Below are 54,673 nucleotides of genomic sequence, written 5' to 3' on the forward strand. Positions count from 1 at the left end.
AAAAAACACAAGTTTTTATTCCTTAAAGATTATAAATCACATTTTTTTCATGAATGATTATAAGGGGAAAGAATTCCCAATATACCATGACACCTAATCCTACTATTGATTCTTAAGAGTAACAAGGAGAATTAAAAAAACCATCATTAAAATGGCCTTTTTTAATTATTTATTCAGATAAGTGGCACACCTTTCTTGTCCCCTAACACTTGATATACTGACTCATGATAAATTGGTCAGTTTTAAAATAAAAGATTTCATTTATAAACAGTATTAACTTTTATCAATGTTTCTGCTCATATAATAACAAAACAAACCACAGTTTTTCTAATTATGTAATTTATAAAATTAAAGCAAATAATACTAAAGAAATTGTTTACCATCTAAAGTGGAAAGAATCTGTTCAATTTTCGTTTTCATTGTAAAAATTATTTGTCATTTTATTAATAAAAAAAAAAAAACTATACGAAGATTCCAATTCTAAATCACCTATTTTTTATTTTTCTCGAAAAATAAAAACTTATTTATAAGAATAATATGTAGCAACAGCATACTCATTTAAATATGTATGAGTGTATTAGTAAATAAAAGAACAAAAGAAACAAACAATAAAACATTTATTTTACATAACAAAATTGCAAATAGCATAAATAGATTATCCAAATGTATATCATAATTTGCAACAAATAATCAGCATAAAAATATATAACTTTGATCAGCGAAACACAGTTTGATTATGCATTGTAAGCAGTTGATGAAACATTTCCTCCATGGCCCGTCCAATTAGTATGAATGAATTTTCCAGGGTCACTGAGAAGTTCATATGTGTGTGCACCAAAATAGTCTCTTTGGGCCTGATAATTAAAATAAAAAGTGAGATAAAAATCAATTTAATTCACAAGACATGAAAATTTGACATTTAAAAATATATAAATGAACACAATAAAAAAATATTTTCTGATTAAAATTATACTAAAAGATATTAGCTACTATTTGCAGTACATTAATTTAAAAATTTAATTTTATCTTAAAACTATTGAGAAATGTCTGACTTCAAAAAAAATACTTGATTAATTTTAATGGTCAAATGCAAATTTTATAACTACATCCTAAGCAATTGTATATTCTAAAGCTATACTTTTAAAGAATAAAGGAAATAATAGTTGAATAAAACATTTACTAATTAAAAAATGTACTTATAATGTGGAATAGAGAGTTTAAATTCAAAAAAAAAAGTAAAAAGGTTAGAATTTCTTTTATTCAGTTATTTCTTTATTCAAATTATGTTAAAATCCAATATGGGAAATAGAAGTTATTATTAACCTCTACACATAGAAAATACTTTTTAATCAAATTTATGTAATGTGATAACCAAAATATTACTTTAGCTTATTATATCTAATGTTAACTTACTATATGCTTTGAATTTATTTTCATCACAAATATTTTTAAGGAAATATAACAAGATTTTTGTTTTTATACTTATACCTGAATAAAAAGCTAAACTAAAATTATAAAAAATCTAATGTAAAATAATAACCATGTCATTTTAACATATATGGGTTTAATAAAGAATTCAATGTGAATACCATAAGTTTGCTTTTAAAAATTATACATTTAGAGGAACAGAAGCCAAAAAGGGATATGTAGAAAAATACCTAACAGTCTCTATCATGAATTTTTCACAAATGTATTGCAAGTAAAACTTTCACCAAATAAATAAATTATTACCTATATAATAAAAGGTATTAATCATTCAAATTCACATTTTGTCATATAGTATCTTTAAATAAATAAAAAATGAACACTATTAAAATAAGGCATTTATAAAACTCTCATTGAACTTTACTAAATATTACTATTTATCATTTTTTCTGTAGCAGCAAAATAAATTTATCATTGCTGCCAGTTTCTTTAAAAGGCTATCAGATCAATTTTCAAGGAAATAAATGTATTTTCATTCCTATTTTCTTGCTGGTTGATATGTTTTACACACAATATGAAATTACAAATAAGCAGTTAAATAACAATTCGAATTACAGAAAATAACTATACTAAACCATGTATCTAGGAATACCATTTACTAAATATAAATAATATGCATATTGAAATTCAATAAAAGAGTCTTTTTTAATAATGTTGTTTGGTGTTACTAATGAATCTGGGGTAGCAATTTTTCATGGATTTTAGGATGATTCAGAACAGCAAATTTTTTATTTTTGGCACAAAGTAAATCGACAATTAATACTTTTTGGTTGATCTAATTTATTTTTATGCTGCATAAATAATTTATTAACTATACAAACTTAGGGGTATTTCGTTAAGGATAGAGAATAATTCTTAATTTTCTTATATTAATACCAAATAACTGAATCAAATGGATTTTTGTATATTTATTTAGCTTGAAAGTACTAAGTCTATGAAATTTTTATTATGATCTGGAAGACCCTTTTCAGCAAATGAGAAATGAGTCATATATATAGATATAAAATGGAAGGAATAAAAATAACTAAGGGGCCTTAACCAGTTGAATTAAAGCAGTACCCACATTATTTCATACAAAGACTATTATGTATTATTGAAAATTATATGATAATCAAAAATAAAATGCAATAACCAAAACAACAAGGATCCCATTCACTTTTAGAACAAGAGTGGAAATAAGGAAAAATTTCACTAAAAATTTGAATTTTATAAAGTAATTTTAATAGATGTTAAAATTATTTAACTTGAATCTTAACAACTGATTACTGTAACTGAAAATTCTAAGACTGGCTATTTTCCAGGCATAATATAGGAATTTTCTAGGTTTTTATAGAAAAATTGCTTCTTTCCCTGCTTTTTAGAGTTAAAATAAAATTCCCTGACAATCCCAGGATTTCCCTGTGTTGTGAGAGTCCTGAATAATAGGCTCGTACCTGAATGAGGTTCGCTGGTAACACTTCTGACCGGAATCCATCATAAAAAGCCAAAGCAGTGCTAAATGCAGGAGTTGGGATTCCCAGAGTAACAGCTGTAGCCACAACATGGCGCCATGATTCCTGGCAATTATCAATTGCATCACAGAAAAATTGATCCATTAGAAGATTTGACAAATCAGGATTTTTATCAAAAGCAGCTTTGATATTTCCAAGGAAAACACTGCAAAAAAAATAAATAAATAAATAAATTTTCATTCACAGAATCAATCAATTTTGAAGGCCTTAAAAAGTTATACTAGTAAATCTTGAATTTAAAATGTAAATATTTCAATTACAGTAAAATATATATCAATAATAGCCTCACTCAACTGTGAAGTGATAATGAAATGATTATTTAAATATAATGTTTATTAATTAAATGATTATTTAAATATAAGTACTTAGACTACAATTAAATATAGTTTGCTTAAGTATAAATAAATTTAGAAGGAACTCTAAAGACTTAGAGTAGACTTACAGTTTATGTTATTTATGCTGTTTGTCCAATTAAAAACGAGTTACAACTAAGGAAATAGCACTTTTAATTATTATCGTTTTATTTATTATTTAGTAATCTTAGTAATGCCTACAAAAGGTTTTGCAGACTTTGTGGTACAGAGATGGAATATTTATTGCATGAAAAAGAAAATTTAAAAGTGAAAGAGTTTTGAAGAACTGTAATTAATGGCTATTATGATAAATGGGGTCTGGTTCATTTCATCGACAATCACTTCATCGACAGGCCATTTCATCGACACCACTTCATCGACAGGCCATTTCATCGACTAGGTCATTTCGTCGACAGGCCGTTTCGTCGACAGGCCGTTTCCTCGACAGGGTTGTTTCGTCGACAGGGTCATTTCGTCGACAGGGTCATTTCGTCGACAAGTCATTTCGTCGACAGGGTCATTTCGTCGACAGGGTCATTTCGTCGACAGGGTCATTTCGTCGACAGGGTCATTTCATCGACAGGGTCATTTCGTCTACAGGGTCATTTCGTCTACAGGGTCATTTCGTCGACAAGTCATTTCGTCGACAGGGTCATTTCGTCGACAAGTCATTTCGTCGACAGGGTCATTTCGTCGACAAGTGATTTCGTCGACAGGGTCATATCTTCGGCAATTGATTTCGTCGACAGGGTCTTTTCATTGACAGGGTCGTTTCCTCAACAGGGTCATTTCGTCGACAGGGTCATTTCGTCGACAAGTCATTTCGTCGACAAGTCATTTCTTCGACAGGGTCATTTCTTCGACAAGTTACTTCGTCGACAGGGTCATTTCGTTGATAGTGTCATGCGTAATTCTGAAACTATTTTAGAGATTTAATCTAAATATTTCTATTATTAATAAGAAAAATGCACTTATTTAATTTTATACTAAAGTAAAATTCTTTATGGCTGTTTATTGTTCCAATTGCACTAAAAGAAGTTCGCTTTTTAAATTAATTAATAGGTAGTTGAGAAGCGTTTAAACGGTTGATGTATCGAAATCTACATTTCTATATCTAAATCGTAATAGCTCGACACTTATTTTCAGGATAGGTAAGGATTGTCTTCAGAACATTACCAAGCATGATATCCGGACCGTGGTCACTAGTTAATATAGTGTGACGTTAACAATCAAATTGTTTTTAATATCAAATCAAATTAATAAAATATATTTTTAGAATTAAAAGTAATAAAAATATATTACAATGAAAATTTAGACACTATTTCAAGCAGGGGAAAGCTAAATTTATTGCTGTAAAAATTTTGAACATTTTTACATAAATTTTAACAAAAACATAGACTTCAGTCGAATTCTCACAGAAATGAAAATAATCATAGACTTAATTATTATATTTGCATAAGTAGAAAAAAAAATTCGTCCCGCAGTGGACTGATCGTTAAGACACGGTTCCCAGCAGTTCACCGAAGTCAAGCATCACTGGCTGCGGTCAGTGTGCAGGTGGGTGACCACTTGGATCAGTCTGCGTAGGGACCGAGGGTGTGTGATATCGGTCCTCGTTAAACTGTTCTACCGTAAAGTGCTCGACTTCGCTTGCAGGTCGTCGGGCTACTGAAGCGGGGGTGCCATCCCCTCTGCCGAGGATTAAAATCGTGATGGCATGTCTTCGGATCATCCTGAGGGATATTTCCCAGACCGTCGCCAATAGCCCATTGTGCAGCTCTAGTGCGACGTAAATGAACAACAACAACAGAAAATTTTTTTTTAGGTTTTTTATGATGGAAAAGTAATTTCTTAATGTTCACTTTAATTGCAATTTTAAACTTTTTGTTCAGCATCGTTAACATTAGGACAGGAATATGCTTATTCGAACAATCGAACTGAGTCTTAGTTTCGTTACTACTATTAAAGATTTCGAAGAACAATAGGAACACGAACTTGATGTTTAGGTATTTACCGAGGCGGTTGTAGATTCCCACAATATTTAAAGTGCTACTCACCTTACCAAAAATGTTTAGAAGCACGGGCGTAATGTTGCAAGCGTGTTAGTGTTTGCTCTTCACAAAATGTCTAATCTAATATTATCAAATTATACTATTTTTGAATTATACTATTATTATAATTAAATAAAAATAGTATAATTTAATAGGAATAATAATAGTAGTAAGTAAATGATGAATTAATTCATTTTTTATTTGTAGGATTTAAATTAGACACATTTTGTTTAAAAGAAAATTAACAAAAAGTCAAGCCTGGAATTTAAACGTAAGAATAAATAACTCTTACTTTACGAAAAAGAAAAAAAAATCTTGCAATTAAAATTTGACAAATTTTTTAATAGTATAAATTTTTAACTGATTTTCTGCACAGGATGAAAACACAATTTTCAAACGCTTTCTGACAACTATTAGCACGACTTATCGCCAATCAAAATTTTGATTATTTTCTGCCTGAACAAGCCAATCCCGCAGTGGACTGATCGTTAAGACACGGTTCCCAGCAGATCACCGAAGTCAAGCATCACTGACTGCGGTCAGTGTGCGGATGGGTGACCACTTGGATCAGTCTGCGTTGGGACCGAGGGTGTGAGGTATGGGTCCTCGTTAAACTGTGCTACCGTAAAGTGCTCGACTTCGCGCGTAGGTCGTCGGGCTACCGAAGCGGGGGTGCCATCCCCTCCGCAGAGGATCAAAATTGTGATGGCATGTCTTCGGATCATCCTCCGGGATGTTTACCAGACCGTCGCGTATAGCCCATTGTGCAGCTCTAGTGCGACATAAATTAACAGCAACAACAACAACTGAGCAAGCCAGGAGGCTCAAAACTAAAATGCAGAAATATGAAAATAAAAAATGCATATATATTTAAAATATCAAATTTGTTCAGTGGACTACAAATGAGAAAAAATAATTATGAAAATTTTCACACATAGCGAAAACCACAAGGGCAAAATTTCACAAAATGTTCTATCTGTTAGACAAATAATAGAAGTTAAAAGGTATGAGGTTCGATTTTCCGTCGTCGATCTCATGCATTCAACTTGCGTCGGTGACGTCATGGTCTGCGGGGATCGGCCAGTTTATTTTCATCTGCTGTTGGTCGTTCTAGCGTGGATCATGACGTCACCTGCTATCTGTATTTAAGCTTCTGTTGAAGCAGATCATTTTGTATTCTTTCTTTTCGTCACTCTGTTTGTGACATTCTTTATTACTAATGTTTTTAAATAAACTCATTTATTCAGAAACTTCGTTTCTCTTTTATTGTTGACATGACAAATATGATATTCTGCGAGAATCTCGGCTGTCAAGGTTATGGGCCAAGTTTATGGCATAACCGGGATTCATGTTCTATCGTCCTGAATATCTAGTTTTGCATTAGCCTGGATTTAGCCGAGTCTTTCTCAACTTCAAATGGAGAATCTTAAAGATGGGGGCCGTTCCCGCCCGCCAAATTTGCGAAGTGAATCGTCAGCTTAAATCACAAGTTTGCTGTGGAGTACTTCAAGGTGCTGTGGATTTGAAAAATAATACCACATTTAAGAAAATATGATGCTTCTAAAGAATTTTTCTCCAGTTGACAAAACTAACAGTAAGAATTTATTTAAAGAATTTTAGACCGGAATTTGAAGTCGGCACATCCAAATTTGATGGCTACTGCTAAAGATTACGAAGTTTGGTATCTAGTATAGTACGAGCAGTGATACACCCTTTTGCTTTTAAAGAACCTTTTGAGTAATAATTGTTTCATCATGGAATCTTCGAACCTGCATATAGATTTCCTAAATTCGTCAAATTGGAGTACGTGGAAAGAAAATATGAAAGTAATCCTTATGGACCGAGGAGTGTGGAGTTTTATCTCCAAAACTGAGCCTGCCCTACCTTCAGAAGCAAGTCGAAAAGAAAGTCAAGAATACCTCTGGAGACGGGACAAAGCGTACACGTCAATATTTCTTAGTGTGGAACCTGAATACCGAAGTCTGATCTCGGCGACAATGGATGGTGCAGAAGCTTGGGAAATTTTAAAACAACATTTTGAGCCGACTACGAGAGCGAGAGTTATTCAACTCCTAGACCAGTTCTTCGACCTGAAATACACCCCAGGAGAAGAGGTTGGAATATTCGCTGCAAGATTAAAGAACCTGGTTTCTCAATTGAAAGAAGCAGGACATCCTGTTGACGACCTATACCAAGGATTCCAACTTATTAGATACTTACCCAAGGACTTTCAAGGTATAGTTCAGATTATTTATAGATGGGAGGACACTAAATTTAAATTTAAGAACATTTTAGACGAATTACTTTTGGAGGAGAGTAGACTTAAGCAACTTAATTTTGATTTAAATAATGTTAGTGATATTGCTTATAATGTTAATTCAAGTTTTAATGAAAAGTTAAGCATAACTAATAAGTTTAAATCTGGTTCTTCTAATAGTAAGGAAAATTTAGAATCTGCTAATATTAAGTCTAAATCCAAAACTAGTTGTGATAAATCTAAGATAGGACCTTGTTATCGTTGTAACAAATATGGTCATTTAATATCAGATTGTAAGCAAAAATTAAGGTGTAATTCAAAGAATATAAAGAGTAAATTTAAACAAAATGCAAGTGATAATTCTTATTGTAATGTAACTACAAATGTTTTAGATAATAGTCTTTATATTGTTGAAGCAAATGTAGGCAATGTGAGTCATGAAATTGAGAAAGAAAGTTGGCTTTTTGACACTGCCGCTTCAACACATTTTTGTAATAATTTGGATTTATTCTTTGAATATGAAACTGTAGAAAATGCTTCTATGTCTTTAGCCATAGGTGACATTGAGAGCCCAATTTTAGGTATTGGAAAGGTGCAATTTTTTAATAAGTTAAATGGTAAAATGCACAGAGTAACTTTACAAAATGTCATGTATTCTCCTAAACTTAGAAGAAATCTTATTTCTGGTTCTGTAATAGAGAAAGCTGGAGGTTATTTTGTGGGTGTTAAAAATTGTATTTCTGTGTATAATCGGGTAAATGAGAAGATTTTCTATTGTAAAAGATTTAATGGCTTGTATTATTTTAAACCAAATGCCTATACTAAGCCTGATAAAGATTTAGTTATTGACAGAAGTGTTAGTGACTCAAATGAGCAATTGTTTAACGTATCTGTTCAGACAAATGATTTAGACATCTGGCATTTAAGGTACTGCCACATAAATTGTGATTATATAATTCAAACAAGTAAAAATTCTAGTGTGAAAGGATTACCTAATCTCAATTTTTCAGATAATAATTGTATAGAATGTAAACTAGCTAAATCTAAAAGAATTTCGTTTAAACCAATTTTAAGTATAAGGTCTAAGAAACCTTTGGAACTTTTACATATGGACGTATGTGGTCCAATGCCCGTCATTTCACATGGTGGAAGTCAGTACTTTCTTTCTATCACGGACGATTTTTCGAGAAAAGTTACTACTTTTCCCATTAAAAGGAAATCTGATGTTTTTGATTGTTTCATAAGATTTCAAAAGCGAACAGAAAGATTTTTAAACTGTAAAATTGTAAATGTTAGAACAGATAATGGTATGGAATTTTGCCATAAAGAATTTAGTGATTTTCTTGAAAATGAAGGTATAAGAGCTGAGCGTACTAACGCTTATACGCCAGAGCAAAACGGTGTTAGTGAACGCTATAATTTAACCGCCTTAGATAATGTAAAAGCAATGTTAAAATCTAGTAAATTAGGAGATGCTTTTTGGGCTGAAGCTTTACTATGTTTTACTTACACTTTTAATAGAATTTGTCATAAAAACCAAATTAAAACTCCCTTTGAATTGTATAGTGGAAGAAAACCATCAGTCACTCATTTGAAAACATTTGGTTGTTTAGCATTTGTGGGTCAACCAAAACAGTTGCGTAATAAACTTCAAATGAGAGCTAAAGAAGGGATTATGTTAGGATATGCAATGCATACGAAGGGTTATAGAATTTGGATTAAAAACGAAAGGAAACTTGTAGAAACAATAAATGTTCGTTTTGACGAAAGTGTAATTGGTGTGGAAGCTGTACTGGGCACCAAATTCATTAAACGCAATTTTGCTAGTTTTATACCGGAACGTCCCGATTTGGGCGGAAGTTCTTCAGATGAAGACTTAGGTAATTCAAGCTTAAAACCCGATTTAATTCCGTGTAAAAACATTTCATGGATTAGAAAAGCTGTACCCCGTCCAGATAATAGTCGAACTGATATTTATTATAACATTGAAGGAGTAAATATGAGATTAAGATCCTATAATGATGTAGAAAATTATTGCAACAGCAATAATATTAAGTATGATAGGGATTTATTTAATTTCAGTGGGAAAAATGCTTTTTCGGGTAAAGTTTCAAATTTTCAGGTTAATCATAATATAAAACATGAAGCAAATCATATTGAAATAAAAATTCCTAAAAATTATAAAGACTGTTTAAAATCTCCTCAAGTTAAAAATTGGGAATTAGCTATGTCTGACGAGATTACTACTATGAAAGAAAGAAAAGTTTGGGATTTGGTACCACCTCCTAAAAATAAAAGAATTTTGGGAAGCCGTTGGGTTTATACAACTAAAGTAAATGAAAAGGGGGAAATTGTAAGGTACAAAGCACGTTTAGTTGCACAGGGATATAAACAAATAAGAGGTGAAAGTTATGATGAAGTATTTAGTCCTGTGGTTAATTTTGTTCTTGTAAGAATGTTTTTCACAATATTAGTTTGTATGCTAGGATGGTATCATTCCCAATTAGATATAAAGTGTGCTTACCTTTACGCAAATTTGAATGAGGATGTATTTATGTATCAACCTCAAGGTTTTGTTCATTTAAATAAGCAAGACCACGTCTGTCATTTAAAGAAAGCTATTTATGGACTCAAGCAAAGTGGTCGAGAGTGGTTTTTTGAACTGGATAATACACTTGAAAATTTAAAGTTTGTAAGATTGAAGTGGTGTAATTGTACATATGTATATAAAAATGAAATTCTTATAATTTATGTAGATGATATAATTATTTTTGCTAAAACAAAAAATGAAGTAGACAGTGTTATTAAACTTTTAGGTGATAATTTTGATTTAAAAATTTTGGGTAATACTCGTAAGTTGTTAGGTGTTGAATTTGTTCAAAAAGATGGTGAGATGTTAATACATCAAAAGAGTTACATCCAAAAAGTTTGTAAAATGTTTTCTAGCTTTAAATTTCCTTTGTCATCGTTGCCGATTACTAAGGGTAACTTATTATCAAAAGCTGACTGTCCATCTTCTAAAAACGAGTTGGATGAAATGGCGAAATTGCCGTTTCGAAGCCTTTTGGGTTGTTTGGCTTATATAGCTAATCGCACAAGACCGGATATATCCTATGCGGTAAATATATTATCACAATTTCAAGAAAACCCAGGTTTAAAACACTGGAATACTTTATTAAGATTATTAGGTTATGTTCAAAATACTCAAGATTATTTCTTAAAATTATCAAATATTGAAGAATTAAAAGTTAATTGTTACTGTGACTCAGATTTCGCTGCTAACAGGGATGACAGAATATCAGTAGGTGGTATAATATTGTTTTTAGATAAAACTCCGATATTCTGGAAAACTTTCAAACAAAAATGTGTGAGTCTATCTACAATGGAATCAGAATATGTGACTTTAACTGACGCTGCCAAAGAGGTAATATGGATTAAGCGAATAATAGATGAGTGTAGAGAATTAAATTTAGAGGACATAAATTTAAGTGATTGTATTATATTTAGTGACAATCAATCGGCAATTGATTTTTCTCATTCACCTATTGAAAATAGTCGAACGAAACACATCGACGTAAGGTATCATTTTTTAAGAAATTTAATTTATGATAAATTTTTTGCTGTTAAGCACGTTAGGAGTAAATTTAACTTAGCGGACATTTTTACAAAACCTTTAACCAAGTTAGAAGTGGAAAATTTCTGTTCAAAAGTATTTGTGAAAGTTTAATCTTTTGGGTGGTTTCAGGACTGAAACAGCTTAAGTATTAGTTTAAGGAAATTAAATATTTCTTTAGTTTATTGAGGATTTTGATAAACTGTATATGTGTGTTTTTTTGTAAAAGTTGAAGGCATGAGAGGGGGCCGCATGTTAGACAAATAATAGAAGTTAAAAGGTATGAGGTTCGATTTTCCGTCGTCGATCTCATGCATTCAACTTGCGTCGGTGACGTCATGGTCTGCGGGGATCGGCCAGTTTATTTTCATCTGCTGTTGGTCGTTCTTGCGTGGATCATGACGTCACCTGCTATCTGTATTTAAGCTTCTGTTGAAGCAGATCATTTTGTATTCTTTCTTTTCGTCACTCTGTTTGTGACATTCTTTATTACTAATGTTTTTAAATAAACTCATTTATTCAGAAACTTCGTTTCTCTTTTATTGTTGACATGACAAATATGATATTCTGCGAGAATCTCGGCTGTCACTATCAACATTCAAAATTCCACTTTTTTCGTTTTGGTAACAAAAATTCACATTTCTTTTTCAGAACACATATCAAACATGATATTTAAAAACATTTCCATTTCCGATTACACTTTCTAAAGGACTTATTGCTCGCCTTTAAAATATATACTCTCACCGCAAATTTTATTAATTTAAATAAATTTAATTAATAAAATTTGCGGAATTAAATGAGAATAAAATCAGATGCATATGGATAACTCTCCTCAATTATAAACTCAAAATTCAATTTATTTGTTATATCGTAATAAATTGCGTTTTCCCCCAAATGTTTTAGATCATAAAAACCAATTAGACAGGTTTCCTCCCCTCCTCTGATTTAGAACCATTTTTTATATCATTTCGATTGCATCGCATACCGAGAATGTGGAGTCATTGTAAGTTTTTTTTATTTTTTTTTTACATTAACGAAGTTTATTTTATAAGGTAAAAGAACTTATAAATGTTTAGGGAACATATAGGATAAAATACATATTAAACTATCAAACGCCAAAACGTTATAATTAATTAATTAAATAAGAAATAAAATAAACTGGAAATGCGAGAACAAGATTTTTGTTTCAAATAATATTTCATTTAAATTTTATAAGAATTGTCAGAAACTTCCCTCTTCAGCAGCATAGTTGACAAAGACATGAGGAAGAGGATTAGAACAAAAAATTTCATCAACATTATTTCCCAATATGTTTTCCAAGTTGGATTTTCATTTTATTTTTCCCCACATGCATTTTTTTCCTAGATTTTTATAATACTAGGAAGTTCAGCCCCTTGCTCACTTCGCTCGCCAACCTTCGTAATAGCCACTCATACAACTTAGTTTGTTTTTTTACTATATCGATCTTTTTTTTAAAGAGAAAATATGTCGACGAAACAACCCTGTCGAGGAAACGGCATGTCGACGAAATGACCTAGTCGATGAAATGGCCTATCGATGAAGTGATTGTCGATGAAATGAATGCGACCCAAAAAATCATAAGACTAGTTTCAAAATTACGCACGACTTTGCCTACAAAACAATCTTTTCTTAATATTGTCAACGAAATGACCCTGTCGACAAAGCTACCCTGCCGACGAAATGATTTGTCGATGAAATGACCCTGTCTAGGAAACGATCATGTCAACGAAATGACTTGTCGACGAAATGACCCGGTCGACGAAATGACTTGTCAACGAAATGACCCTGTCGACGAAATGATTTGTCGATGAAATGATTTTTGGACGAAATGACCCTGTCGACGAAATGATCCTGTCAGTGAAAAGACCCTGTCGACGAAATGACCCTGTCGACTAAATGACCCTGTCAATGAAAAGACCCTGTCGACGAAATCACTTGTCGACGAAATGAACCTGTCGACGAAATGAACCTGTCGACGAAATTACCTTGTCGACGAAATCACCCTGCGACGAAATGGCCTGTCGACGAAACAACCCTGTCGAGGAAACGGCATGTCGACGAAATGACCTAGTTGATGAAGTGATTGTCGATGAAATGAAAGCGACCCAAAAATCACAAGACTAGTTTCAAAATTACGCACGACTTTGCCTACAAAATAATCTTTTCTTAATATTGTCGACGAAATGACCCTGTCGAGAAAACTACCCTGTCGACGAAATGACCCTGTCGAGGAAATGACCCTGTCAATGAAAAGACCTTGTCGACGAAATCAATTGCCGAAGAAATAACCCTGTCGACGAAATCACTTGTCGACAAAATGACTTGTCGACGAAATGACACTGTCGAGAAAAAGGCCCTGTCAGTGAAAAGACCCTGTCGACGAAATCACTTGTCGACGAAATCAATTGCCGAAGAAATGACCCTGTCGTCGAAATCACTTGTCGACGAAATCAATTGCCGAAGAAATGACCCTGTCGATGAAATCACTTGTCGACGAAATGACCCTGTCGACGAAATGACTTGTCGACGAAATGACCCTGTCGACGAAATTACCCTGTCGACGACATGACTTGTCGACGAAATGACCCTGTCGACGAAATGGCCTGTCGACGAAACAACCCTGTCGAGGAAACGGCCTGTCGACGAAATGACCTAGTCGATGAAACGGTCTGTCGAGGAAGTGGTGTCGATGAAATGGTCTGTCGATGAAATGAATGCGACCCGATAAATGCATAGTTGCCAATTTGTATAGTTACTTGGGAAGATTTTTCAGAGTGACAGTAAATAACAATTAAAGTAGGTTGAATCTTTTAAATCTATTTCGCTAACACTTCGAAGCAATACTGCGGAACTAAAAGATCTTGCATACATGTTTGAATTCACAAGTAAACTTTTCATTATGTGTTGTGGTGAAATTAACTGAGCTTAAGGCCCACACGTAAATATTTGCTCTGAATATAAACAAAAGCCAGTTCTGGAGCATGTAAAGAGGCTTCTTCCTTCTTCAAACAGGCACAAAGCATAGCTCATTATGTAATAGTTTAACGGTTTAACATCTTTCCTGGCAACATGGAAAATATTTAGATTAAAAAGGAAACAGATAAGAGGCTTTGTCCCAATCTAATTGAGTATTATTGATCTGTTGCGATAAAACAATTCTCTTTAAACTTGGGAAAACAAGAGTTTTATGTTTCAAAACAAATGTTTTGGCCACTAAGTTATATTTTCCTTAATAACAATACAAGCTGGCAAGTATGCCTTAAAAAGATTCAAATGCAAATATGGGAATATTTTAATACATAGCATTTTGATCCCTATTCTTTACAGTTATTCAATCATTTTATCTACAAGCTAAAAATTTCTGTTATACGGTAAAACAAGGAATGCTGTATAATAAAATGCTATTGATTTAAAATTTTATAAATTTCTGTTAAAGAAAGAAAAGAAAATGTAATAATAAATTAAAACATAACAAAAAAATTCTACATTTAAATAAAGGCAGCTTTTCATGTTTCACAGGATGCCATTATATGATTTCTAGTAATTTCTTCTGCTCTGTACAGAAAGAAAAATATAATAAATAAACGAAGTGCATGCTTAATAGGGAGCATTGTTATCTATATATAAATTAAGGACATTTATAAAAAAAATTAAAGACCTTTAAAATTAAAAAAATTAATTTTAAAGGTCCATTTGAAAATACTATATTAGTTGTTAATCATCAAATATACAGTTATTGTATGCGAGAAAAAACATTCTGATTTTTCTCGAAAAACACAAGACTTTCCTATGTAACAAGAAGTACTGATGTGATGATATTCATAACAGTACTGTTTAGCTAATAAAAACTTTGTTTCAAAATTTTTTACTAAATTGTTTCAAACTAACGATTTAAGAAATTGAGAACTATGAACCTTAAATCAACATTGAGTACTTTTAGAGGGATTTAACTTTCAAAATAAAATAAAATAAAGAGTTTTTAAGAAATATGGGAACTCTGTCAAAATTAATTTTATGATAACAAGGAAAAACATCTAAATACTGTATACATGTGAAATAAAATTATGAAACAAACTATAATACCTCCTAATAATGCAGCCACCTCTCCACATCAAAGCGATGGCACCATAATTTAATTTCCAATTAAATACTTTTGCTGCTTCCCGAAGAAGCATGAAACCTTGTGCATAAGATACTATTTTTGACGCATACAAAGCCTAGTTGGGGGAAAAAAAAGGAGAGATAGAATGTTATTATTTAGAGAAGTAAAAGCTTTATTATTGTACAAATAAATTGAGCACATTTTCATTGCAATTCAATTAATAATAATTCTGTAAACTATTCACTCAATGCCTTATTCTCAAAAAGCATGCAAAAATTTTCTTATATTTTTATTTTTTTAATAAAAATTTAATTTTAGAATATAAAAAAGAAATTTCTATACATAAGATTATCTTAAAGTGAAGTAAATAGAAAACTAAGATTCTTTTATAATTTCACCAATTTTTGATTATATCCTCTATTTATGAGCAGTTATTTTTGAAAGTGAAAGCAAAAATAATAAATATCTCTAATACTAAATTTAATGCAAAGCTCAAAATCAAAGGCAACCTGTCAGTTTGGGACCCTTAAAAATTTACGAGAACCACCGTAAAATAATGATTAGTGGTCCCCTGGACCAGCAATTGATCTAAAGGAATGGTATGCTGTTTTGTTTTTTCTTATTTTTGCTCTTGATTTCGTAAAAATTGCTTATTTTATCATAACTGTGTGAATTGCATGTTTTCTTGTAATATTTTTCATTTAGATTTACTTTATAAACTTTTTTTAAGAAAAATTTAATAGAGACAAATAAATAGAACAATAAAAATGACGGACTAGTAGTATTTTTTAATTACTGGTCCTGTGATATTGTGACTATATTTCCTTATTTCTACCCAGTATTGAAAGATAAATTTTGTTTGGATCAATTTAAAAAAATTGCCCAGCGTCAATTTTTTTAAGTACTTTATCCAGAAATCGTACTTTGTCAAATTTATAATTTTTAGATGTAGAATGAGAATATCTAGTCACATTAAAACAACCATTAACTAGTTTTTATTCATCCACAAGTGCTCATATACCACTTAAGAGAAAAACATTTAACACATTTCTTTCCAGTATTTCGATAGTTATTTTAAACTATCTCTTATTTTTCTTAGGTTAATGATTAGTTTTATTACAAACATAATTTAAATAAAAATTAAATTTTTATTCTTAGTCAAAAATTCAAATTTTTTTTTTACACTTCTAAAAGAAACTTATACATTATAAAAATGCTTCAAAATTAATTGTTATTAAGATATCGAATATTTTATGATATTCAATATAAATATTAGTTTTACCCATAAGTAAATAAAATAACATAAGAGAATAAAAGTAAATTCAGCACTCCAATAAAAAAATATAGGTAATAATAATTTAAAAATATTTATAAAGTTATAGAACAGTTTCTACCACTTATTTAAATAAATTTACCTTTCGTATGTGTTCAATAAATTCCTTTTTGTTCCCTTGGTATTTAACTCCAGCTGGACCTTTCAAATATTTGCTGGCTTTAACCCTTTCATCTTTCAAGGATGACAGACATCTAGCAAAGACTGCTTCACCTAATTTGTAAAACAAAAATAAAATTGCACTATACAAGATTTATTAGTGAAGACTGCTTTCATTTTCATAATTCTTTTTTAAACTTTAAATTTGATTTTGTTGTTTCATAAAAACATAAACTCAATAGACACTAACCTTAAAAAAAAGTATATTTGTTTGAAAAGCATTTACACGAATTTTTAAAACAAATAATGAAACAAATCATTCTTGGAATCATCTAGTTTAACTACAGTAAAATCTTAATTCTAATAAAAAAAATCTTAATTTCAAAATCTATATCCAAATTTTGCAATATTTTACTCACAGATCCCAAGCTCTCTTGTAAAATACACCATTACAAAATTAAATACACTTTATAATATAGATCAAATATACTTCCATTGGTTAATTCTGTATGAACATAGCATCATATTTTAGTACTAATAAAATTACAGTTGAAATAATTTCTAAGGTAATATTGCATTCCATATTGCATTATTATTTTAAACTTGGTAAATAGAATTCTAAGTTAATTATCTCACCTATTAATGTTACAGGTTGACCATAATCTAAGGCAGAAATGGCAGTCCATTTACCAGTACCTTTCTAGATAAAGATATACATGGTTTTATTAAAATCAATGAAAATAATTTATAATTAAGAAGTTGAAAAAAAGTTTTATCTTACAGTTAATAATATGAGTTTTTCTACAGAAATAAAACATTCATTAGTACAAGCTTATAATGTGTAAATCTAGAAATGTTTTAAAAAATTCAAATTTCTAAAACACATAAATCATTTTCTAGCACTATGAATGTACATATTAAAATAAAAATGCAGTCATAATCTGTACAGTTAAACAAGAAGTCAATATTTTTGATAAATATATATTTCAAGCTAGTATTGTACTTATGATGAACAAATAGCAAGAAAAAAAATTATAAATTTAACAAAATTATAATAAATATTTCAAAGCACAGGCAGATTTTACATATTTTCTATTGAAAAGTGACTTTTTAGCAATTTAGTCTTCAAAATAGCTAAATAAATAGCAAGTCAATTAAGGATTGTTTATTTTAATGATAGTTAAATGAGTAAACAGACATTTGAATAATCAGTAAATCCATTTAAAAACTACAACTTCATATTGATAAAAGTGATACATTAATCTTTTATTCCACTTTAATTTTCAAAATTGGAATAGCTAAAACGGAAAAAAAAAATACTTGTATAGAGAAATCTGTGGTTATTTTAAAAAGTAAAAACTTACTTGTTGTTTATTTACTAGTTGTCTTTTTTATTATTGATTGTTTTCAATCAAAAGTCAATTTAGTTTCTCCCTTTTTTTAAAATTTTTATTTTATTTTCTTTAATGTTTTTTTAAGAAATGTATCATAGGGATTATTTGCATGACAACCCTAATTGCAACCAAAATATGGATACAAGGTCAATTTTTACAACACTTTAATTTAAATATAGTGAAATTTAACTTTTTTACAAAAAAACTTAAGAATGAAGCACAAAGTCATGAAAAGGGGAAAAAATGCCCCTTTATATATATATATATATATATATATATATATATATATTATAAACATTTTATGAACAATGCAAAAAATAAATTACTTTTGAAATTGATACAATTAAGTTTTTTATTTTCACAAATTAGGAATTTTAAATATATGCTAAACTTTTTTATAGTTCAAGACTAAAAAAAATTCCTAAAATTCCTATGTCATTTAAATTTTGGCTTTAGAAACGTTTCAAATTATTTTAGCACCATTGTCTTTGAAGCAATTATAAACTTGCAGTAAATTTTGAAAAAAAGAAAAAAATTTGTTGAGATCAGTTACATACATTGTTATAATGTATATTTTACATAAATGTAGATTTTTCAAATGCGGATACTTGAAAAGTCAATATGAGTTTTATCTCGTATCCTGTCATAAATAAAATTTTTCATTTAACGTGTAATTAAATGTAAGAAAACAACCAATGTTTAAACAATGATTAATAACAATTACTGTAATTTCCTAAAGTATTTGTAAATTCAAAAATGAAAAAAAAATATTCAAAAAATTTTGTTATATAGATAGAGAAAAACCTCACCTGGCCAGCAGAATCTCTTATTTTAGTAACTAATGGTTCCCCGTCTTTCTTAAATTTTAGGATATCACTCGTGATTTCAATTAAGAAAGAGTCCAATTCACCTTTGTTCCACTCTGTAAATATCTGAAGAAAAAAAAAAGTCAATTAAAATCAATTACTCTACAGTATAACTAAAATCACTTAAGATGAATATTATGATCCTCATAAAACGTTTTGTAAGTTGATAATTCAAGTTTCTAATAATAATGAATAGGTAAATTTTAGACTAATTATTGATATTACTTCATTATTTATATATTTAAATAAGAACTAGTAAATAGAATCTGCAGACATTAAATACTTTTTTTAAATTGTAATGAGTAAGTAACTAAAAACTACACATGTTTATATTAGTTAATTTAAATAAAATAACATAACACAGTACTTAAAGGCAACTAGTCAAACGTACAGTAAGCTCTCAACTACCCGGTTCTATATTATCCGGCCTAGTAATAAAAAGGAGGAATACTTGTTAAAACTCATTAAAGAGAAAGATGAAAAAATAAAGAATGCTAAATTGATTTTCAGCGGCCAAACCCCCCCCCCTATCAAACTGCTGTCTACAAAACTCATAAAAACTGTATAATTTATACTATGCAATATATTTTATACTCTAATTTATAACTATATAAATAATTTTTCATATTTATGTAGTTTATTAATATAAAGTCAATATTTTTCATTAATATTTTTTTAATTTATTAAATCCATGGAGATACAAAAAGATTTTCTCATGCTAATAAATGTAATAATGGACAATAAATGATTTTTAAAAAAAAAAAATTGATTATAGTGCAAATATAACTCAATTTTGTGTAAAAAATTATTTAAAATTCTAAATCGTTTCAAACAAGCTTAAAACTTTTATTAAAGGAGGTAAAAACAGATAAATATTTTAAAACACTACCATTAATAACACAGGGAAAAAATGAGACAGCTACAAAAAAGGAATAAATAAATAATGCAAAGATTTTTTTATAAACTTTTCAGCTAAATTTTACCATTTTTTATTAGCAACAAAATATTTAATAGGTGAAATAAAGTGATGATAAATAAGCTTGTATTTTATTTTAATGCATTCTGGCACACTGTTTTGGATATTGAGCCTTTAACTAAAAACATCAAATTTAGTTTCAATGTTAGCTTTCCAGCACTGAAAACCGATTTCCGACATTTTTTTTCAATGGAGATGTGCTAGGACAGGAAATTTTTTTACAAATTTTCCAGAGCTACAAATAAGTTACAGAATTAAAAGGGAAAGAAGAATAAAAATGGCTTACTAAGTGAAACTCGAATCAGTCACCTAGTTCTCTATCAAGTTTCTATTATAACTTAAATTACCAAACACTAAATACATAAATAAAAGAACTTCTATATTAATAGATAAGGCCTTTGAACATATTATATTTATAGTGTCTTCCTTAAAAATTTTTAATAAGTAATTTTCACAGGAAAAGTCAATTTAGAAGGACATCATTATTTATTTATTACAATTTAATAAGTAAATAATGATAAAAACATTAACAGTTAAATTTTTAATGGAACAAAAGAGAAAATTGAGCAAAGCAAAATGAAACATACTTTACTCATTTCATCATGGTCAAGACGAAGGGCATCTTTCAACAAATGGTAAGCTTCACAAATAAGTTGCATATCACCATATTCTATACCATTATGAACCATTTTTACAAAATGACCAGAACCTTCATCTCCTACCTATGTAAAAATAAACCAATTAAGTAAAAAAAATGTTATTAGTTTACATCCTTCATTTATGTTAATTCAATTCTACATTTAAAAATACAAAGCTAAAGAGAGCAGCCTCACCGTGACATTTTCCTTAGATTGCATAGATGCTTAGGTTGGATATTGATTTCTCCACTGAGCTGATAGCAAATATAAGAGTTTTTATAAAAAAAACTCGTTGAATTTTTTGATTATGTGAAGTATTAGCTCACAGTCTAATACTTTATAATAATTAAAAACAGTACAATGGCTCAGATAGTTCACAATATTAGTGACCACTGATCTAAACTGTTTAAATTTCCCCTCATTAACAAATGAAAATAAGTAAAAGGTAATAAATAAATAATCTCCAGAAACTGAAATTGTAAGAGATTACTGATTAAAAACTTCATTCACTACAAAAATATAGAAATTGTAAAAAACATTTCCGATTTCTATATTTTCTTCTTCTTATTCACATTTGACAAGTCTTGTAAATTGGTGCCTATTTTTGAGCGCTTGAAACATGTCGAATATTTTTTCCAATTTGCATATTTTTGAAGCAAATGAAGTTTTTAATCAAGTAAATAAAAGGTAGTTATTAAAAATTTTGATAACACTGACATAAATAGACTGATATAAATGCTGTGAAAAAGTTTAAAGAACTGCAAGTATGCTAAGGTCATTTTTGCAAGCTTAAACTGAAACATTAAACAAAAACAATGAACATGTGAAATAATTTGTTATTTTTTGCATCATGTTTTTTGATATAAGTATAGCAAAAATAACAAACCTGATTTAATAATACATTAAAATAAAATACTCATTTTAAAATGAATTTAAAAACATTTTAATACATAATTGTGATGCCACAATTGGCATTACATATTTATTTTCTATCCTTTTAAAATATCTTTCATTACTTAAGCTGATTTTTTATTAATAGAATTATATTTAAAATAAATCACAAACTTAATCTTTTAAAACGAACATAAAATATTTATTTCTTCTCTTCTAGATCAATGTAACGGATACTTTTTTATTTCATTACTAGGCAGACTGTTTAGTTCATTGTCGCCACTAATCGAAAACAAAAATCTATTTCTAACTTTTTATTCTAAATTTCCAACCGCTAAATGTTTCAGTTGCATGGTTGTAATAATTCTCATAAATTTGTTGGCGACTCGTGATCGCCAAGGTATTCTTTTAAACCCATATTGATATGCTGGTTGGCTTTGTTTTGGCTATGATATATTATGATAAATCGCCAATTTTGGATCTCCTACCCATACTTTCTATGTCCGTTGGGAATAACTATATTCACTGGGAATTCAAAATTTGAAGCGACTAGGAGTGCCCTTTTGGGCGCTCCTGTCCCAGTCATCCTAACGGTTTAAAAAATATATGCAATCGTAACGAAATGCTAACAAAAACTTCTAAATGTGGAAGTTATATTTCCTTGATCCCTTCAAGAGATTTATTTTTGATAATTGGTAATTTTTATGATGGCCATTCTGAAGAAATATTGTTTAATAAATTGGATTTTCATATTTACGATTCATATTAATTTCCTGGAGACTTTCATTTTGTTTCATCCATTTACTTTTATTAACGGCCAATACGAACAATAATGAATTAAGATATATTCCACTATACGAATATTGGCGGCTACTGATGGAGAAACAAACCTCGGTTATAATAATATATACCATTACACCAATCTCTCACATATGAACACTAAAAAAAGTACAAAAGGGATTTCATTTATTAAAAAACATTAAAGGAAAAGAAGATATTAAAAACTATTTAAATTATTATTTACCCAGTCGCAACAAGGTTCTCCATCTACTTTGGCAGCTATGCTTTGGAAAATATTTTTAATGTGGGGCCTGCAATAATAATGGAAAAAAAATGAATGATATATTTGAATTCCTAAATTTTTATTTATCTGTTCATTAAAACTAACTATTAATCAAATAAAAAATTTCATATAAAAGTTGGTAGATGCAATTCTTAACTTTCTTTTTTTAAGTTTTTTTTTTTCCTGTAAAATATTAGATTACTATTCAATGATTTCACCAAGTGTATTTTTGATCCTAGTTTCGCAAAACTCAGTGCTCAGTTGAAATTTAAATTTCTATGACTTAAGTTAACTAATTTTTAACATATCATTACCTGGAATTTTTTTTAATGGATATAAAATTGAATTTAGTCTGTAATGCTAATGGAGCTTTTCATGCTAAATCAAATTTTTCAAATAAAATACTCAACCATTCAGGTTTTATAAATAATGATGCTAATGCAAATAATCCAAATTTTCTAAGGCATTTATTTGTGATTGTTATTATTGAATAAATTGAAAAGATATCTTAATATTCTTTATTGTCTCCTTGTACAGCTACGATGGGTGTTGTCATAATGGGGGACTTCCAACACTTGCGTATGGGCCTTATGGAGTGGGCAAAGAATTCTCAATATTCTTTTTAGGATTAACAAATTAAACAGCCAAGACCTTGCTTGGACGAAAAAATATTGGAACTTTGAAAAACAGACATTTAAAACAGATAATTAATATTTAAGAAAAAATTAGTAAGAAATTCACCTTTAGTTAATACTGCTGAATGGTAAAATGCCATATAGATGTTTTTGGGACGTCTTGTAGTTCATCACTAAACTCAAAATGTATTTCCTTCTTGTATTTTATCATTTTTTAAGTTTTTTAAATGTGGCCTTTAAGTTTTGGAAGTTACATTTCAGCAAGTACAGGTCTATATACTTAAAAAATATCAAATCACCCATTTTCATTTATTAGTTTACAGCTAATGAATGACAGCTTAATATATCTACAGTTTTCTTTCATATACTTAAGATAACATGCCATTTGCTTATCTATTAAGAATGCATAAAACGACCACAATCTCAACAAAACTTTTATGTACAAAAAAATACAGAGTGCATCAGCTCAAGGGTTGAGAGTTCAAATTTCATATTATTCAGGCTTTATAGAACGTCTTGCACAGCCCTCTGAGTAGGTCAAGTTTAATTTTCCAAACCCTATACACATAATTTGAAAGAATTTCTTGGATTTTCAGTTTCACAAAATGAGGTTAAAAATTCAAATGTGATCCCAGTTTTCATTTATAATTCAAAAGTTAGATTACCAATAAAAGAAACTCAATTATTTTGATTAAAAATAATATTAATTTAATCAAAATAAATGAGTTTCTGCCTTTAACTATTTTATTAACAATAATCTATATAATTTTAGATGAAATTTGAAATCATTAAATCTCAATTAAAATAATAAATTTCAAATAATGAAAAAACGACTGTGTTTATTACACACAAAAACAAACAGTAAAAGAATACAAAATATTTAATTCTAAATTGAATTTGCTTGTGAAATCGCTGTTTGACCTGGTTTTTATTTTCTGATGATTTTGTTTGAGTTTCTTTTCTGAATTGGTTCTATGTATTTCATGTTTTTTTTCCTGGATTTCTACAAAACCTTCGGGGTACTGAGGGAGTTAATTTAGGCATTTGCCCTCTCTCTCAATAGAAAAAGGTTTTGTTTTATGGCCACCGGGGCCCGTACCCCCTGAAGATGTCGGCTTCGGTGGTCATATTTTTACTAAGTAAAAAATTAGTTCATAAGATAAACACATTTTAATATGCACTTTACTTAAAAAGAAAGAATAATATTAATTTTAAAAATTAAGCTAATTTTTTAACAGATTAACATTTATGAAAATGTTATTTAATGTCTGCATAATAATTTACTCAAATTTGAATTGTATGTATTACTTGCACATAAAGCTTGATAAATTTACCAATTATTAGTCACTGATAAAAGTTTTGAACATACACATTGAATTGAAAAGATGCATGCATATTGACTGCACATTAAAGAATAATAAATAAAAGTACCAAGCTTCTATTGCGCCGCCAGGCATTAATGAAGGTCCATATCTAGCACCATCTTCTCCGCCACTAACACCAGAGCCAACAAAGAGTAAACCTTTTTCTTTGAGAAACTTGCAGCGTCTGGTAGAGTCTGTATATTCTGAGTTTCCGCCATCAATAATAATATCACCAGGCTCAAGTAAGGGAACTAGTTGTTTGATAAATGCATCAACTGCATCACCGGCTGTGGAAAACAAAATAAAAATAATTGTGAGAGGGCACTTTTATGAAATGAGGACAGACTATTATGTCAAAGAATCAAGACTGGTGGAAAACTTTAACACTAAAAACAGCAAAGTGAAAACAGGTGTTTCAAGGAGAATGAGACAGTTATTAAATTTGCCTAATTGCTTGATGAGAGAAGGCTTGTTCTTTTTTAAATTCATTGTTTTATTTCTTTGTGTACGGTATTTTAAGAACTTTTAGTTAATATTTATATTATTACCATTTTTAATTTATTAATAAGTAAAAATTTTGAATATTTAATTGTTATGGTAATTGTGAGAATGAGTTTACAATTAACATGTATTTCAAAAAATAGTATAACTGTTAATAATAAATAAGATAGAAAATTTTGCAGCAATTATTGATGTTTTAAAATATCTAAATACAGTGATTTAAATTGAGAAATAGAAGCACTTTGAGAAAGTAACATACTATTTACATTAATGTAACAAATGAACTAAATATTCCTTTTTCAATTTAAAAATTCATGTCATATTAAACCGAAATATACACATATTTATTTAGTATAAAAGCTATTTAAAGATCAAAAAATAATAAATTAATTATTTAAAAAAGGAAAACAAACCTGTAGGGTAAAACTGTCCTAAAATATTAAAATATGCCAGTCCAGTAGAGATAATAAAGTTCTAGCTATTTTTTATTAATATGTATCTCAAACTGTATTTGTACATAGTTTCTTAAAGTGAAAAAAATTTGCATGCAGAAAAAAAAAAAGAATGTGCAGTCATGATAGATATTGTTTACAGAAAACAAGGAATTTTTATTTCAATTACCTTTGACAAGAAGCATAATTCTTCTTGGCTTTTTTAGTTTTGCAACCATTTCTTCAATAGAACGAGCACCAATCACTTTTGTTCCTTTGGCTTCATTATTCAAAAACTTTTCAACTTTATCAACAGTTCGATTATAGGCACAAACCTACAATAAAATAAATACACAATGACAATGTACATTAAAAAATTATTACTGACAAAGCCTATGATGCAGGAAAAAAAAAAGTTTTTTGAGAATGTTCATACTAGATTTTTGAAACAAAAAAATATTTTTTTTGATAAAACAGTTGGAGGAAAGTCATAAAAAATCTCAAGAAAATCAGATTTATTAAAAATACTTGAAGTAGATTTTTGGAATTGATAATGCATAATAATAAGGCAAGTATTAAATAGAATGCCATTCTCTTCAGGAACATAAAATATTTCTGAACAGAACAGATTAATAGAAAAACAAAATAATAATAAATAAAGCTACATTTAAAAGGTTTTATAGAAAGCTAAATCAGGATAAAATTTTAAAGAAAATCAGAAATTTTTTTGAAATAGTACTATATCAGGGTGCATAACCAAATATTATAATAAAAAATAAGCACCTTTTAAGTACTTTTTAAGCACTCAAAAAACATTTTCAAGCACTATATACGTCAACAAAATGCAAAACAATTTTCAAAGACTTTACGTGATCATAATAAAATAACTAGTTTCTGACAAAGAGCTCTTTTCTTGATTATATTAGCCATTATAAAATGATAGAGAGGTTTTTCGGTTTGATATCAGAGGGTGAAAAATGCAGCAGAGTTGCACATTAAAGTGCAATAATCTCACTGAACTCAGCTCAGTAGACGCACATGCGGACTAAGTGTTTCATCAAACATGTTTGTAATATGATTGGAGCTTTCATGCACTATGAACCAAAGGTAAGCCGAAATGCATTGAGGTTGAATGAATTGTGAAAATTTTGAATAGAACAATGTGAAAACCATGCTTTTGCATAGTACATGGCAAAAATCCACATGGTAAAGAAAAAAAAATCTCATTTTCGAAAAGGGAAAATTAAGCACTTTTTAAAAACACCCAATGAAAAAAACACCTTTAAGGGCTTTTAAATTACGAAAGTTGAAAATAAACACTTTTAAGTACTTTTTAAAAACTCTACGCACCCTGTATATATACAGAGATTTAGCAAAATAATGGAAACTCTCATATTTTCATAATTCTCAAAAAATACTTAGAGAACTATTTTAAAACTTTCAAAGCGTTTAAGTCAGGCAATTTCTCATACACATCAATAAAGTTTAAGACTTTCTGAGGTTTGAGGGTCCAGCAATAAATTATGAATGAAAAAGAATGCTTTTGAGCAACCTATGTCAAAAAAAGCAGTGATGACTCATGTCAATTACGTTGGCAATCAAATGAAATAACTGTACAAAATTTTATAACCCTAGCTTAAATATTTATAGAAATATGGACATTTCTATTAATAAACTAATTTTTTTGACTAACGTTTTCTTACTATAACTGCAGAAATATACAATGAAATTTTAAAAAAATTTTAGAGTAATTTTTAATTAATAATAAAAAAATTTGAAAGCAATTCTTTAAAAATTACGCAAGATATGAGTATTTAAAGTAATCTTTTCCTGCTGTGCTTGCGCCGAAAACATTAAAAAAAAATTTCTTCACAGAATATGCCGATTAACATTTTTGTAAGTAATTTAATGGATGATTTTACAAAAAATTTATTTAATGGAATTGTAAGTAATTTAATGGATGATTTTAAAAATTTTATGATACGATTACTGTATTAAAAAATCGAAGGAAAATTAATCATTGCGGAACTACAAAACTTCACTTTACAATATTTGTTATTGCATTTGCTGAAAATAATAAATAAGTGTACTATGTGAACTTCGCCACTGTGTTCCGTTTTCATAAAATGGCTGAACTCCCAAAAAGTTTGAAACAATGAATGCTAGTGAACGGTCCCCAAGTGTTAACAAATGTTTCCAATTTTCATTAAAATCATTAATTTAAATTTTAAAAAATTGCTTGATCGATAAGTGAAATCTTTCGATTATCACTACAAAACAGAACAGAAAAATTAGGATTGGTGGCTACTAATAGATTGACATATTAAGAATATACTCGATCTTGTTTGATACTGTTTACCGTTCATGAGGTATATTCATAACTTAAATTTTTGCAAATATTTTGCCAATTAATTGCATAGAAGGTAAAAAAATCAATTGATCTGGGTTATCGTATCATTTAAATACATGAATTTATTTTAAAAATAGAAAGTTGAATTTTTTTCTATTTCTGGAGGAACAAACACTGTACATTAAAAAACAGACTATTCATAATTAAAAAAAAAATTTCATAATTGCATTTTACAGTAGTACTTACTACAAAGCCATGATCGTTCATATTGAGTATAAGATTTTGACCCATAACTGCAAGGCCAATCAAGGCTATGTCAGCTCTGGAAAATAAATAAATAAATGAAAATACAGTAAGTTTTTAAATCAACATGACAATCAGCACATAAGAAATAGAATTTTAGACAAATGTATTTAATTAAACAAATTTATATTAACAGAAATGTTAAAAAACAATAAATAACTTTTGTTCAATAACGTTATTCTTAATAGGAAGGGGGGAAATATTATTAAGCAGCAATAATTAAATTTCAGATTACATTTTTAATTATTCAGAATATTAAAGATCTGATATAAACAACGGAAGTAGAAATTAGTTCTTATTAACTTTTGGGGAATTTAAGACCGTGATTGTAAGTCAAAGCAGACCTGTAGATTAATTACAGAGCGTTAAGTATAATGCTTGAATAAATTTGCAAAGTTATTTTTAAATTTTCATCGAAATTCTGAAAATTTAAATAAAATTTACCAAAATTTATTTTTTTAAGAACTGAAATTCATACATTTCAATTCAGTATATATTAATAAAATTCGTTTAATTGTCCTAAGATTTACTTAAAAACGTGTACACATATTGTTTTGTATCATCGACTAGATGCAATTAAAAAACATTTGGAATGTCTATTTTATTTTATTAACGTCATAAAACGAGTTTCTTTTTTTTCCGGTTCCCAATACATACACAAATTTATAACATTGCAAAAATGACCGAATACTGCCACAAAATATGGTTGAAAAATTAACTAAAACCAGTTGACAAAAAAATAAACCAGCAATTAATATCACAGCAAAAGCCTTAAAAACTATAAAACAGTTTGGGCACTTTTCAAACAGTGCATTATTTCCAAGTATTTAAAATTTTAAAAAAGGTTTATAATTTGAAGAAAATTAATTTTTAAAAAAGTAATCCCATTTCCTATATTCAATAATTTTCAGAATGTTTAAAAACACGTTCTGCAAAATTAAGAAGAGAAAAAAAAAAACTATTAAAAAAAAGAGATGTGATATTGCATGAAATCAATGATAATTATTTTTACGCAAAAAATTAAACATCTAAAACTTTAGATATTGTAACAATTAATACGAGGTTAGTATTTGTAATATCGTGTTCTTCAAAATTGGAAATACAAATTAAATCCTCATATTTATAATAGAGATTACCAATATTATTAACACCCTAGATATAACTATGATCAATAATTGGAAAAAATTCCCTTGATCTCAAAATATAAACGTTTATCAAATTTGACAGCATATTAATTGCAATCAAATTTACTAAGTGGCAAGTAACGATCTCCTCTTTAAAGTTATAAGGAACTAATTTTCGCACATAAAGTTTCAGAGAATTCAAACACAAAAACCTATAATTTTAAAAGTTCAAGAACGATGATTGTTCGATAAATTACCGATTCACTTCAACGTTAAGGATATCATATCATTTAAATTAAGTAATGCATTCAGCACGACCTATTTAACAAATTCAAACAATTAAAATCTAGACTACAACGCCCTGACAGCCATTATTTCAATGTTATTTTAAGCAACCTACTAACGGAAGTTATCTGAATTAAGTTTTTTAAAAAAAGGAAGGAAAAAAAAACTATAAAATAACGAAAAGTAATTTATAAATTATAAAAGAAAATAAAAATATATAAAAGAAAAACACGAAATAAGCTATTGACAATTAAAAGTTTTTTTAGTAACCTACTTCTTTCACAGGTGGAAAAAAAAAAGACACAAACTAGATAATATAAACTACGGGAAGAGTTATAAGAAATAAGCATTAGCACCTGTTTGAAATGACGTCATAAAATAAAAAAAGGGGTTGAAGTTCATGCAAATATTGTGAAGAATATATAGTTCGATTTCTTAGATGTCACGAAAATCGTTTGCAAAACGTTCAACAAAGCACACGATTTATCATGTTTGAATAATTAAATTACGCCAAGAATTATTAATGATCTTAAGCACATCAAGTTAACTCGCAGTATTTAAAAACTAGGTCAAAGCGAAATGAAATCATTTTTATTTAAATATTACAATATAAACGAAGTTCTGCTTTCTTATATTTCCAGAAGAAAAATATAAGACACTTCAAATTAAAAGAAAATTGTAGAAAACAGTTGTTGATACACAGTTTGTTACCTAAAAAATATATTGATGTCTTATTTACATTGAAAATAATGCAATTTTCATTTAAGAAAAATAATTTCTTTTTTCTTTTTAAATAAACGATGCTGAAAATGGCACATTCTTTGGAATATCTAATCTTTAAATTTTAAATGTTCGTTTTTAACGAAACAAGACCAATCAAACATCAAGCCACTTTTCGAGTAACAAATCATTCTACAGCAATCTTTCGTAATTCGTGTCTATTTTAGCATTGGAGAACAACAGCCTTAAAACTTATTTAAAAAATAAATAAAAATTAAATAAATAAAAATGAAATATAAACAAAAAAATAAATCATTTACAAGAATTCGAGTAATATATTTGAAAAATATTTTTGCTTGCAGTTTTTTACATTGTAGTCTTTTGTAGTTATTTAAAAACATTTTTTAGTTACCTGGCTTCAGTTCAGTTTAAAGACACTAATAAAAATAGACATTTTAAATAAATCAAACAAGTCTTTAGACTTTCAGTAAAAAATGCAAAACCTACTTCATAATTAAAAAAACTTTTAAATTTAAAAAAAAAAAAAAACAGATGTTTTTCTCAATGAAAAAGGAAATCAAATTGAAATGAACAGACGTATGAAGAATTTAAAAATGTGAAAGCATACATACGATGACATACGAAATAAAATAAAATATGGAAAGAAATATTAGATTTCATCTTACACAAACTTAATCAGATATTATAAAGGGACATGAGCATACACCCCCTCTTCGACCTTTAAAATACGCCAATTTAAGAAATTTAAGTTGGGGGGGAGGAAACAAAAAACAATCATAACTATATAGTTAGGTTTTAAAGTATGCAGCTGCATGCCTAACTGTCAGTAGCACGCAGATGCGTCCGGAGCTTGACTAAGGCAGAGGCATACGGGGTAGTTGCCCCACATCAGAAGGGGCCCCCAAATCAAATAAAAAATTTATTTTACATTTCCTCCTTTAATGAACTTTATTTAAACAAAATATCAATACAGTGTAAAATCTGTCACTTTTATGTCAGCTTCTTCATTAATTTATCGTATGAACGCAATCTAAATTTCGAGAATCCATCGCTTTCTAGGGCGGAATTCAGCTAAATTTTCGCAATTGCGATGGACAAATTTGACAAATCAAAAGCCTATATTTTTATATACCGCAAAATGCGATATGTTTACAAAAAATACAGGCTTTTGATTGGTTTAATTGAGCCATCGTAACTGCGAGATTTTAGCTGAATTCCGCTCTAATGTCAGCAAGGATATGAATTTTTCGCAGCTAGATGACAAAGTTAACAATCAGAAAACTGTATTCGGCATGATGGACATAGAATTGTCAAAGAAAATCAATAAAATGGACAAAACTACATTTTGTCCGCCATTGGAGGGGAAGGGGTGACTTAATAGTCTTAGATTCTAGTAAATTTTCTTGTTATTTATAAAGAGGTGAAAAATTTAAATGCCTCCATTTCATTACTGAAATAGTGAAGAAGAGGGGTGGGGCAAAGAAATTTTGCCCCGGGCCCCAATTGGGCTACGTCGGGCCTTGGATGTGTCTGGATGCACCAGCAAACCTTTTGATTAGATGCCTTTGGATTTAGGAATGGTGGGGAAAAAAAGATAAGTATTTAGTATCGATATATTATTAAAGTTTCAATAGTTCAGAACTCATAAACAACAATTTGGCTAACGCATCCAATAAATTATTACAGATGCGGAAGATAAAGATCATACTATAAGATAAAGATAAATGTTGCATAAATGTATAAAATGATGGCGATTTTTTTCAGCTTGTTTATTTAACGATATAAGAAATCAGTTATAAAAATAGATTTTAACCAAGAAAAAAAAAATAACTGAGATAACTTTCAACTATATTTAAAAAGAGATTGACGTAAAAAAAATACGCAATCCCATAAATACTAAAAATCGTTATCAACAAAAGAAAAGAAAAATGTCTACGCTTAAATTATATAGTATACTGTAGTAAATTTCAAACGTAAATGACTAAAGTAAGATGACGGAGATGATTGGGGCACTTAAACAAAGGAGACGGTATGTCGTCATCTAAAATATCATAATCTCACCACGCTAGATGGCATGACTTTTTTTGTGCCTAGGTAAGGTAACATACGAGGAAACCAAATGACAGAAACGTGTTCTTTTCAAGGCCATCAAGCAACGGAAGTTAAAAAGGTTCTAAACAGAGTGATAAGATATAAAGATAACATTTCAAAATCAGTTGCATTAAAAAAGGTAATGCAGCCACTAAATAAAATAAAGTTGAATAAACAAAAAAATAATCTCATTTGTGCCATTGCTGATCAATAATGTTAATTATTTCGAAACCTAAAATAATAATTAATCTATCGTGCAAAATAAACGGTCACTATCGGCCACAGTGCGACTAAATGTATCGAAAGGCGATAAAATTTTTGTCAATCGACAACTAATCCCCACTTTTTTTCGTCGAAAATGCGCCCCAAATGCATTTTGTAATCATTTTTTGTAAAAATAAATACAGAATTATAAATATAATAAAATATTCTGAAAATTATTTTATTTCACCATTGTTTCTTAAAAGTTTTCTTCATTTAAGAATAAAACCAATTATTGTTGTATTTTCTAATGCCACTCGCTAATACCAGCAAGCCTGCTTGGTGAAACCATGAGAATTTAAGACAGAGGCTGCGTTTCTTGTTTTTCTGTGGCGCCATCTATGGAAAAGAATACTCATCAGCCACAAACACGTCACAGCCCGTTTTAAAGCTAGGACCCATTCATACATCAACAGATAGTAATTTTGACCTAAACCAGAGAGTAATTAATCTTCAATTCAGTACCCCCAGAGTTATTTATTTGTTATGGGACCCGACAGATTTAACGTGCCCTAGTCACCATTTACAACACAGAGAGTCTTCGGCCGACGCAGATCGAACTCACTGCCACTTGGAATTGGGTCCAGCGCCCTACCAACCTTCAGAATTAAACCTTGCAATGTTTATCACATTTTAAGAAATGCTTGAAAAGAAAAGCCTTACATTCTTTTAATACCAACAGTTTTATTTTCATCGTTTAAAATTTTAGATTTCTAAAAAAGTGGCCACAAGAGGAATATCCAATTTTACATTTTTTCTTCTTCAATACTGACCCTATAAAACATATATTCATACATATAGAGACCATACCAGACATAAAGAGTGGTTATTTAATAAACAGATTCGGTGATCGATTAGGCACTAAACCATCCTACGCAAATAACCCCATAAATATGGCAACCAAATACTTGCCCTTACTTTATAAAACGATCTAAAATAATAGCAACCCTAATAGCAAAATAACTTGAGCCTTCATCGGACCAATATTCACGAATCTTAAGGGTTTAAAGGGGACAGGAAAGATTTTCCGATATTGACCCTACATAGAATTGTCCGATATTTTAGTCACTTTAAAACCAATATCGGTCCTATGTAGAATTGGCAGATTCATCCGATATAGGCCCCATAAAGGCCGATATTGGCCCTATATTAAAAAATCAAGACATCCCAATAGTGGTCCCTCCGTGCATGTTCATATCGAAGCCATATTGAGCCAATTGGTCAAAATTGTTGTCAGGGAAGCGTCTGATTTAATCTAACTATGTATTATCAATATATTAGATATAGAGGGGAAAAAACATTTTAAGAATTAAAAATTATATCATTAACAACGCTTTAGAGGAGAAGAAAAAAAATTTCTATGAAAAAGAGATTAATTAAAGTAAAAGTAAAATAAATAAATCAAAATCGTTCTTGACCATTAAAATTAAAAATTACTTCAAAGAAATAAAACAAGCGAAATCAACTACGAAGACCAGTTGAGTAATTAAAAGCATTTTTGAGGTTCAATTTCACGCATCGCAGCTCCATGAAATTAAGTAACTATATCATAATCGTCAATATTGCAAAAAACCTAACGATATATTTAAATCGGGAAGAAATAGGAACACTTAGAAATAACAACAAATCAGGAGAATTTAAATTAAGTAGTTTTTTTTTTCTTTTTAAGTTGATAACACTTGAGGTTGAGGGTAAATAAAGTTTTTTGTTATGCGTAATTCAAATATTAGGATGTTTTATTAAAAGGTAAATTTAGTGTATAGGAAACTGAAAGACCAAATATTCATATCAGCTAAAAAAGATAAAACTGTGGGAGGAAAAAAAAATAAATACTTTTGAATTATCAGATATCAATAGGTCTCATTTTAAGATATTTCTCGAGTTGGTAGGTTTAAGCGTTTGGCACTACAATTGTTATTTCTGGTAGCGTCAGGTCTTAGACCTGAACTTCAGTTTACAGCTCATTTAAGAAATGCGCCAATTTAAATTTTCAAAGTCAAAAAGTCTCGATTAAAAAAAATTCACACTCTTTAAAAAAAAAAAAAAAAAAAAAAATCCACAATGTCAGCAAAACCTGTATAAATTACCTCTTTTTGAAACATAAGATGTAAATTATGAATCGTGTATAAAATACTAATAGTAGGTTTTAAAAATGGGAAGAAAAAAAACATCGAATTCTAATTACATTATTCATATAAATATATCATAAGCATAGAAACTGAAAGATTTTGTTCATTAAAGTAATGAATCAAACTAATATTTCACAAAATGTAGAAATTTCTCATAGCAAATATTAATTAAACAGTAGAAAAAAAAGGAAATACAATAAAAAATAAATATTAATAAGTCATTTCATGCTTTTTCAGACGCTGAGCCCAGGGACCAGACCCCATTGTCCCAAATGATAATAAGGCCCCAGGCAGCTCATGCGTTATCAGGGAAAAATAAGATATAATAATAAAATAAACGTTAAAATGCCATTAATAAAATTTATCAACCAAACTAAATCACTTTAATTCCAGATACGGGGGCCGGGATAGCCTGGTCGGTAGGGCGCTGGGCCCATATCCAAGAGATCGTGGGTTCGATCCTCGCCGGCCGAAGACTCCCCGTGTAGTAAATGGTGACTGATGCACGTTAAATCTGTCGAGTCTCAAAGTCCTCCAAGTTCCCACAACAAATCAATACCTCTGGGGGTACTGATCCAGGAGTTTCCTTATCTTCTGGAGAGGGTTCAAAATTACAAGGCTACGGAGTTGAACGTAAGTAGTCGTAAACCCATGAAATTGGGTCGGCTGTTCAACGACGGTTATAAAATAAAAATAAAATTCCAGATACGAGGCGTGGTGGCTCAGGGGATAGAGTGTTCGCCATCCAATGAGGTGAGCCGGGTTCGAATTCCAGTGATGGCTGATCGATATGAATTCCGCACCCGACTCACACCGACCACAGTGCTGCAGTAAAATATCTCAGTGATAAGACGGATCATGGGTTAGAGTCCCCTTGCCGTCAGGTTAACCGAGGGAGGTTTTCAAGGTTTTCCTATCCATGTGACGGATAAGCTGGTTAGTTCCATAAAAAAGTCCATTCAGGAAGATAAATTTCTCCCAATACTTGATCCAGGAGTTCCCTTGTCTTCTGGAGAGGGTTCAAAATTACAAAGCTACGGAGTTGAACATTAGTAATCGTGAACCCAAAGCCATGGGTAATTGTGAGCCCAAGTCAAAATTCCGGAAAATTTCTTGAGTTAAAAAAAAAACAAAAAACAGTTTAAATTGAAAAAAATTTAAACAAGGTTTTTTTCCTATATTTCTTAGTTTACTTAAAATATATTTAAAATTTTACACATACCTATACCATTTACACATAGCTATGATGACCTGGAGAAGTAATTAAAATTTACAAATATGTCTTTCTTTCTTGAGTTTATGATTATAACAACTATTTACTGATAAAAAATGAATATTAATCATGAATATAAGCTTATAAAGTATCTCTCTGGCTCTCCCTTGTAAAGAAATAAAATAAACTGTGTTAAGTTCCACCTTTGAAAATTTGATTTCCGGAAACTTCTGTGATAAATGATACTTTGAAACGTCTGGACCTTCGATCTCCGGAAACTTCCAGATCACTGTTAGCGAAAATTCCGGAAATCCGGATTTTTTCCGGAGCACAATCACCCCTGCAAAGCTGAGTCGACTGTTCAACGACAGTTATAAAATAAAATAAGAAATTCCCAGGTACAGAGTGGCGAAGTGATTGGAAATTCCGAAATAACATATTTTACAAATAAACACAAGAGAAGGAATTTATTATTGAAAGTACTTGTATAAAGTATGCCAAAAATGTCACAGTCTCTTAACTTCGTATAGATGACATTGGAAAGATGTGCTACACCAAGCATTCCGGAATTTCCATAACAAACTGTTAAGAGTATGAGCGCTGACAAAGAGCAACAACTTTCCGACGTCATATTTAGGAAGTAGATAACTTTTGACATAATGTTATGGAAGAATTAAGATAGACAAACACTTTCGATACTAAAAATAGTTTTTCTTTTGTGTAAATAACGTTACTTCAAAATTTATCGCCGCTCTGCACCACTCTGTAGAGATATTTGTTAGTGAAATCATTTTTCAAAACTTAAAGTAATTCGACAATTTTAAATTTTGAACTTACATCTCCCATAACTAAAATAATGACTGTAGTAATCAAGAGTCCCCTACAGACATGAAATGGATTTAACTTCTTCCATCTCAATAATCTTCGGAGAAGTACGCGACCGGAATTTCCTCATTAATTCAATAACAAATTAATAATTTTAAATAAATTTTGTTTCATTTTATTCATCAAAATGTTCTCTATTGAACTTATTCACCGAATGTCAAATGTAAGAACTTTTAAAACTTTTTCAAAGTTATAAATTTTAAAAATTATATAACCCAATTTATAACCCCTATTTATAACCCAAAAAAATTAAAATCGGTTAATTAAGTTTAAAAAAACAAATTTAAATGTATAAAGCGAAACAAAAAGGAGTAAAAAATATAAATTAGTTGCTGCATAAGTAGGAAAATTTCGGACATGGAAGAGAGAAAAACTTTTTCAAAGTTTTAACCTTAAAAAATATTTATAACCCAAAAAAATAAATTTGGTTAATTAAGTTTAAAAAAAACTTATTTAAATGTATAAAGCGAAAAAAAAGAATTCGAAAACATAAATTCATAAATAGGAAAATTTTGGACATGAAACAGAAAAATTAAAATCTTTCTTCTGCCTCACCGGAAGTCAGACTTCTTCTGCCTTAACATAAGTGCACAATAATTCATATACACGACGTTAATGGATATTAACTATTCCATAATACTAAAATCAAACATTAATTCGTAATTTAAACTTACACAGGTTCCGGCTGCCATTTTCTAGATCTCTGACAAGCATTCCCCATATTGATCTCTCACTTAAGAAACATACACAAGGCAATAACGCAACAAAAGTTTTAACAGGGATTGAAAAGTGAATTGCGTAAAATAATCACTTTTACTTGAACCCTTGACAGCACCGCCACTTTTGCATGTTGAGAAACATTCAAACGGCTGACCCCGATACTTGAAGGAGTAGTGCGAATTAATAATTCCGAAACCAGTTTTCGACATTTCCAACTTTGCAAGACCCAGTGATTAGAAAACGGGGAGTAGTTTCGTTTTCATTCAAAGAATTCGATGAGAAATCTTTGTGAAAAAATAAGAAATGCGGGTAATCAATGGACCTCGCGGGTGAGGCGCGGTTACCATGGAAATGCATTACAACTAACAAGCAATGATGAATTTTAAAGCGCTTGTTTAAATGGAAGGCAACATTAAAAGAAAGGGCTTGTTATGGGTAGTTACGATTTTCTAAATAGTCTTATGGTTTTTTTTTATAATATATTTTCTTGTCAATGTGATGATTTATTACGCATGACAATTATGAACGCAAATTTATAATGAGATTTTATCGCGATGTAAGATGGAATAAATTTTACGTTTCGTAGTTTTATTTCTTTTTCAAGCAAGCAAGAAACCGGCGCTAAGACAGATAAAACTAAAATAAATAAAAAATAAAAATTATATTTTTTAGTTCGCCAAACTATATACAGAAGAGCGCCGATTATCCGAACTGCCCGGGACCGAATGTGGTTCAGATAATGAAAAAATCGGATAATTGGAAAGTTGTTTGAAATCTAGTTTAAATGATTAATTTTTATGCACTAACTTCCCTTCACATTTTTTCCAGGTTTAGGAATAGCAGTACCTACTATCTAAAATAACTGTGTTTAAAAGTTTCTTTTTTCAATTTTATATTTATATTTTTTCAATTTTATACAAATATTTTTTTTTTTTTTTTTTTTTTTTTTTTTCATTTTGAATTTTATTTATCATATCATATTTCAGCTTCTTCATGATTTTTTTGTCATAATTTTACCACATTTTTCTGTATTTTCCTTTGCAAAAGATATCCAGCAGTAACTTTTGTTTAAAAAAAGATGCTCTTTTTTGAGCAGCCATATCCCTTTATTCTTTTTAAAAAAATCTATTGAACTGGATCAACATCATTTTGACGTTCTAGCTAATTCATTGCAATATCTAATGCATTGTATTCTTCTATATGAAAAGGTCCACTACCTTGAACACCTACTTCTCCCTCTTCGTCTGTGGAGTTCCGAATTTCATTCAAAATTCCGGCAACAATTTCATCATTTAAAATTTGAAATCCTGGGACGTTTTCAGTGTCTCGACACCAGTCTCCTATTTCTTCTGCTGCATAACCTGGCATCTTTTCATTCGGAAGATTTACTGGTTCAGAAATTTAGCAAAAATTGTTAATAAGTTATAAAGTATTCTAAACTTTAAAAAAAAAAAAAAAAAAAAACGATTCCGGACGCAGTTTGGATAATAAGGGTTCGGATAATCGGCGCTCTACTGTATCGTCAATATAACTGACCACAGTGCCGACGTAAAATATCCTCAGAGGTAGATGGATCATGAAGTACAATCCTCTTGTTTGGGCTAACAGTGAGAAGTTTTCCTCTACAAGTAATGCAAATTTCGGTTAGTTCCATCAAAGAGTCTTTCACGGATGCTAATTTGCCCCAATGTTTGAACCAGGAGTTCCTCTGTCTTCTGGGCTGGATTCAAAATCACAGGTCGCCGGAGCTGAACATTGAAAACTCAGAATTGGGTCAGCTGTTCATCGTCGGTTACAAAATAAAATTGTGGTGAGAGTTGTTATTGATAATGTCAACCTTCATCTATGAAAAGGTACCCCAACATTTAATCGAGTTAACGTGGTGTAAGAGTTAAATAATGTAAGTTTGTTAAAGTTTAAAGGAATTAAAAATTGAAAATAATCAACTTATGAAATTAAAACAATTAATCAAAGTTAAGACTAAAAAATAAGGTTAATGTTGAATGACCTAATGATAGAATAATGCCTAAAACACTAACTAGAGACAATTGATTCACAGCTTAAGTACATGATCTAATAAATACAATAAATAAATGTGTATGTGGCAAGGCAAACCCACAAGAATGCATAGCAAATTAAAATAAAATAATACTTGAATGAATATGGTAAGAAAAAAAATTATACATTAAATCGCGTTAAATAAAAGGCCAAATAGTGGTGGTTCAGCATTGTTGAACTCCGAAATAACCCAATAGGTCCAAAGGGTCACAAAGTGTGAGGTTTGAACAAATTGGATAAATTGGTATCACCGAATTTAGAATAAGGGTGAAACTAAAAATAATTAAAGATAAAAAGATAAAGAAACAAGGTCATGCTATATCCAGATATAAGTATTTAAGATAAATGGAGTAAATTGATGTTTCCAATATCATCAAGAATACAATTCCCAAAACAATAATAAAAGGGTACTCACCATACATGAGGACATATTAAACAAACAGACATCAAAGGAAGACTGGGAAATAAGCACTTCAGCACCACATTCAATTATTAACAAATTATTTTTATTTAGTAACAAATATCGATCGTTATATTTACTACACATGAATGGCGATTAATAGAAATGGGTGATAAGAGAATTAAAACAAATGAAGGCGTCATACATAAAAGTAAAATGTAAAAGAATGAGTAATTTAAATCGTTAAAATAAATATGAAAAGAAAACTTAAATTTGAGAGGACTTTTAATGTTAAAGAAAAATTAAAGGTATAAACTGTTGATTTTAAATTTTCCAGAAATTGATTACAGCTAAGGATTTAATTTAAGATAAAGGTTTAAAAAAAAAAGGTAAAAAAGAAATCCCTCGATACGGACCGAAGTCCGTATCTCGGAGAAAAAATAGGAACCAGCCAGAAGGCTCGAGAGAAAGAGAATGTCCTCAAAAAGTGACTTAAAAATTCCTTAACTCGGGTAAACCAGAAAAACTACGACCAATTAAATTTAAAGAGGCGGAGAGTTTGAAATTTAAAGTAAAGGGATTGGCTAGTTAGCCCCCCTAAAATTAAAAGAGGAAAAAGAAAGGCGTGAATGGAGGGGTTGGTTGACTTTCCCCACAGGAAGTGCGATGACCGCAACGACCATGAGAAAGGTCACCAAGAAAGTTAAAAAGATTGCTAAAATAAAAAAAAAAAGAGGAATAACGTTTAAAGAAAAAAATTGAAGGCTTAAATAAAATTAGAAATAAAATTGTCACATTACATTAAGTGTATATGTGACACATGGCTTATATACGAGTGAATTGGAATTACATTTTTGAAGTGGTAGATACACTACACCAATGTTTCCCAAACTTATGACTTTTGTGTACCCTTTCTAAATTTTTCGTAACACTGTGTACTACTAATAAAAAAATTAATGTATTTTTTACTATAAAAAATTTCACGAAAATTAAAAACCACAACTGGCTGTTGACATTACTAATTATTAACTCTTCAAAAAATAGCCAATATAGAAAAATTCGTAAACGTAAATTTTCATGGCTAACTTTGTTTTTAAATAAATTTTTTGAAATTTTCGTTTGTTGCATGATGTTTCGCATACGAACGCGTACTCCCGCTAAACTGTTCCCGTACCCCTGGGCGTACGAGCACCACACCACACTTTGGGAAACACTGCACTACACTAAATAAACTAAAAATTTAAAAAAACTTAGTTCATCAAACTATATGGAGTTTTTTTTTTCTTTTTAAAAAACTTGACACAGAACATTAACTTTTGAATTGGACTTCCAATTTCATGACGCGGTAGCTGACCAAACTTGAACTTTATAGATAAAAGAAAATTAGGAAAATGCGTACTTGTTATAAACATTAAAAAGTGCAGTTAGAAAAACTAAACACGGTGTTAATAACATAATAGCGATTTATTTTTAGCTAGTTGGAATGCATTATCAACTATTTATCTTATCTGCATTTTTATCACAATGTACTTCAAACTTAATTATTATAAAATTTATAATATGTCATTCTAATATTTTAATAAGAATAAAAGATTCCCGATTTTGGATGATTAAATGTAGAGTTTAATGACGTAGGGTAGATAAAAAGGGAATATCAGGATCAGGGGTCTAAAGACACGTCTTCACAGAGAATTTTGGGAAGTGAACCATGTACTTATTCTTAATTACTTATTAGATTGACATAAAATTTGTTCTGATAGCACACTGTAATTTATTTAATTAGGTTTCCTTCTTGCACAATCAGTACATGAGCTACTTTTTTGAAGTTTTACAACTAACATTTGTTTTAGGAAATATTATTTCAATTACAAAAAAGGGGAAATTTAAATTTGAGGGGAATAATAACAGTGTATTAATATGATGTATTTTTAATCATTTATTGCTAAAGGTTAACGAATTTCTTTGATAGCCGCCTTAGGGGCAGTTCAAATATCGCGTAAGCATATTTTTGGCAATTTTGAACTCTTTTTTGCACTTGCCAACAATGGCTAGCAAATCAAAACCCCATCCTTTGCTTACGCAACAACTTTTCAACATTTCTCTTCCTTGTGTTTTGCTTTAACTTAGAATTTCACAGTAATCAAGGCAAAAGTAAGGTTTTACGGGAACAAGATTTATTGCTGGCCGTTGAATAAAAGCATAATAAACCTATTTTCATATTTTATAGAATTTTTGAAGACCCTTTATACAAAATTGTAGATTTTGATAGATATGAAAAAAAATTTCGGCAATTTTGTTACAAAAAAAAAACTAATTGTCAAACACTACATTTTTTGTGAGGAATTTTGGTCGGGCCCTTAGCCGTCCCGGTCCTCGGGACAACTGCCTCGAAAAAAAGAAAGCAATAGTTTCCACATTTCTAGAGGCCCCACACAAAATGCTACTTATAAATCAAAAGTTTAGAATAAGAAAATAAGGTATAAACATTCTAAGTTGATTATTTGAGAGGGACGTTAAAGACACATTTAGTAATGTTCTGAGTATTAAATATTAAAATTAAACGATTGTATAAAATTTGAAATATTTTTTTTAAATTTGCTTGCTTTCTGGAATGAAATTTGTAATAAAAGAAACACATTTATTCATAAAAACAGAAATTTGATGTCCTGAGTGGTACCAAAGAAAAAGACTATTTAAATACTGGTACAAAGCTAACCAACAAAAACAAAGCTAATAGCTATAACATGTAAAAACATTAAAGCACCGTTTATACGTTTCTCATGTATAAGTCTCTCGATTTACGCGTTATTTCATTGCAGTCTTAATTAATTCTTAATGTTAAAATAAAATAGTTTGTTTATACGAGGGAGAGAAAAAAAAACATAAAACAATCGATTATACGTCTATTTATTTTTATTTAAGTACATAAGTATTTAGTCTTTATATGAAAAAATCTAGTTTAGGCTTTATCAATTCCAGGTGATTAAGCTATAAAAAGAGTAAGAGTCCAGTATAGAATATTTCAAGTTCACTAGACTGATTGCTTAAAAAGACTTCCTGTATTGCTTTAAATATAAATAATATTGGGTGTCAAATTTACATATTAAGTTATGTTATTAAAATTATTATTTAACAATGACATTCTATTATTTTGTTCAAGTTTCTGTTGCGCGCAATTTCATTCATACCTTGATTCACATAATTCCCTAGAAAGACATATAAGCAGTCTTTATTATAATAGGTAAATGAACCCAGAATTCCCAGTAATTTCATTGCGGCAAATTATTTTTCCTTAAAAAAATAATAAATAAAATGCTGAGCCAAAAATGTCTTGAAAGGAAAAATTTATGCGAATTGCTGTAATGTCAAAAAAAACATAGTCTTCTCTTAGATACAGACTTTAGTTTATCTCACAAATCCTTCATGGCTAACTTATCAGGTGAAAGAAAAATACTATGAAGAATTAAAATATAGGACTTAAACAAAAAGCTTTAGTACTTTGCATTTGATTCAGTAATGTCACTTAGTGACAAATGACCTTCATAATTTTTTTTTTCTCCTCACAATTGTCTGTTATGCTTAACATTAAGTCTCTCATCACAATTGTGATGTTTCCCATTGCATCTTTCCTCACGGTTGTCATGTTTCCCATTGAGTTCAAAACATGTTTTTAAAAGTGAAGCTGTGTTAGATTTTGACAGGGTTCATACAGAGATTAGAAGAAGAAATCCAAGGAGTTCAAAATTTTAAGGACATATCAAAAATTAAAAAGCTGTTATTATAAGGAACTCGCAAAAATGTATAGTTTGTATATTTTTTTCTAGCCCTTTTGAAATAAATTTTGATTTTGTCAAACTTCATCAAGAAAAATAAATAAAGTTATCACTTTTACACATAAATACATTTTCCAGTTTCAAATATTTTAATAAATATTGTTAAAGTACAGGTGTTAAAGATTAACATAAAAACCTACCAATCTCATATTTTTAAATTTGAATACATAAGAAAATCTAAGGCATTTTATACAACAACAACAACAACAAAAAATCACAGTAAATTATTAAGTTTGCTTGTAATATGTAAAATTAAAATTATTTGCTGTTATTTTTTTCTTCTAATGTTTGCAATTCAATTTCTTTTAAAGTTTTTCTTAAACTATTAGATTTTGGCAGCTAAGTCATATCATTTAGTTTTCCTGTTTGGACAGCAAATTCATCAGCGTACCTACTTAGTAAGTTCATCTGTGCAACACAATAATATAAGGAGTTTCTAAGGACTAATTTAGAAATCTAAGTACTTCCAAGTACTCCTTGGAGACATTTTTATTTCGAGTTTCTAAGGAGTCTGTACGCATCCTGGATTTTGATTTAAATTTACTGAGATTCATTTGCAAGATTTTTCAATGCAAAGCAAATGTCACAAATAAACTATCTCCAGTAACGGAGATACTCAGGAATATGGGTATAATTAAATCCCTGAATACAAGGAATCAATGCAAGGTCTCTGTCTATCACGACAAACATAAAAAAAAGGGTAACTATCAGAAATTTCTGAGTCATGGAACTCTGTGTAAACTCTGTATTGTATATTCGTCATGTTTTCAGCTGCACATTTAAATGAAAAAAAAAATTTGTTTGAAGTGTTCTCACTGAAAAGATGAATATTCCAGAAATTGTTTTCATATAATGACTAAATGAATCCCTAAAATGGAATGAATCATATCCACCACTGCTCGCTACTTATTTATGATCAACATGTGCCTGTAAGTATTTACAACATTTGAAAGCACCATATTATTACATTTAACTTTTATATTAAAAAACATAACAGAGTACTCTTTTGCATTTTATGATATTCTGATTTGGCTTATCTACTGAAAACATGTTCAATTTGAAGAAGACAGCTTGATTTAAATCATTCGATTTTAGAAAAAACAACATAGATTTAATAAGTTTCAATTAGCAAAATAACACTTTAGTGTATAATAAATTTGAAAATTTTTACGAATGCAAATTAAAAAATAAAATTAAAAAAAATTGTGTAGTTTTTTATGCATCTACAAAAAGTACTTATTAAAAAAGGATTTTTTTTTTTCTCACTTGAAACATGAGTATTATAAAACTCCTAACAATTATGAGTTTTAAAACACAATCTTCAAATCAAATAAATTTCTTAGTATCAGAAATAATATTTCTGGTAATCAGGTAATATATCTTGAAATGAATTGTCATTACTAATTTTTAATAACATTTAAATTATGATATTAATAAAATTTAACTATAATTATAGTAAATTTTTAATGACATCTTTAAAACAATCACAGTGGGTAGAAAAAAAATCTCCGCATTACAGTAGAATCAAAACGTTAGAATTACAAAAATTTGCTATAAAATATTACCTTTTTGCCCCTATGTGATATATTTACTTTATAAACGCACCTCATATTTTACTTACAACTTTTACAAATAAGTTTTTTTTTTTAAATTAGCTGTTTCTTCCATTCTAATTAATTGTACATAAAATTACATAAAAAATAATGAATGTTTTTTATTTATGATATAGATAATAGATAGATCATGAAGACTTTTAACTATATAAGTAAAATTTTGAAAGAGAAAAAAAAAATGAGTTTATTAAATCACTTAGCAACTGAACAATATTAGCTTAAACAAAACCATTTTTTATCATGTTAATTAACAAAATAATGAAAAAGATAAGAGAAAAAGAGAAGATTAAACATCTATATGATAAAACTAAAAGATAGGCTACTGAAGGGCCATTCTCATTTTATGTGGTTAATGATCTTCATCCAGGAAAAAACGTCATTGGTCAATTGATCTAGCGTAAAACTCACGAATCAGGTTCTCTATTTTTTCAATAGTAATTGTAAATGCATGAATCATGTGCAGTTAGAATGTTCCTTAAAAGCTTTTCTTAAGTGTTAACTAAAGAAATTAATCACAATTCTCAATGTTTCTTTTATAGAAATGAAAATAATTTTAAATGGATAAAATTAATTTGAAGTTAAAGTTAATTTAAACTTACTCTCCAGTTACATTGTTAGAAAACTTTTTTAAACAATTTAAACAAAATCATATTTTTTCTTCTATATTTTCAACGATGTTATGATTTTAATAACATTTTAAATCTACGGAATCATTTGCTAAATTTAAAATAAATTTATTTTTTAGAGGAAAAAAAGACATTGGGGTAAAAGCATAATATTCTAGGTTTTAATCAGAATTGGTAGAAACAAAAATTTTAGGCATAATACCAAAGCAGACAATTAAAAAAAATTTTTTAGTAATTATAAACCATCTAAGAATCTTATTTTTTATTTCAAGCCTTAAAATATTCAAATAAAATTATTGGAATAAACGGCAAAATGTTAGTATATATATAAATACCAGATAACATTTAAACACTAAAATAATGTTCATTGCAATCACAATTATATTGTATTGTTTAAAAGTTATAAGCAAATTGCTTAAGACATATATATAAAGAATTTATTTTTAAACGTTTAAAGAGAAAAATTACACTTATTCACCTTTTAAATTTAAATGAAGGCTTGAATTTCAACCAAATAACAGATAACCTCCCATTTAAGTATTAACTTATTTAAAAATGTATGTATTTAAATTTGTATAAGAGCAAAATTTGCTGCAGAAATAAAAATCTAATAACAATGCTACAAATAAATATTTAAAAAAAAAATCATATTACTGTGATGACAAACATACTTTTTGCATTCATACATAAAAATAAGTGTTCAATACGATAACTAATTAAAGACAAGCATTTATTTTATTTCAACTGTTTTCAGAAAAAGAATTGATAAATTTAGATCAATAATTCTTTAAACATTTAAACTCTTATATATTTATAAAATAAGCAAAATCTTTTTCCGATTTCCTCTTAATAGTTTCTCAAAATTTTCATACTCAAAAGAATCAAATAGTAACACTTAACAAGGTGAAGAAAATGCAAAATTATACAATCTCATTTAGCAGGTAAAAATAAAAATAATTAATTAAATTTTGAACTTACGTTTGCTGATTTGATGACATTGTGTGAAAAATTTACCTGCAAGAAAATGTGTAAATAATTTTACAAAAATATACGAAGTAAGGATAAACTAACTAAATTTAAGTAAAAGAATACAAAATATTTAATTCTATAGTAACAGAATTTTCTTTGTAAAAAACAAGCAAAGCAGCAGTATTTTCAAAAGAAAGAATAATAGAAGCAATAAAGAAAACAATGTAAATAAAAATAATATCTAACTAAATTTAAGTTTAAACTACGATAACAAAGTAAGGATAAACTAACTTATTTAATGATAGGTTAATTAAATTTAAATAAACTAAATAGGACAATTTAAACAAATTCAATTTCGTGCATGATTTAAATTTTTATATAGTTTTACGTAAAATACAATTGTTTAGAAAAGCTAGATAAAAACTATTAAATATTCTACCAAAATAATTGCAAAGCAAATTATGTACGCACAAATGTTCAAATCAATGAGGAAGTTAAGCTAAGTTAACAACAATTAATAAAAAGCAACAGTTAGAAATACTGACTTTTGAAACTATAAGTCTGCTAAAATATATTCTTATCAATAACTTAATTTACCGGTAAATCCGTACGGGAAATTAACGATTGGCAAAATTCCAAATAGAGAAGAAAGGATAAAACATATATCTTGCACTCAGGTGATGTGATTGAAAAATTATTGCTAACGCTTCCTACTGTTTATTTCTGTCTATTTATAGATCTAAGATACACTTTTCTATTTTTAAAGATTTTTGGAACGCGCTTCACATTAAAGACCGTCCACGCTGCATGCCAGAAATTCATGTTTGTGAGTATGCGAGTTCGGAGATGCGATTGAGAGCCTCATTAGTTTGGTGAAAAATTTGCGTAACGCTACTAGTTAATGTCATAAAATAGAAACAATCACTAAGACTCAGAAAATGCTTTTTTTCCCAAGGGAACAATGCTTCAATTTTCAAAAATTAATATTACCACAAACCGCAACGCACCTGCTTCCGTTGGATGCTGTGACGCACCTACCACTACAATAATTCAATTTCAATTCACTAGAATATAAAACATGTTTACACAATTCTTTCAGCACTAGATTTGTACTTTTGATCTCGCAAAGTAATTTAACTCTATAACCACGCTCTACGCTACCATGTCCACGCATAGATACTGCCGCGGAGGGAAGGTTTTCCGTTCCTACCGCGACTCACTTCTTGATTTTGCAGCGATTCAGGAAGAAATGAAGAAAAGTTCCCTCAATGTTCGGAAAAAGAATCCATTTACTACCGACAAAGAACTCGAGTGTTTCCAAAGAGTTACGAAAAGCATCCAGGAAGAGATAACAGGAAGACGCCGACGATTGCCAATATATTTCTTCTAATTACTTCGAAAACGAATATAAATTTAAATTTTTCGTAGAAGAAATGCTTATATTGTCAGCATTGAGAGATTCTCAGAATAACTCGTCTACCAACAATCAGATGAAGGAAAAAGAACTTGCGGCTGAGGCTGAGATAAAATCCATCGAGCCAGTGAAACCTGAAATTACAACAGTCCAAAATGAGACAGCAGAGCAAGAACAGTCTGTGCCTTCACCTGAGAAAACAGCTACTATTTCCACAGAACATCCCTGAGTCAATTAAGGAGACTCCAGCCCTGGGAGAAAGGATCACAATATGAGGACTGATCTGAGCCTCCAAAAAAGAAGAGAAAAAGGAAGAAGAAAGAGCTTCCGTCACAAACCAGAGAAAGTATGGATATTCCATCAAATAGCAACAACATCGAGCCAGGAGTGCCATGAGCCATGAAGTGTGCGGATGCACACTATTTATATCTGTGCACGAAACCCAGAAGCCTTCCACCCATCAGTATCAACTGCCATGGTGAGCATCCAGCCTGTTTTACTGCCTGTGGTGCAAGACCCAAGAGGAAGACTACTGAAAAAAAGAAAGAAAAAAGACAATACAGGAGTACTGCCGATATAACGAGCAGTTTTCTGCAGTAAATACAAGTCGAATAATCTTAGTAAATTTTTCCTAGTTTCAAACACAGTATGTAGTAAAATGTCATTCAAAAATTACGATCTTTATTATTTTATAAATCCCTAACTATAAGCTTCAAAAAATGTTATGTACCATGACAGCATATTGCGTTTTTTAATTATTAGTCACAGAAAGATTTAGAACCAGGGTTGGGTTTTTGAAGTCAAAAAGTGGTTTTTGACATGACAAGGGTATAAACCGTCAAAAACTGAAGTTTGCCAAGAAAATATATAAACTTCAAAACTACCAACAGTTGCCATGCATTATATTGAAATTTAATTATACTAAAGGTAATCAGCAGGTTTTAAAATATTTTTTTAATTAAAATTAAGGTAAAATAACAGATTTAAAATCTCAGAAATTTATATTCAAATGCATGTGCAGAAAAATTTTGCACAAAAATTGTTTAAATATTTATATTTAAAAAAAAAAAATTTTTTTTTTTGATACTTAAGAAAATTAAAAGTTTGTTACTATGCATTTTTGACATATAAGGAACATATAACTAATATTTATAAGGAACTTACAAGTTATGTTGTATAAATACAAACTTGATACAAGTGTATATATATATTTTTAATGTTATACCGAATATCTTTATTATCCAGCATGTTAATTTGAATTTAAAAGTAGTTATATTTATGAATAATGATAAATATAATTCATATTGTTTATTATATTTATTTATAATTATTACACTTATCATTTTAAAACAATTTTTATCTTTTAAATTTTTTTTCTCCACTTGTATTAAGAATACAAATAATGCATATCTTGAAAGCAAGAAGTAATTATACAACAGCTGAATATTTAGATATTCAACAAAACTATATCGTATTCAGCAAAATGAAATTTACATTTGGATAAACTAAATTTTCAGCATAGTAAATGAATAGGCTGAATATACTGTAAATTGACACTAACTACTCTGTGTATTTAACAGAAAGCACTTAAATTTGTATTGTCTTATGTTAAAAAGATTATTAAGAAGATTTAAAAGAATATTAAAAAGATTTTTATTTAAAAGATGTCTAATGTACAAAACTGCTAATGTTTATCTTTAAAAATGTAGTATAATCTATACTATACACTAAATTTGGTTATAAATAAATTTCTTAATAATATCACTGCAGATTTTCAATAACACATGAAAATGAATACATAATATTATAAAAGATGTGAGTTTTCAAAAGTACAAGATTTTGGTTACTATTCAAAATATAAGTGTTTCTTCAAAATTTTAAATTTGTTTTTTCTAGAACATATTTAGAAACACTATCCTTTATAAAAATATGTAAATTTTATATATTAATTAAATTTCACATATGAATATAGGTTTTTGACATTTCCAACATTTTTGACAGTGAGGTTTTTGACGTGACGGTTTAAACCATGGTTTAAACTGTCACATGTCAAAAACCTACCAACCCTGTTTAGAACAGAAGTAAAAAAAAAAATTTTTTTTTTAAGCACCTAAATGACAAAATTGAGTGGGAATATTAAAGAAGTTTTTAATTTGCTTTTCGAAAAAAAATAAATCATAATTTTTATTTTTTTAAAAAAGCATTTAAATTTTATACAGTTGAAAAAAAATCCCTCCCCCCTCCATAATTCCGTAGTAAATCATACACATAAAAATTATTGAACGAGACAAGCTTGAATTTCCTTGTTCGCGATGTTGAGAAAGTTTTTTTTTTTTTAAAGATATTTTTAATTAGTACTTGTGTAACAAGGCACTCAAATTTCCGATTTTGAAAAAAAAGCACAAATCACAATGAAGTCAGATTAAAGTTGTTCTTAATTTTAGTTGGAAAAAAAAAAACACTTCTGAGTTGATAACATTCAGCTTCTTGATTTCGGATGCCAAATTACAATTAATGAAAAATTCATAATTCAGATACTCTGAAAATATCAGCAAAAATTCACGACTTGAATTGCACAGTTTTAATAAGGTGTATTACAAAATTATGGAGAATTTTAGCAACTTAAAAATATATTTGATTTAGATTTATTAAACAGAATTTTTTTTTCACTCATCTCTTAATTGAAAAGTGTGAATACAATCAAGTAATCCTAAAATAATTAAAAAAAATATCTGGTACCTTTTCAGAAATTTGAAAAAGTATCAAAAACTGAAAGTGCCAATTTACTGTTGATTACATGATTAAAGTATATGAGAGCTAGAAAAATAAGTACAGTGAGCATGTCTTAGTTATCAATTATTCCAATTTATAAGCATTTTCGTATTTTTGCTCCAACAAACTTTCTCCAACATTCTTCATGCCAGGCACACATAAAATATAAATACTTTTAACAGGTAATATTTAATGATTAAGCTTAAAATACATGCACGATGTTAACTAACAAATTTAGAAGTGTCGATTTTAAACAGACGTTAACAGGCCTACCAATTTTATGCACTTGGCATTTTTACCCTGGATATTTTTTTTAAATACAAATACAATATTTAACAAACATAAAACTTTACAACTACAAGGAATACAAAAGAATAAATTAACTAATATAGCTCAGTGTTAAAGAGCAGAAAATATTGTGAAATAATAAGATGGTTAAAAAAAATAACTTTTTTTTAATAAAGATTGGCAGCAGAATTCCTTACTACCGATTAATTCTGTGAATAAAAAAAAGGGCAATCTTTAAACCAAGTAAAATAATTAATTGACATTTTCAAAATTGGTTCAAAGAAGATAAATGAAATACAAAAACTTAATCAACAAAATGTTTATTTTCTAATTTGCACAGAAGGTAAACATATATATATATATATATATATTTTCAAATAAAATCAAACAAAATAAAATTTCAACAATGTAACAGTCTTGTATAAATAACAATAAATATATTTAAATAAAATAATACAATAACATCCCTCAGGTAAAATTTATGCATGCGAAAATGGGTAAACAATAGCACATAACTCAACTATCACAGACTAAGTTTTGAGAAGAGTATGAGAATATTCAATAACACATGACTAACAAGTCATATTTCACTTTATGATGAATAATAAAAGTAGAACAAGGAAGGAAAAGACACCACCAGCTACCACCTTTACTTAACTATAAGTAGTCAACCAATATATAAGAATAAATGAAAATAAGGGAATTAAACTAATAATATTAGATTAGTATAAAGATCAAGACCAAAAGAGTTCCACAAGTTAGTATTTCTCATAATCAGTGATGAGTTTTGAAACCGCGAATTATATTTAAATATACAACCAATAATTCATAATTTATTTAATTTTTCGGTTGCCTTTATGGAATTATTTCAAGTAAAATGCCAATGACATGGAAATGACATTTTTTAAAGGAAAATATAATATTTCTAATAACAATATATTGAACAAATTATGGAAAGAACACAAATTTATAAAATATGGCATTAGTATTTCCTACTGCACTTTTTAAATCAAAATTAAATAATTCTATAATAAAGACAAAAAAATTTCCTTAATAACCATTTTCAACAGCACTTTTCATCTCGAAGTTAACCATAGTTTGGCTCATTTTATTTATTTATGTATACATAGCAAAAACAAGTTCATAACTAGACTAGATATAGAACAAGGACTGCAAATTTAAGTGTCAGAAATAAAACCTAATTTAAGATTATTAATGATAAAACGATGAAAAATCTACAAATCTCTAATTAAACATTTAAAAAATAGTTTTTGTAGGTTATAATGATATTTACAATTGCCTTAATGAACTTTATTTATTAAAACGAGGTCTGTCGGAAGAAGGTTGATTACTTAGGGTTCAGTAGCCAGAAAAAAAATAATAATCGGGAACCGCTGGAATAAACTACTATATTTTCCTTTTTTTTCTCATACACTGTTCAAAGTTATATATTTCATTTGTATTCCTATTTCATCCATTACACACACACATATATATATCGTTCATGGGCTGCAATAGCGGCACAACTCAAAAAATCAAGTTTTGAGATAATTGGGTTTAAAGTTTTCACTGCTAAGCAAAATGCATAGGAAATGCTTCAGTTTGTTTAAACGAAGATTACCTTCAAGTTGAATGATGAGTTGTGCGAGTATTGCAGCTGAAAGAATGTGTATTTTTATATTTACACCTGTTCTTAGTCCAAAACACATGTTTTTTGAGTTGTGCCACTATTGCAACCCACAAGCGATAAAATTTAAGATATTAAGTATAGAAAATATCTACATGAAGATGGGGAGTTTTTAAAAAAATTTAATTTAAAAAAAGAGGGACAGAAAAGTTTGAACTAAAACTTTAGTTAATACAAGAAGAACCAAAGAGTACTTCTAAAATCAAGTTATTTGCTTTATGTTCAATATTTTGGATAATTTGAAATAGTTGATTAAAAACCAAAAAATTTAAGAGAAAAGCTACTATTTCAGTGGTAAATAATACTGCAAAAAAAGTGTTTGCATATGTACAGCCGCTTTATAATTAAATTGGAATTCGATAGTTTCCCATACCCTATTAGATTTATTGTTTTCAACTTAAGTAAAAATTCAAGGTAATGCTTTTGAAACTTTCACAATTCTTCGGCTATCATCAACATGAGTTAAAATGTAGAATTTGATACAATATTTTTTAGTTAAGTATTGAAGAGCCGCATTACGAAAAAGTAATTATGAAGTGAGAAGCACCAAGTCTGTGATAATTAAGCTCATTGCCAAAGGCAGCTGGTATTGGATTCATGACAAGGATCAAAAGTAAAACTAATAATCAATACTACCCAGAGTTTTGATATGTTTAAGTTAGATATTTTTAATAATAACTAATGACAAAAATTCTTTTTACCATTGAATAATACAATAATGAGTACTGAAGTAAAAGTGAAGTCCCCAAAACACAGTCTTAACAAGTTATATTTTACAATATACAATAAAACTAAAAATCAAATATAAACAATAAAAATCAAACAAAAAAGAATGGACTTTATATATTTCATAAGAAAACAGCTGCAACTTCTATTGACTATAAAATAGTCCAATAATTAAAAGGAATAAATATTAATAAGGAAATAATGTATCTAAAATAATAATATTATGGAAGATCTAACAAAAGTAAAATATAAAGATCTAATCTAAACATTTTGACGGTAAATGGATAAATCATTTATGACCATATTTATATCAAGTTAATGCTTTTCTTTTTCATTTTTTTATTGTTGGAGAGAAAAAAAATAAGCATTGAACATAACAATAATAAATAACATTTATATTAAAAATTTAAATAACATAACATGATATAAAGATTTAAAAAGATAAATACATTTAATATAGATTTCCTAAGACAATTTTATACACACCAATGATTTTTCTAACATATAACACAAAACAGCACCTGCATTATAATAGTTCGATCAAAATAAATAACAATAAAAACATTTAAAACCTAATATAAGTTCATCTATTATTTTTCTC

The 54,673-nt window shown here is 28.9% G+C and overlaps 1 protein-coding gene across 6 annotated transcripts; it reads right to left on the reverse strand.

Annotated features, from left to right (window-relative positions):
- Positions 1-599: 599 nt before the first annotated feature.
- On the reverse strand, positions 600-47,920 carry Pgd (phosphogluconate dehydrogenase). Of its 6 annotated transcripts, none has more exons than XM_043049223.3 (13): positions 47,783-47,920; positions 47,195-47,230; positions 28,181-28,256; positions 25,775-25,919; positions 24,720-24,939; positions 22,615-22,681; positions 20,649-20,783; positions 19,029-19,151; positions 17,462-17,525; positions 16,809-16,939; positions 15,375-15,508; positions 2,919-3,141; positions 600-854 (listed from the first exon to the last, which is right to left on the reverse strand). In XM_043049223.3, the coding sequence occupies exons 2-13, from the start codon at positions 47,212-47,214 to the stop codon at positions 735-737; spliced, it is 1,458 nt and encodes a 485-aa protein (XP_042905157.1). In that variant the 5' UTR covers positions 47,215-47,230; positions 47,783-47,920; the 3' UTR covers positions 600-734. The 6 variants fall into 6 exon arrangements, with proteins under 6 accessions (XP_042905157.1, XP_042905158.1, XP_042905159.1 ...); XM_043049224.3 differs by having other exon boundaries at positions 47,731-47,904; XM_043049225.3 differs by having other exon boundaries at positions 47,657-47,879.
- Positions 47,921-54,673: the final 6,753 nt, after the last annotated feature.

Source organism: Parasteatoda tepidariorum, chromosome 9, assembly GCF_982258835.1.
Source record: "Parasteatoda tepidariorum strain Cologne lab strain chromosome 9, Ptep-v5.0, whole genome shotgun sequence".
In the NCBI taxonomy this organism is placed as follows: domain Eukaryota; kingdom Metazoa; phylum Arthropoda; class Arachnida; order Araneae; family Theridiidae; genus Parasteatoda; species Parasteatoda tepidariorum.

Excerpts from the sequence above, each read along its gene's own strand:
- Pgd (XM_043049222.3), bottom strand. The coding sequence starts at position 37,687 with ATGGGGAATGCTTGTCAGAGATCTAGAAAATGGCAGCCGGAACCTGT. Across the intron at positions 24,940-25,774 it reads AATTATGCTTCTTGTCAAAG|CCGGTGATGCAGTTGATGCA; the intron begins GTAATTGAAATA and ends TGTTTTCCACAG. Across the intron at positions 16,940-17,461 it reads TCAACCTGTAACATTAATAG|GTGAAGCAGTCTTTGCTAGA; the intron begins GTGAGATAATTA and ends TTTACAAATTAG.